The sequence below is a fragment of the Lutra lutra genome, chromosome Y, assembly GCF_902655055.1.
Source record: "Lutra lutra chromosome Y, mLutLut1.2, whole genome shotgun sequence".
In the NCBI taxonomy this organism is placed as follows: domain Eukaryota; kingdom Metazoa; phylum Chordata; class Mammalia; order Carnivora; family Mustelidae; genus Lutra; species Lutra lutra.
In genome coordinates, this window is record NC_062297.1 from 1,864,445 (window position 1) to 1,936,533 (window position 72,089).

The 72,089-nt window shown below is 43.9% G+C and overlaps 3 protein-coding genes across 3 annotated transcripts; 1 reads left to right on the forward strand and 2 right to left on the reverse strand.

Annotated features, from left to right (window-relative positions):
• The first annotated feature begins 5,390 nt into the window (after positions 1–5,390).
• LOC125092626 (uncharacterized) lies at positions 5,391–18,415 on the forward strand. The gene is given in 18 exon segments (XM_047717026.1): positions 5,391–5,586; positions 5,674–6,081; positions 6,084–6,178; positions 6,859–6,936; positions 7,075–7,186; positions 7,286–7,392; positions 7,394–7,435; positions 7,530–7,614; positions 8,041–8,145; positions 8,582–8,760; positions 10,807–10,908; positions 11,532–11,623; positions 12,040–12,631; positions 13,979–14,056; positions 14,218–14,329; positions 14,528–14,673; positions 14,779–14,868; positions 18,189–18,415. Coding segments are annotated over 17 exon segments (2,601 nt in total). The 3' UTR covers positions 14,851–14,868; positions 18,189–18,415.
• Positions 18,416–24,624: 6,209 nt separating this feature from the next.
• Positions 24,625–44,721, reverse strand: LOC125092605 (uncharacterized). Its single transcript, XM_047717008.1, has 10 exons — positions 42,794–44,721; positions 41,910–42,107; positions 41,221–41,389; positions 40,165–40,424; positions 39,868–40,001; positions 39,464–39,764; positions 27,554–27,689; positions 26,856–27,103; positions 26,071–26,204; positions 24,625–25,146 (listed from the first exon to the last, which is right to left on the reverse strand). Exons 1-10 carry the CDS (start codon positions 44,265–44,267, stop codon positions 24,874–24,876), a joined length of 3,327 nt encoding a protein of 1,108 aa, XP_047572964.1. The 5' UTR covers positions 44,268–44,721; the 3' UTR covers positions 24,625–24,873.
• On the reverse strand, positions 44,327–57,889 carry LOC125092627 (uncharacterized). Its single transcript, XM_047717027.1, has 7 exons — positions 57,862–57,889; positions 56,227–56,346; positions 55,749–55,911; positions 55,163–55,410; positions 54,627–54,763; positions 44,430–51,437; positions 44,327–44,347 (listed from the first exon to the last, which is right to left on the reverse strand). The coding sequence occupies exons 2-7, from the start codon at positions 56,282–56,284 to the stop codon at positions 44,327–44,329; spliced, it is 7,635 nt and encodes a 2,544-aa protein (XP_047572983.1). The 5' UTR covers positions 56,285–56,346; positions 57,862–57,889.
• Positions 57,890–72,089: the final 14,200 nt, after the last annotated feature.

The window sequence follows — 72,089 nt, forward strand, 5'->3', positions numbered from 1 at the left end:
GCTATTCAGTAATGTGGCAGGATAGAAATTCAATGCACAGAAATCAGTCACTTTCTTATACACTAACGATGAAAACTATGGAAAGAGAAATTAGAGCATTGTTTCCATATACAATAGCACCAAAAACCATAAGGCACCCTTGGAATAAACTTAACCAAAGACGTAGATGATCTATACTCTGGGAACAACAGAACACTCATGAAAGAAATTGAAGAAGACACAAATGGAGGATGGAAGAACAAGATGGAAAAAACATTCCATGCTCATGGATTGGAAGAATAAACATTGTGAAAATGTCTTTTTTGTCCAGAACAATCTATAATTTCAATGCAATCCCAATCAAAGTACTAATGGCACTTTTCAAAGTGCTGGAACAAACAATCTGAAAATTTTCATGAACCAGAAAAGACCCCAAATGGCCAAGGAAATGTTGCAAAAGAACAACAAATCTGGGGGAATCACGTTGCCTGATTTCAAGCTTGTCCTACAAAGCTGTGATCACCAAAACATCATGGTACACCCACAAAAACAGACACATAGACGAAAGGAAAAGAATAGAGAGCCTAGATATAGACCCTCAGCTTATGGTCAACTAATCTTCGACAAAGAAGGAAAATATATCCAAAGGATAAAAGGACAGCCTCTTCCATAAATAGTGCTGGGAAAATTTGGAGGGCTATATACAAAAGAACAAAACTCGACCATTCTCTTACACCATACACAAAGGTAAACTCAAAATGGATGAAAGGGGGAGATGTGAGACAGGAATCCTTCAAAATCCTAGAGGAGAAGATAGCCAGTAATCTCTTCAACATCAGCCTCAGCAACTTCTTTCAAGACATATCTCCAAAGGCAATGAAAAGAAAAGTGAAAATGGACTTTTGGGCCTTCCTCAAGATAAAAAGTGTCTGCACAGCAAAAGCAAGAGGTAACACACAGAATGGGAGAAGATATTTGCAAATGAAACCACAGACAAAGGGATGATATCCAAGATCTATAAAGAACTTCTCAAACTCAACGCTGAAAAAAAAAACAACAAATAATCCTGTCAAAGAATAGTCAGAAGACATGAGCGGACACTTCTCCAAAGAAGACATACAAATGGCTAACAGACACATGAAAAAATGTTCATCATCATTAGCCATCAGGGAATTTCAAATCAAAACACACCTCCCCCACCCCCCCCCCAAAAAAAAACACCTCCCCTGCCCCAGCCCGCCCTGCACTCATGCCTCTTTGACATTCCACACTGCCAGCACCCAGCTTGGCTTGGGACCTTGCGACATGAGCACAACATCTCTCTTTCTGTTGCCCATAAATGGATCCTGGCTGAGTCTCCCAGTGGCCCGTGTGGTGCTATGCTGACACTCAGGCTGTTTGGAGTCCTGACGTCACTTCCTTGGGGAACTGTGTTCCCTCCTGGCTGCCAAAACAGCTATGTGTAGGTTTGGCCTTAGGCTCAGGAACCCTGCCAGCATCATGGTTCAGGCCTGAACATCAGTAGGTCCACCCACTGTTGCATGGGATTGGGGATCTCAAGTTTGATATAGCCCCTCAGAGAGAATTCTAGGGTGGTGGAGAGCAACGGGCCAAAGGAGGACTGTATGGGCCATTGTCATGTCTTCTCGTCTCCTTGTTGCCTAAGCTAGAGGGCAGCCTCACAGCTCCCCCAAGGCCGGTCCCTAGAATTCATTGTGTTGACAAGATTGAGGTGATGTCCCAGGGATACTGAGGGTTGCAGTGGGTCTGCCAGCTGGGATCCGGACCCGGAGGTTCCTAGAATGTGCTGTGCTCAACCCACCCACTTTCCCTGGAGCCCTCTTCAGCTCACTCCTCAGGGCTTTCAGAAAGGACCTGCTGAGCTCTAACGGGGAGAGGAAAGGCTGCATGGTGCTACTACTACCTCCTATGTGTCTCCCGTGAACAGGTGTCCTGCTACCTTGACTGGGGGATGTTCTTCCTGCCCTGGAAGGAGGTGTTTTGGACACATGCCTCAGGTAGCATGGCTTAAGCCGTTCATCGCGTCATAAGGACATTGGGTTTCCTCCCAGGGCCTTAGGGTGCAAACCAGGGGATGTGGCTCGTGAGCATGTCCCTGGAGTACCCAGCATCTGCGGAGCAGGGGACCACTGTCAGCCCTGCTGGGGAAATACAACTAGGGCCCAATGTTGTTGTTGCAGGTGTGGTTCCAAGTGAATGGCACTAACCTGATCACCCCTGGAGAATCAGTGACCCTGAGACCTGGAGTAGCTGGTATATTGTGGAGATGTGGTCTCCCCCTGGATCCATGGGGGTTGATGGGCTTTCCGGACTACAGGCTTGTTGAGGTCAGGTATGGCCAGTGTCTGAGTACCATCCTCCCCAGTGAGGACAGCACTTGGGTTCACATTCCCCATCTTCCTTTCCCTTTCTGGGGGTGAGTTTGTGTCTCTTTCTGGCCTTCAGAACACCATCCTCTCTAACTCATAAGGCCCACATCCATCTGTCACTGTCTGCCTGTGTCTCTGCGGGTCTCTCCTGGGAGACACTGTATCAGACTCTCTTGTTTTTTTCGCCACCATCCTGGAGCAGGTAATCAAGACCCTATAGTTTGACCCTTACATGGAGCATGCAGACAGCATTTTCCCAACGTCCCAAGGGTCCCAAGAGTCCCCATCACCAAGCATGGCAAAAGACACAGGGCATGTTCAGGCAAACACATATGTGGCACAGGAGGGCGGAGCACCTTCTGAAGAAGACTGCCAGCTTCAGGGGCTTAATGGCCAGAGCTTCCAGGAGACGGATATTTGCTATAGGACTGGAGGGCCCAGAGCACTGGACTTCCATGCATGGGGCCTCACAGGAGAGGGATGGACCACCCAGAATGCGTGGGTGCTTTCCAGTGTACATGAGTCGAGGCAACAGGGACAAGAGACAAGGGAGGTGCCCTTGAGACTCAGCCTCCCATGATGTCTCCATTCCAGGCTGCACACCTCTTGTCCTGTGTCCCCTCTCATGTTCCTCCCCTAGCAAAGGCAATGTCAGATGTCTGTCATTGCATGAATGCCTCCCTGGAGTGGGAGTGGACATGGACATCATCCACATGATGGCTGCACAGATGGAAACCAGAGTCCAAGGCAGTGGGGGTGCATATGAAACCCACTCTGCTGGAAACAAGTCAAGACCCGGTCAGGGATGAAATAGGTCTGCCCAAGCATTCGCTTCCATGTGCAGGTGTGTGTACATGGAAGGCCACGCCTGTGTACACCTTCCCGTGGTGTTACATCCAGCTGCATATAAGTGCTCCTGTGGGTACCCACAGAAACCTTGGTCTGCACAGATGGGTGTATAAGTACATGACTGTACTGAATACTTCTAGCACCTTAGAATGTAGCTGGCATGAACTTTGCACATTTGGAACTGAGAAGTGAGGGATGTCAACCTCCCTGCCCCCACGATACCATTCATCCAGCCACCCTAGGAGTGGAGCCATGGCATAGTGCCGTGCATTCACGGCAGATACAGGAGACAGAGCCAAAGACCTGTGCGAGGGCACAGAAGATGCCGTGGCCTCAAGGATCGGTATGGACCTGATGGGTACACGTAGAGGATGAAGAACCGCCAGAGCAGCCACGACAGGCACCTCCATGTACAGGACGTGGCACGTTGTGGCCCTTTGACGACTGAGATGACTGAGATGTGGTGTAAGAAGCCCGTCTGTTCCTGTAATGCTGGGGGAGACCGGCTTGCATTGGCCTCCACCACCAGTTGCCCCAAGCCTACCTCGTGGGCCCGAAGCCACACTTTGGGTATCCTCTCTCCACGTGTAGGGGCCAGCACTGGGGATATGATGGCCCAGCCTGAAGTTCTGCTCAGGGTCTGACCTGGTGGCCTGCAGGGGAAGGCTAGAGAAGATGTGTTCTCCTCTGCAGGCCAGACAAGCTGGGGACGCCTTCCCCATGGCATTGGTGGTTTTGCCCAAATGCAATGGAAGACACTCTGTCTCTGGAAGGGAAGGTACATGCCTACGGGCTGTGTTACCTGGGAGCCAGCCCCACCTTCTTGCCTCCGGCCTTCCAAAGGGTGCACCCTGTAGTCACCTGGCCGACAGACAGAATGCCCAACTGCCCATCCATAGGGTTAGCCCAGACATCGTCTCAGGAGAGGGTCATCCGTATTTGCTTTGTCGTAAGCCCTTGGCTGCACAAAAGGCACACCTCCCTCTGTGCTCCATGCGAAACACACTGCGTGTCTGTGGGTCGGTGTGTGTGCTCTGTGTGTGTGTGTGTGTGTGTGTGTGTGTGTGTGTGTGTGTCGGGGGCACCCAGCTTGGGACCCTTTCCCTGGTCACGTGACCAGTGGCTAGTCGCAGAGGGGAAGAGGGCTTTTATTTCATGGGAAAGGGGGTGCTGGGACAGGCTTCTGGATCTTGCTTCCTGAAGCCTTGATCTTCCAGAGACCTTGTGGGCAGAGAGAGGACAGAGAAAGAGGCCCTGAATTCAAAGAGCGAGAGAGGGGAAGTCGGAGAGGAGAACATGAGGAAAGGCCAGGCGGACAGGTGGATGGAGCACTCTCCGACCTGCTTATGCTGAGCAGCCAAGGACAGGGACTGGGGGTACTGCGGCCACACTTCCCAACCCCCATCCCTCAAAGAGGCAGACAGCTTCGGGGCCTCTGTCCCCTGGAATGGCACTATTCTGCGATGCCTGGGCTGACGATTTCCACGTGCTCCTGACCGGGGTTCCCGGTGGGTGCGTACGGTGTCCTCAGTCTTCGAGGACTGTGTTGGGGAAGGGCAAGGGGGCAGTTTCTCCTCGACAAGCTTCAAATACCGGGTGGACAGCGTGGTGAAGGCGGCCACGGGATGGGGGTGTTAGTGGACAGGCGCGGGGTCGGGGCGGGGTCACAAGGACACCATAGGTGACACCATAGGTGGAGCCTCAGGCCACCCGGTAGGAGGCGTACCGCTGGGCTCCCCGGCCGGCTCCTGTGGGGGTGAGAGGCGGGGCCCGAGAAGGATGTGCCTGGTACGGTGTCAGTGGTTGGCCCCGGGGACAACCATCATCCTGGGTGTGGCTTGGGCGGGCTCACCTGGCCCAAGCCACATGCGTGCCTCAGCTGCCTCTGCGCGTCGCAGGCTTGCCGCAGGCCTTGTGCGCATGCGTCCCCCAGGCCCACACCCGCTGTTAGGAGGCTGCTGTCCGCCACCATTGCTGGGCGCCAGAGCACTAGCTGCCTGGCTGTGTGGGGAGGCACGTGCTCTCGCCTCCATCTCCTTCCCTCCAGCGCTGCCAGGGCTCAGGGCCGCGCCCCACATGGAGAGCGGGGCGGGGTCCAGGGAAGACGGGGCTGCCCCAGAATCCGGGACCACCTTGGTCCCGGAAGGGTGCGGTGAGGAGGCGGGCGCCCTCATGGAGCCGGGTGCCGGGGGCGAAGTGGGGGCGCTGCAGGCCGTAGGGGCTGGGGCGGTGGCGGCCGAGCGTGTGTGGGAAGACGAGGCCTGGCAGGCCGGAGGCGAGGCCAGCCTGGGGGCGGAATTGGTGGTCTTGGTGGAGGACACAATGGCGGCGCCTGGGCTTGGGGCAGAGGAAGACGAGGGGGACGAGGGTCAAGAGGAACGGGAGGAGGACGAGGAGGTCAAGGAGGACGCAGAGGATGAAGGGAAGCAGATTGAAGTGGTGGAATGTCCTGGAGAGGCTGAAGAGGAGGCTGCGGAGGGGCAAGGGGCTGAGGAGGTTAAGGAGGAAGGGGAGAAAGATGACAAGGAAGAGTCTGTTGAGGAAGAGGCTAAGGAGGAGGATGAGCAACTTAAGGAGGGAGAGGAGCCTGAGGGGGATTCTGTGGAGGAAGGGGCTAAGGCTGAAGAGGCCAAAGAGGAGGATTTTGAAGAGCAGGTGGCTGAGGACGTGGAGGCAGAGGCGGACAAGAGGGAAGTGGCCAGGGAGGAGAGCCAGAAGGAGGAAGCAGCCCAGGAGCTGCAGGAGAAGCAGGACGGGGAAGGTGAGTGAGGGGCACAGCCAGGTCCGCCCCGGTCCCCGCTCCAGGCCCTGCAGGCCCTGCAGTCAGAGCTGGAGCCCGTGAACAAGGCCGCCAGCAGGGCCTACTCTCACTCAAGCTCAGGTTCTGGTAGAGGCGACGGCATCACCTGGAACACCGAAGCACCCTCATCCGGGGCATCCCTGGCTTCTGGGCCAAGGCTGTATCCTTGATGCGTTCGTGGAGGGACCGTTCGTGTAGGGACCCCGATGTGGCCGGGCTAGTGCAGGAGACTCCTGTGGCAGGGGGCCCGCGCTGTGGTGGCCTGGCTCGTGCCTCGGTGGTCACGACAGCCTTGAATTCCTGGTTCCGGGTGGGGGTCCGTGGTGGGGCCTGCGGGTTGCCCTTGATGTCGCAGGAGGCCCTGAAGCTCCGCCGGCAGGGTAGGAGCAGAAGGCCGGGTCAGAATGAGGCATAGCCCAGGGGCCGCGTCACACAAAACAGCTCCACTCAAGCTCAGGCTCCCCTGGGAATTATGCAGCAGGCGAGGGGATGTGAACGGCCACCTGGTCAGCCAGAGGCACCAATGGAGGCTGTCTTGGGAAGGAGCCAGTTCTGCCTAGCCATCAGCACAGGAGGATGTGCCAGAGAGGGGTGGCGTGGGCCGGGAGGGAGGTCTCCGAGGACGCACAGCTTTTTCTGGGTTAGTGCCCGGCCGAGCGCTACCTAGCTACCTAATGCAACAGGTCGTGCGTGGGCCCAGGGGGACTTGACTAAGGCCGTGAGGAGGGAGTGGGTCCCAGTGGGAGGAGAGGGGATGCAGGGCCCACCTGCCGTCCAGCCTTGCTCTGTTGTTCTCGCCCTTTGATCTCGTGGCCTCGGAGAGTCCTTGACCCAAAGCAGTTTGTGAACCACCCGCAGATGTCAGCCATGATCAGTGGCCAAGATAAAGGCATACTTGTCTCCATGACAGATTTGAAGGTCTGGCCCGGGAGACGGAGGCCGGCCAGGGGGATGGGAGAGGAGCAGGTAACAGAAGTGACTCCTCCCCAAAGCGAGTGGGGAAGGGTCTGCTGGACAGAGATTTTCAACCCTCTCCCCTACTTTGCCTCCCGGCAGGTGGAGGAACTCGAGGCTCCCCATGATCGCGGCAAGATCCTGCTCTTCTCTCGCAAGAACTCCTACTGCCGCAATGAAGTCGTTGAGAAGCAGTATGTCCTCAGGGCCGCTGGTAAGGGGCCTCTGCGTGGAGGGGTGGCAGCAGGTGCCGGCGGGTGGGTTGAACCTGACCTATTCTCCAGCGCCATCGCACGAACCCGTCTTCCTGCAGGGTACGAGCCGTCTCACTCCACTCGCATCCAGTGGCACCCCTGTTACGCACGGGACACCCGTAGCCGCAGACACCATGACAGCCGCCTAAACTTCTTCAACAGGTTCTCTGACTGACCACAGCTTGGCCGGGTCTAGCAGGCTAGCTGAGGTGGGTCCCTGTGACACACGGCACACATGAACCTGGCTGTGTTCCCCAGCGGATTGGGATGGGCATCTGAGCCCTGCCCCGTTGCCCCTGCCAGATCATCATGGACAACCCGTGGCTCAATCCCCTGCAGTACTACGTGAGGAAGAAGGCCCCAGCAGAGGGAACTGAGACGACGGCAGGTGAGACTCCCAGTACGTGGGTGCTGAAAATGCTCCGTAGGCTTCACTGGGACCTGGGCCTCACAGACGAAGAAACGGAGGCTTAGAGGAACACTCAAGAGGCGGTGACCCCGTGTGCAAAGGGCATCAGCATGAGTCAGGGGGTGCCGTATCAAACCGGTTCTGCCTGGGGAGCTGGAGGCAGGCGGGTGAGGCAACACCAAAGAGCAGTCGGCTCAGCATCTGCCTTGGAGAAGCAGGCGGCTCAGCAGCTGCCTTGCGGGAAGTGCCAATCCCTGGCCATGAACTCCTGCCCTCAGGTCTCCTAGCCACCGCCTCAGCTTTGAGTCCGCCTAAGTGCCTCTGCCACCCTTGGCACAGATGTCTGGGTTCCCTGGCGGTAAATGCTAATGTGTCATCCCGTTACTTTTCTGTGTTCATCGGTAGAGTTTTCCCAGTCATCTCCCTGGGCAATCTCCTGTGCCCACCGCAATCAGCCAGAGAACACTGGCCAGCACGCACAGATAGATTGGCTACGTGGACAGAGGAAAGGTAGGGTGATCGCCAACGGGGTCCATCCGGGGAGAGAGTGGCAGGGGAGAATGACCTCCGTTCCCCGAAGGGCCTTGACACCCTCAAGTAAATCCAGCGTATGGCCATAGAGGATACTCACCGGCCTCCTCATGTGTGCCTGTGTGCATGCGTGTCTGTGTGTCTGTGTCTGTGTATCCGTCTCTCCCAGGGAACTTCAGCATGTTGAGATGAATACGCAAAAGCCTTGCACTTGACCGGAAAGAGTCCAGGACCTTCAGATGGAGCCCAGTGATCAGCCTGGTCCCTCCAACAGGGAACACCTCATGTCTGGTGCCGGGGAGAAACACAGGGCCGACCGAGGCCCCCCTGTAAACATATTGAAATGTGGAAAAGCGATGTCAACCGTGTTTATGTGTGTTTCTGTGTGTACGCTCACACACATGGTCTTCTTCAGGGAAAGGGGCAGGTGGGGTGCTGGAGCTCATGGGATTCCCGTCGATGCTTACTACTCTGCCTGGGCACCCTTATTCCGTGGAAGGGATGGGGCCGTATGCTTGCCCAGAGGTCTGGGTCACACAAGCTCTGGGACTGCACCCCAGCGTGGCGGAGGTCCTTCCCCTGGGGATGGTGGAGGTGGGCAGGGAGAGGAAATGAGCGAAAGGCCAGCTGACAGGGCTCGTGTCTTCCCTGGGGAAATGACAGAGGTCAAGGAAAGGGAAATTCGAGCCCGGGCCAAACATGTCCAGTGTCAAGTTTTGCTGGATGGCGATGGCCGTCTTCCAGAGGTGGCTCCCTGGAGGATGGGCTCAGACACAGCACGGGTGGGACTGTAGTTTCATTACTCTTTGAACCCCATTGCCAGTGTTCTCCTTTCTTCTAAACAAGGGGCCCAGGCCCTTGCTGACACAGTCATCCTCTCAGCCCCACAGATAGCGGGAGCGAGTGGGGGCCAGGCCCTGGGAAGGGACTTTTGGAGAGGGGAAAGTGGAAGGAGGGAAGATAGGAAAGATGACACTGCCATTCTGGCCCAGGTGGCTGGGCGGAAGAATAAATGGCAGGGAGAGTCACACACACACGCACACACGCACACACACACGGACACTAATGGTTTCAAACCGCCCTAAGCCACAGAATATTTAGCCACTCACATACACTGACGCATACACTCAGGAGCAAAGCCCACACACCCCCACCCAACACACAGTGATTCAGTCACTCTCATGTCCTGACATGCACACACTCACTCACCCTCCCAGGCACCCAACCGTCACACACTCACATGTCCAGAGACACGCTTACGTCCGGACAACCCCACGCTGCCCCATGATCCCCAGTTCCCGGCTCCCCTAGGACGTTGGCTTGGTGTCCCCGAGATGGTCAGCAGAGGAGAGGGCAGAGTATTGCTGAATGCGAGACCCAGGAGAGCCACCCGTGTGCTGTGTTCCCGTGCTGACCCTGAGGCTGATAGGCCTCCTTCTCCATGGTCTGAAGGTAAGTGCCCAATGCCCTCTCTCCGGTTAGGCACCGAAAGGGAAATGCCACCAAAGGGCACACCTAGTCCTCAGCAGCACCCCATGCAGCATGCGCCCTGGTTAAGGGCCAAGTGCGTGCAGGCTGCTTCGACCGTCTAGGGCACCGTCCATCTTCTGAGGTCCTAGCCTCACTCCTCCCACTTTCCAGTTCTTTTGTGACTTTGGGGCTACAAGGGCTGTCTCTTGCACGTAGAAATAGACGTGGCCAGCTTTTCAAAACCCGCCCGTTCTGCTGTCGTCCACATCTTACTCCATTGCTGTGAAGCCCCATTACTGAGCAGCCCCATTACTGACACCGGGCAGTCCACAATTGCAGTACCTGGTGTCTGTGTACTCCGGGCAGTTTCCACCCTCTATTCCTCCGTGACTTCCTCATTCGCTGTCTCATATTTTCGGCAAACATGACAGCTGCCCTCGTTGACACCGCTGGATTAAGCACTGCCCAGCTGATTTTTGGATTCCCTACGCGTGGGGGGTCCCTTCCTCAAAGGCAATGTGTCCTTTGGGTCTATATGCCTTGCAAAGTATGGATGCAGCTGGGGGCCGAGCAGTCCTTCCCTCCCTGCCTCCGCCCTTCCTCGCCGCTCCCTGCCTGTCTCTCCCTCCCCATCCCTGCACACTCCTCTCCCTCCTGCCCCTGTTCCTCTCTTCCCTTCTCTCCCTCCCTCCCATTCCCTCAGCTCTTCTTCTCCTTCTGGGCTTCTCTCCCTCTCCTCCCAGTCTCCCTCTCATCCCCCTCCCTGGTCACCACCCAAGCCTTCTGCGTCTCCAAGGCTGTGCTCCTTTTCCGGCAATAAAACTGGAGGAGTCTCCTCCAGTGGCTTGGGCAAGGCTGCAAGTGCCGGGTCACTTTGGACTGTACCAGGAATTTAAAATCTGAGCTGTCTCAAGGACTGTCTCAGAGAGTTTTGCCTCTCCCCATAGACAGCCATGCATATTTCTCCCTGCAGGGGTGTTTGTTTGCGCTGACAAGCAGATTTTGATACAGCGACACTTGTTGGGACCACACTCCCTGCACTTAACGCCAAGGGATTTCCTCCTGCTTCTTCCTGGTCCAACTCCGCCAGGACACACCGACCCATTCCTTTTAAAGGAGGCCCTCCCTTGATGCCACCGCAATGCCGGTGGCCTTGCCATCACCCACCAGGCCTTCCTGACACCTCAGGCGGCATGTATCCTATCCCAACACAGTACCCCCCCGCCCCCGGGAGCAGACCTCTACGAGGTGTGTCTTGTCTCGGAGGACGTGGTGAGTACCAGAGAAAGGGCACATGTGCTGTCAAGGCTCACTTGGCCATCCCCTCCCCGGCTGGGACTCCACTAAGTGAGGGACACAGACTAAGGGAGAACTGGGAGCAGAGCTAGAAGAAAGACCCAAGAGGCCTTGCAACAAAGTCAGGTGATGAAGGAGAAAGCAAAGAGGAAAAGAGACACTGGAAAAAAGGGAAAAGGGTCGGGCAGAGGAAAGCACTGTGGGAGCAAGTTTTACCACTGGCTTGGCCAGAAAATTCACTGAGTTTCTCTTTGGATTAAATGTCTGGCCCATGAGCATGCTGCCGAGTCCCAATCCCGGACCTCGCTGGGGCTGCTTAACAGCTCTGTAGGCACCCAGGTGACCAGGGGCCTTGGCTCTTTTCGCTAATTCAGTTAAGGGAAAGTATTTTGTGTGCGGTTTCCTTCTTTTAAGGAAAGCTGGGGAGGGAGGCCATGGGGTCGAGAGGCAGATGGTCCCAGCACCCAGCACCTTGGTGGCAGGCTCCTGGAGCCCTCCACCACTGGGCAGGACAAGGGGAAAACCACGTGACAGTGATGTGGCTCAGTTGGAGCACCAGCTTGATGCCCACAAGGCTTTCCCCCCATTCCGCTAAGCAGGAGCGCGGGAGGCTTTCTGGCGGCGGGCAGACAAGGGATTCAGCCGCTGGATTTCACTTCCTGGCGCCAGGCAAGGGGTCCCGGACGGATGGGTAAGAAAGGGACGAGTGGGCCTGTGACACCAGGCCACTTGCGGGAAAGGCCTGAGAGGTGTCTCTGCAGACAACGTTAGGGGTTGAGAGGCGCGGAGGCCACCGCGGTGGAGGGGCACGGGCAGGCTTCCTGGCTGGCTCGGGCGCACGGGCAAGGGACAAGGCTGGTGGTGGCCACGCCGACTGCCCTGTCACCAGTTCGACCCCGGAGCACCTGGGGGTGTGCGCGGGGCTCAGAGGCTCCACCCTGCCTAGGCCTCAGGTGTGCCTCCCGTCAGCCGCGCCCCTCCCGGCCCCGCCCCTCTCGGCCCCTGCACCGGCAGCCCCGGGGGGCCCTGGGCGCATGCGTGCCCCAGGCCCGCGCACTCTGATAGGTGGCTGCTGCCCAGCGCCGTTCCTGGGCGCGGGAGCTGAACCTGCGGGTCCCGCCTCCGTCGCCTGCCCTCGCCAGCGGCCTGGGCTCAGGGCCACGGCCACATGGAGAGGGAGTCGAGGTCCGGGGAAGGCGGGGCGGCCGCAGAAGCCTGGACCACGTTGGTCGCAGACGGGGGCGGTGAGGAGGCGGGGGCCCTCAGGGAGACGGGCTCCCGCGGGCACGCGGGGGCGCTTCTGGCCCTAGAGGCGACGTGGGAGGTGGCAGAGGCTGTGCGGGAAGCTGAGGCCCAGCAGGGCACAGAGGAGGCCGGCGCGGGGGAGGAGTTGGTGCTGCTGGTGGAGGATATCATGGCGGAGGTGGAGGTGGTGGCGGTGGAAGATGAGGAGGTGGCGCAAGCAGAGCAGGTGGAGAAGCCGAAGGGGCTGTGGCAGGCAGAGCCGGTGCCCCGGCCCGACCCAGCCGGGGCCGCACTTGCCGCGCTGGAGGTGGTTCAGGAGGCTCTCCGCTCTGTGGATGCCCAAGCCACCAGGGCTTACTTGCGGCTCAAGCGCAGGATGAATCAGAAGCGGAGTTGTCACCTGGCTCGAAGGAGGGCCATCATTCGGGGCATCCCTGGCTTCTGGGCACACGCCGTATCCTTCATCCTGCTGGCTGGGTTTTGGCATCTGTGGAGGACAGTGGGAGCAGGGCAGCAGGGAGCCGAGCCTCAGTAGGGGCAGGAGAGCTGCGAGGATGGGCTGCGCTCCCGCAACCGTGGGTCCCAGCCCTCCAGCGGTGGGCACCTCTCCGCAGTAGGCCGCAAAGGCAGCAGTGGGCGTAACCCCAGAGCAGTGGGCCCACCCTTCTACTGCACAGCATAGGGGGCCAGGGTCCAGCAGAGGGTGGTCCCGGAGGAGGTGGGTGCAGGGATTGGGGGTTGGAAGGAAAGGCAGGGGCTGAGACCTGCGGAGTCCTCTCTGAGCAGAAGCTCCCGGCCAGTGCTTTGGGGCTGCAGCACCCCAACACACCTCTGTGGTCCCAGAACACGTGTCCACACTCTCCACTCAGTGAAGCCCAGTCCCACTTGGCTCAGAGCAGAAGTTGGAAGGAAAGGATTTGGGGGGTACCTGGGGCAGATGGAGAGGCTGCCGGCCTCATTCCCTGTCCTTCAAAATCTGCAGTGTTGCCTAGCTCCTGGCGGACCTAGAGTTCTGTGCGCTTGCACTCAGTGAGGGTCAGTCAGCAGGCTGCCAGACTTCAGCGGACCCCGAGACCCTGGCCACAGTGCAGGGGGTGCCACAAACTCTGTCTCAGCCTGCCCTACTGAAGCAGGCCGTGTCCCCTGGCCCAGGTGCGCACAGACACGTTTCCTCACTCCCTGCCTCTCCCTCTCCATGTTCCCCCACCTGAGCTCTCTCTCTCTCGCTCTCTCTCCTCCCTGCGCTCCCACTGTGTCTCTGCCTCGGGCTTTGGGTGTCTCTGTCTCTCTGTGTCTCCTTCTTCCCGCCCCATCCTCCCACCCTACGCCTTTCCTCCTTGTGTTGCTGAATCTGCCTGGCCCTTGCTTGGGACCCTGGGAGTGCAGGCATGCTGCAAGTGAGCGGAGCAGCCCCCTTGTGGGCACAGAAGGTCCCTCAAGGGGCCAGGGCTTCAGATGAGCACACAAGCAAACCCATCCCTGAGAGGGGGACCGAGCACGTGCAGACATCCAAAGTGGGGACTGACTGCCTCCTGACCCAGGCGAGCAGGGCACAGGCCAGAGGGACGTAGGAAGGGAGAGCAGGTAGTCTCTTGTCCTTGTCCTGTTGGGCCTGGTCAGCCTCAGCCCTGTCGATCCTCAAAGCCCAGCGATGCCCCAGTGCAGAGCATGGGTGATGAAAGGGCAAGCGCTGGGGAGGTTGGGAGGTGGGGGCGGTGCCTGCTGTTTCCGCACAGGCCGCACTTTGTCCCTGGTTCTCTTCCCGGAGCACTTGACGTCGAGGCTCCTTGACCCAAGGCAGATCCTGAATCACCCCCAGATATCAGCCGTGACAGGTGACCAGGACCCAGACTTGCTCAGCTACATGACCAATTTAGAGGTTAGTCCTGGAGACTGAGGCCGGCGGCGGTGCCTTGGGAGTGGGGTTTGAGCTGGAGGGGGTGCGGCAGAGTGGCTCAGAGCCGCGGTCAGTTGGTCACTCAGGACACCCCGGGGACCCGACCCCTTTCCCCTCCCCCTCCTCGTGCTTTGCTTCGGCAGGTGGAGGAACTGGGTCGTCCCAAGTACCGGTACAGGTTGATGTTTTCCTTTGGGAGCAATCCCTACTTCCAGAACGACGTGATCATTAAGGAGTATCACCTTAGCATCGCAGGTAGGAGTGGGCTTGAGCTTCAGGGGAGCTGGCGCTGGACCAGCAGGCACGAGGGTCCGTTAGCAGGAAGGGAGGGGTACAGGGTCCTCATGTCGGGGGAGGGATTTGGCACAGGTCGGGGAGAGGTTGTAGGTTGAGAACGAGAGCGGGCGTGCGTCCTAGGCCTCGGTGCCTCCCTGAAGTTTCCTCGTCCCGCAGGATATAGGGCAACTCGTTGCACTCCAGTCCAGTGGTTCTGGGACTATGAACGTGGAGTTGCCAGCCGCAGGCGGGATACCAGCAGCCTGAACTTCTTCAACTGGTGGTGTGACCCCAGCTGCCCAGGGTCCAACAGGATCGCCGAGGTGAGGCCCCTGCAACCAACGTCAGCAGCGGTGATGCTGGATTCCCGGCTTCGGGGAACAGGGTCGGGGGCCCCGTGCTCACCTGACCTTTTTTTCCCCTACCAGTTCATCATCGAGGACCTGTGGCCCAATCCCTTGCAGTACTACCCAAGGCAGGAAGGCGCCCTATGGGAATGAGCTGAGAGGAGGCCCTGTCGGTGAGGAGCTAGGAGGGCTGGGTCCTGAACTGTGTGAGGAGGGTGCCAGGGGACAGTCAGTTTAGTGGCGGGGACACTGAGGCTCAGAGGAGCTTGGACAATGAAGAGGTGGTAGGGTGGGAAGTGAGCCTGGGGGAACTCCGAGCACACACACAGGGCGGAGGGTGTGTCTACTCTGGCAGGTTCATGCCCCCATGGTGTGGGCGGAAAATCCCCGGTCAGTCAGGCGAAGCAAGGCTTCTCCACCCCATTTTCCGGAACTGTCTCCCATGGCTGTCGGCCCCTCTCTCGGTCCTCCTGCCACTCCTTCAGTTGGGGATGGCCTGCCTAACTGTGGGAGTCGGGCTCCTTGTCCCCTCCCACTCTTGGACCACGACTCCCTGACAGCCCTCCACATGCCTGAGCACCGCCTGTCCTCCCACAGCCATTCGGACATCCTTGGGCATGGTCCCAGGCCATCCGCACGAGGGTCATGTTGCCCTCGCTTGGGGGAATAGGGATCCCACGAGGAAAAGGCATGCTCTCGACATCACGTTCACGATCGCTGGCAACATGCCTATTCACAAATAGCTAAGACTTTTTATTATTATTATTATTATTTTTTTTAATTTTTTATTTTTTTTCAGCATAACAATATTCATTATTTTTGCACCACACCCAGTGCTCCATGCAATCCGTGCCCTCTACAATACCCACCACCTGGTGCCCCCAACTTCTCACCCCCCACCCCTTCAAAATTCTCAGATCGTTTTTCAGAGTCCATAGTCTCTCATGGTTCACCTCCCCTTCCAATTTCCCTCAACCCCCTTCTCCTCTCCATCTCCCCTTGTCCTCCATGCTATTTGTTATGCTCCACAAATAAGTGAAACCATATGATAATTGACTCTCTCTGCTTGACTTATTTCACTCAGCCTAATCTCTTCCAGTCCCGTCCATGTTGCTACAAAACTTGGGTATTCATCCTTTCTTTTTTCTTTTTTTTTTTTTTACAGCTTTATAAACATATATTTTTATCCCCAGGGGTACAGGTCTGCGAATCGCCAGGTTTACACACTTCACAGCACTCACCATAGCACATACCCTTCCCCAATGTCCATAACCCCACCCCCTCTCCTAACCCCCCTCCCCCCATCAACCCTCAGTTTGTTTTGTGAGATTAAGAGTCACTTATGGTTTGTCTCCCTCCCAATCCCATCTTGTTTCATTTACTCTTCTCCTACCCCCTCAACCCCCCATGTTGCATCTCCTCTCCCTCATATCAGGGAGATCATATGATAGTTGTCTTTCTCCGATTGACTTATTTCACTAAGCATGATACCCTCTAGTTCCATCCACGTCGTCGCAAATGGCAAGATTTCATTTCTTTTGATGGCTGCATAGTATTCCATTGTGTATATATACCACTTCTTCTTTATCCATTCGTCTGTAGATGGACATCTAGGTTCTTTCCATAGTTTGGCTATTGTAGACATTGCTGCTATAAACATTCGGGTGCACGTGCCCCTTCGGATCACTACGTTTGTATCTTTAGGGTAAATACCCAGCAGTGCAATTGCAGGGTCATAGAGTAGTTCTATTTTCAACATTTTGAGGAACCTCCATGCTGTTTTCCAGAGTGGTTGCACCAGCTTGCATTCCCACCAACAGTGTAGGAGGGTTCCCCTTTCTCCGCATCCTCGCCAGCATCTGTCATTTCCTGACTTGTTAATTTTAGCCATTCTGACTGGTGTGAGGTGATATCTCATGGTGGTTTTCATTTGTATTTCCCTGATGCCGAGATATGTGGAGCACTTTTTCATGTGTCTGTTGGCCATCTGGATGTCTTCTTCGCAGAAATGTCTGTTCATGTCCTCTGCCCATTTCTTGATTGGATTATTTGTTCTTTGGGTGTTGAGTTTGCTAAGTTCTTTATAGATTTTGGACACTAGCCCTTTATCTGATATGTCATTTGCAAATATCTTCTCCCATTCTGTCAGTTGTCTTTTGGTTTTGTTAACTGTTTCCTTTGCTGTGCAAAAGCTTTTGATCTTGATAAAACCCCAAAAGTTCATTTTTGCCCTTGCTTCCCTTGCCCTTGGTGATGTTCCTAGGAAGATGTTGCTGCGGCTGAGGTCGAAGAGGTTGCTGCCTGTGTTCTCCTCGAGGATTTTGATGGATTCCTTTCTCATATTGAGATCCTTCATCCATTTTGAGTCTATTTTCGTGTGTGGTGTAAGGAAATGATCCAATTTCATTTTTCTGCATGTGGCTGTCCAATTTTCCCAACACCATTTATTGAAGAGGCTGTCTTTTTTCCACTGGACATTCTTTCCTGCTTTGTCAAAGATGAGTTGACCATAGAGTTGAGGGTCCATTTCTGGGCTCTCTATTCTGTTCCATTGATCTATGTGTCTGTTTTTGTGCCAGCATCCCTTCCTGATCAAAACTCTTCAAAGTGTAGGGATAGACGGCACATACCTCAATATTATCAAAGCCATCTATGAAAAACCCACCGCAAATATCATTCTCAATGGAGAAAAACTGAAAACTTTTCCGCTAAGGTCAGGAACACGGCAGGGATGTCCGTTATCACCACTGATATTCAACATAGTACTAGAAGTCGTAGCCTCAGCAATCAGACAACAAAAGGAAATTAAAGGCATCCAAATCGGCAAAGAAGAAGTCAAACTATCACTCTTCGCAGATGATATGATACTATATGTGGAAAACCCAAAAGACTCCACTCCAAAACTGCTAGAACTTGTACAGGAATTCAGTAAAGTGTCAGGATATAAAATCAATGCACAGAACTCAGTTGCATTTCTCTACACCAACAACAAGACAGAAGAAAGAGAAATTAAGGAGTCCATCCCATTTACAATTGCACCAAAACTATAAGATACCTAGGAATAAACCTAACCAAAGAGACTAAGAATCTATACTCAGAAAACTATAAAGTACTCATGAAAGAAATTGAGGAAGACACAAAGAAATGGAAAAATTTTCCATGCTCCTGGATTGGAAGAATAAATATTGCGAAAATGTCTATGCTACCTAAAGCAATCTACACATTTAATGCAATTCCTATCAAAGTACCATCCATTTTTTTCAAAGAAATGGAACAAATAATCCTAAAATTTATATGGAACCAGAAAAGACCTCGAATAGCCAAAGGAATATTGAAAAAGAAAGCCAAAGTCGGTGACATCACAATTCCGGACTTCAAGCTCTTTTACAAAACTGTCATCATCAAGACAGCATGGTACTGGCACAATAGCTAAGACTTTTGTGTGTCTTTTCATATTTCTCTGTGTGTGTGTGATGGTTTTGTGTATGTGGCGGCATGGCAGCTGTGTGGAAGTGGACATCACAGAGCATCCGACTTTGACCACCGAGAAGAATTTGATGAGGCCTCCACCGATGGCAGACACGGATGGGCTCGTCTACGTGGTGCTCAGCCTACACGGGACAGAAACAGGAGAAGGATCAGCAGGGGCAGCGCTAGAGAGGACCCTGCCCCTAGCTGCAGGGACAGGGAGAAGGGCCATAAACAAGTCACAGAGCACTTTGTGTCCATGTGTGGGTTTTTATCAGGGGCACCGGAAATGGCAGGGAGGAAAAAAGCCTGGTGGGAGCCTCCCGCCACCATCCTGTAGGATTTCCATGGTGGAGGCGGGGGGCGGTGACGGAGAGCATGGCGGCAGCACGCAGCAGTTTTTGGCCTGCGGAGAGAACCTCACCCTTCCTAGGCACGATCTGGCAGAGGACGGGAAAAGGCGGGGCTCTCTTGGGAAGTCTTGTTCTTTGGAGCAGGGCACCCAGGAGGGGTAAGGTGCTCCCGAGAGTGGCCCTGGAGGCCCCAATGCTCCTTGTCCCACCATATTCACATCGCTTGGAGAGCTTTTGCAAGTTCCCCTGCGCCTGGAAGTGTGCCCTGCTCTGCTGAGATGCGAAGCCATGCGTGCTCTTGGTCTGGCCCAGCGCCCAACCAAGGGTCCCAGGACGACCAAAGCGGAGGCATTCCCTCACTGTCCCTGTGGCCCCTAGACCCTCCTGCAGGTAACAGCACCCAGCGCAGGGGACAGTTCCACGGATGTGTGAGGGAACGCAGGTGTGCTCCATGGGCTGGGTGACGTCGTGAGTGTGCTGTGTGTGAGGGAGCAGCTGTGGGCAGGTCCACGCCTGCGCACACTTGTGTTTGTGTGTTTGTGTGTCTGTGCCTGCGCGCGTGCATGTGGCAGCACCTGTTGCCACCGGAGCATTCCTCTGAGCTGGGGACTGTGTGTGTATGATTCTGCACGTGTGTGTGGACTTGGGTGTCCTCTTGGGCTCCCCTGTGTGCCGGACATCATGTGTGCATCGGCGCTGAGTGTGTCTGTGTGATTCATGTGCCCGTGTGTGTGTGTGCGTGTGTGTGTGTGTGGCCAGTGTGTATGCCTGCATGCCGTACACAGTGTGTTTATGTTTTGTGTCTGTGTGTTTGCACACCCGTGGGTGAAAGTGTTGCGAGGCCTCCTGTGACTGCATGCACATAGGGGCCGTGTGTGTTTACGTGTGCTGCATGCGTGTGCCGGCGTGTGTGTTTCGATTTCTCTGTGAATGTGGGCCCGTGTGCTTGCCTCGTGTGTGTGTAGGTTTCAGGAGCACGCATGGGAGAGTTTGTGGCAGGTGTGTACGTGTGCGTGCTGGTCGCCGTGTGTGTCGGGGACTGTCTCTTGGTTGTGTGTTTCCATGAGCAGGACTGGGTTTCTGCGTGGCCGAGTGTCATGCCTGCGATCAGGGATCATGCGTTTGTTGCACGTGTGTGTGCTTCTAAGCACACATGCATGTGTGTATACGTGCACACTGAATTCGGCATGCCTGGGTGAGGTGAGTCCGGTGTATTTTGTATGTGTGCATTTTCAGGCACCGTTGTGTGTGCCCCTACAGGGCTACGCATATAGGGCTGGGTGCCATAGACCTTGCCAGGGAGTGTTCTGTTTGCATAGCCTTGTGTGCTCACAAAGTATAGTTGTGTGTTGTGGGCTTGCAGGCCTAGGGGTTATTGTGGTTTTGTGTGTGTATCTGTGTGTCTAGGTGTCGCCACCCATGTATGCCTCAGTGCTGGAGACTGTGTGTGTGTGTGTGTGTGTGTGTGTATGTGTGTGTGTGGGTGCCCATTTGCCATCTCGCTGATCTTATTTCAGAGATCATGTGTGGGGGTGTGTAGCATGTGCATGTTTTGCATGAGCACATCTGTGTCACATGACTCTCTGTGTCGAAAAACATGTGAGTATGACTGTGTGTGGACTCCTACACATCTCAGTGCCCTGAGTCTGCGTCTCGTGTGTGTGTGTGTACACATGGGCCCTCTCCATGCCTTTGTTTCAGAGACCATGTATGGGAATGTGGAGCCTCCTGATGGGTACCCGTGTGCGCGTGTGTCCGTGTGTCTGCGTCTGCGTATCTGTCCCACCCCGGGAGATTCACGCTGCTGAGATGCATATGCGGAAGCATCGCACTTGACCAGAAGCAGTTGAAACTTCACATGGAGCCAAAGGATCAGCCTGGCTCCTTGTCGCAGGGCAACCCTGCAGCCCGGTGCCGGCGTGAAACACGAGGTCGACTGTGGCCCCCACAGAGAAACACTGAAATGTAGAAAACCGATGTCACCTGTGTTTGTGTGTTACTGTGTGTCCGCTCAAAAATGAGCTTCTTCACAGAAAGGGGCAGGTGGGGTGCCTGAGCTCCAGGTGTGAGGTGGGTGCTTACGATGCGGCCTGGGAATCCGCATTCCGAGGAAGGGATGGGCCCGCATGCCTGCCCAGAGGTCTTGGACACACAAGCTCTGGGACTGCATCCCAGCCGGGGGAGGTCCTTCCCCTGCAGATGGAGGTGCTGCGCAGCGAGAGGAGATGAGCGAAAGGCCAGCCACAGGGCTCATGTCTTCCCTGGGACAAAGACAGAGGTCAAGGAAAGGGAAAGATGAGCCAGGGCCAAACATGTCCAGTGTCCCGGTTTAGGGGATGCCGATGCCAGTCCTGCAGTGGGCTCCCTGTGCACGTCCTCAGACACATCCACTGCACACAGCACGGCTGGGCCTGTAGTTTCATTACTCCGTTGGAGCCCAGTGCCCGTGCTCGCTATCGGTCTGGCAAGGGACCAGGCTCTTGCTGACACAGTCATCCTCTCCACCGCAGAAACACTGTGGTGGACTGGAGGCCAGGCCCTGTGGAGGGACTGCTGGGTGGGGACAGCGGCAAGTGGGAAGGTAGGAACGACAACACTCTCATTCAGGCCCCGGAGGCTGGAGGGAGAGTAAGTGCCGGGAAAGCTGCGCGTGTGAGCCTGCGTGCACAGGTGCGCGCGCGCGCGCGTGCACACACACACACAGAGACACACACACAAAGGGACACCGTCGATTTTCCCCCCACCCCCTGCCACGGACTATTTAGCCACTCAGATGCACTGACACATACACTCAGGGGCAAAACCAGTCAATCTCCCCACACCCCCCCCCACACACTGTGATTCAGTCACTGTCATGTCCTGCCATACACACACTCACTCACCCTCCAGGCACACAACCGTCTCACACTCACGTGTGGAGACACGCTCCTACTGATAAATCCACGCTGCCCCGTGAGTCCCAGTTCCCTGCTTCCCTAGGATCTTGGCTTGGGGTCCCCCAGATGGTCAACAGAGGAGAGGGCGGAGTATTGCTGAATGCAAGACCCAGGACGCTCACCCGTGTGCTGTCTTTCCCATGCTGAGCCTGAGCCTGGCCTTCCACTGGTCTGAAGGCAAGGGCCCAATGCCCTCTCTCCGCTCATGCTCTACCCCGCCCTCTGTGCTCCCCAAAGGGGAATGCCCTTAAAGGCACACCTGGTCCTCCCCAACACCCCAGGGAGCATGAACCCCTGCCGACGGGCTGAGTGCGGGCAGGCTGCTTCGACCGTCTTGGGCACCGTCCATCTTCTGAGGGCTTGGCCGTGGGCGCAGTCCCCCGGAAAGACCAATGGCCTGCAGAGTACCTGTCACAAGCCTCAGCTGGGAGGTGGCGAGGTGAGCCCCTGGGTCGCGGGGCCCGCCAGCGGTGTCTACTCCCCTGAGACGCCTCTGCCTCGGGAGGCTGGCAGAGGTTCCAGTCTGCGGCCAGGACAGTGGGGCAGATGTGAGCCTTTGCCCGCCAGGCGCTCCTCTATCCCCAGCTAAAGGGGCTCCAAGGGCAGCAGCCCTGAGGGTGAGGTTCCAGAGGATCCTTTCTGCCCTTCAGCTGGCCCATCCCTCCTCCCAACATTTGCTAGAAGAACCTCTCCTGTGGCAGTGGCTCTTTGCCAAAGGAGGGACTGGCGGTCAAACGTCATGGCTGCTTCTCGTCCCTTGCACTGTGCAGGGTGCAACGCCGGTTCCGTGTCAGGCTGTGGAGCTGACGAGCTGTAGGAGCAAGCCTTGTCCCTTCTGGGGTGGGTGGAGACTCCAGGAGGGAAGGCTTGTCTCTCGGAGCGTAGGGGAGACCGTTCTTTGGGGAATCTTGGTCTGGAAATGCCGGAATATCCTTGCCTGGCTCCCGCGTGCTGCCACCTGGCTCTGCTTGTGCTCGTCAGCTGAGAGTGCCCTACGTGCTGGCTCTTCCTTGAGCAGCGGGAGCAGAACAGCTCCCGTGTAGACCATGGCCTTAAGGGGTCGTCAGCCTGGGCCATTTCAGGGACCACAGTGGATCCGTCTACGCTTGTGGCATTTGGAAGGCTGTTGCCAAGGATGTGAAGCCTCGGGGAGAGGAGGGCCCAGGGTCCCATACTCCTAAGCATCTGCCACCTGCGCTCTGGGCACTGGGCTGACATTGAAGCCTGGCCTGGCCCCTCTCCCTGCCTGGCCCTGCTGGGACAGAAGGGTCAGGCAGTGGAGGGCGGATCCTTTTGGACGTCAGGGAGCCCCACATGGTAGCAGTGCATGGAGCTTAGGGCGTCAGGGAGGGGGTCCCCACGACCAAAACAGGGAGCCGGGATGTCTAAGGTCAATACTGCTTTCCATTTTACCACCTCGACAGGAGTACGAGGGTATCCTGTCTAGCAGCCTCTGCAAGACTGACTTGTGCAACATAAGCCAAAATAAAGCCACTAACCATGAAACATCCGTCCCTGTCCCAAGTTGTGGCAGCAAGTATCCAGATGCCAGCCCATCAGCCCCATGGACTTGATGATAAGCCTGTCCGTGCACATGCTTCCACATGCAGTTATGTGTACGTGGAAGGCCATACCTGTGTACCCCTTCCAGTAGTGTTACATCTACCTGCATACATATGCACCTGTGGGCACACACAGAAACCTTGGTCTGAACACATGGATGTTTAAGCACATGGTTGTACTGAACACCACTAGCACCTCAGAATGCAGCTGGCATGAACTCTGTACAGCTCTAACCCCTGCGATAAAATTGGTCAGGCCACCCTAGGAATGGAGCCATGGCTCAGAGCCATGCATCCATGGCTGATACAGGAGACAGAGCCAAAGACTTGTGCGAAGGCACAGAAGATGCTGTGGACTCAAGAATCAGTATGGAACTGCCAGGAATATGTTGAGGACGAAGAACCTCCAGAGCAACCACAACAGGTACCTCCGTGTCCAGGCCACTGTACGTGTGGCACTTTGACGACTGAGTCTACTGAGACATGGTGTAAAAAACCCGTCCATTCCTATAATTCTGGGAGTCATTGGCTTGCATTGGCCCCAAATCAAATGTCCCAAGCCTAATTTGTTGGTCCGAAGCCACACTTTGGGTATTTTCTCTCCACGTGTAGAGGCCAGTACTGAGGATGTGATAGCCCAACCTGCTGTTTCACTGATGGTCTGACCTGGCTGGCCTGCAGATGGGAAGGCGAGGGAGGACGTGTTCTCCTCTGCAGACCAGGCAAGCCAGGAACCCCTCCCATGGCATTTGTAATGTTGGCAGAATGCAATGCAAGGTGCTCTTTGTCCAATGGTGAAGGTGCGTGCATACATGCTTTGTGTCACCTGAGTGCCAGCGTCAGCTTCTTGCTGTCTGGCCTTCCAAAGGGTGCACACTGTAGTCACCTGGCTGACAGAGAGCATCTCCTACCACCTTCTCCACAGGATTCGCCCAGACATTGTCTCACGGGATGGGCATCTGGGTCTGCTTTGCTGTATGATTGTGGCTCCATGAAAGGCTCATGCTGTCTGTCTTCCAATGTGGGTCAGTGGAATTTCTTTGTACAAAAATAAAATTGTCTGTGATGGTCATACCTTTAGAGACAATTGTATTCATGATATTTTTTTCATTTTTCCTAGTCTTTCTTTTTTCTTAATTTTAATTTCAATTGCAGTTAATTTATTATATCATGCTATGTGTTTTTGCATGTGTTTTTATTGATTGTTCTGTTTCATATACATTCTTCTGTTTCATATGGCTTTATATACATGTTCTCTGCTTAATTTTTATAATCTTTATAATCCAAGCCACTCTCTATTGTCTTCTTACTGAGATGATTTTAATAAATCAGGTTCTGTTTCTTGTTTTCCCTTTTTTTCCCCTCTGTTAAATTGTTTTATTACATCAGGGAACTCCAAACAAAACAATTCAATTCTTTTTCGTTTTATTTTTATGTAATAATTTAAGGTTTTGTGTGCATTGTATAATAATCTCTTTATGTTTTTACTATTTGAAACTATAAAATACTCTTTATTCTTAACAAATAAAATAGGTTTATTTGTATATGTATTGGAGTACATGGGCCCCCTAAAGTTGTACATAGTGAGAATAAAACATGTGTGTGTTTGTTGATGAAATTTATTTTTTATGTTATCTTATTCACTATTATACAAATGTCATTTTGGAGGTTCTAAATTTTTGAAATTTCAAATTGTTAAACTCGATAGACTCTCATTTTAATAGAATAGATGCTTTTATAAGGAATAACTGGGGAGAACCTAGGGTCTTAATTCAACTGGTTTGTTTTGATTTATGTTCTGATCTCTTTTTTTATCACAATGTGACTGGAGCAGTAGTGTTCAGGACAACCACTGGTTTACAACAGATTCTGCATTGCAAGAATCATTAATGATGAAAGTGGTAGTGTTGTTGCCTGTTTATGAAGACTGGATGACTTTGGCTTTTCCACCCAAGGCATGACTGCCTGGTTTAGGGGATGACCTGCTTTTGCTGATGTGGATAATATCCAGGAGAAGTGTGGGCTGACAATGGTAGCAAGTGCCTTTAGACTGGTAAGGCCTATCTGTCTCCAGCTGCCATTTCCAGACACTGGTCTGCACATAACAGCACTTCCAGGAGTCACAGGTTCCTATGAAAGGCAATAGTAGAATTTTGGTTAAATCAGTCTGTTTTTTAAAGATTTCTGAGAAAGAAGAGAGAGAGAGAGGACACACAAGCAGGGAGAGTGGCAGACAGAGGGAGAAAGACACTCCCTGCTGAGCAAGAAGCCTGATGTGGCACTTGATTCCAGGACTTTGAGATCATGACCTGAGCTGAAGACAGATGCTTCACCTACGGAGCCACCCAGGCATCCCTAAAACACTAATATCAGACTTTGTTAGTTGGAGAAAAGGAAAACTATTAAAAAAATAAAGAGGTCTCATATAGTTACAGAATCCAATCAACATAATTACCAAATAGATTCCTCTCATAGATATACTGCTGATAAAGCTACTGACAGTCCATAAAGATGGTCTTTATAAAGGCAAATTAAGGTTTCACATATGATGAAACTTAGGATGCAGAAATTAGAAGATACAGAATTAGATGAAATGGCTAATTTCTTTGGTAACTACTAAAAGAACTTTTCAGTGTTGATAGTTAAGAATAACAAATGTCAGGGGCACCTGGGTGGCTCAGTGGGTTAAGCCTCTGCCTTCAGCTCAGGTCATGATCTCAGGGTTCTGGGATTGAGCCCCACATCGGGCTCTCTGCTTGGCAGTGAGCCTCCATCCCCCCTCTCTCTCTGCCTGCCTCTCTGCCTACTTGTGATCTCTCTCTCTTTCTCTGTCAAATAAATAAATTTAAAAAAAGAATAACAAGTGTTAGATAAACTGGAGATTAATAACATTTTTTTGTGGGAGTTTGTTCGGTAATTTTGTTTTTTCCCATTCAATAAAAATCCAATTTCTTATATTTCTAACTTATTGATTGCATGGTTTACACTTTTATAAATAGAAGAAGTTAGTTTCTATAAATTAGAATTTTAAAAATAGGAAAAGGAGCTGTTTACCACATTTGTATCTAAGCCTTTCGCCTGAGTAATGAAGCAGATAATAGAACTGCCAATGTCAGGGTAGAGGTGGGCACAACTTGAAGCTCCCATCACCTGCATCTGTAACACTTCTGGATCCTCATCAGTCTCTCCTAGAAAAAAGAGTTAAAAAGTAAGAAGTCCAAGGGACATAGACTACATTGTAACACAAATTAATAAGATGATATCATGATCACTTTAAATTATCTATAAGTTTTAGTTCTAAGAAATTTCATTTATTTGTTATCACCATCTTACTGCACAAATTTACCCATTATAAAAATTTCTCTCACTTTCTAAATGCCATTTCAAATAATTAACAATTTGATTTTCATTTGTAAAATAAATTTCAGACAAATATAGCTTCATTTTCTTAAATATAAATATAAACAAAGACCTATGTTTCTCTTTATTATAAAGTTAACATACTTAGGAAGCAGTTCGTGTTTGTTTTATTTATGGAACTTGACTGTGCACAGAAAGATTTTCCTTACGTTGTTTTGCACAATTGAAAACTTATGGAATTATTATCAAAACTATCATTTATAAGTAAAACCAATCCCAGGGTATATCTGATTTTGATTAAAAGTTAAAATTAATTAAAATTAAAATTAAAAATTAAAATAAAAAAATTAAAGTTAAAATTAAAATTAATGGAGACACTACTGGTTAGAGTTCTTACCTGAATTTTAACATCAAACAAATGGACCCTCCATCTCACATGTCTTAGAACCACTGTCCTAATAAGCAAAGTAACTACTGACCTGGTTTGAGAACTCTTGGCCCAGAAAGCCAGCATTCTGAGCTATTGAAGTTCTTTAGATGTCCCAGTGGTGCTAAGAGCTGAATGGGAGTCTGGACCTCTTGAAGGAGCAGCAGTGCTAGATCATTTCTTGCTGCCCCACTCACCAACCGAAATCTCTCATGCAGTAGAATGCTAGACACCTTAACAACTCTCAGAGATGTTCCAGGGTGCTTCAGGCCCAATATTACAGAAGTATCTTCAGGATTCCTAAGTATGTAGTTCAAGACTAGTTAGAATATATTCTAATTATTGGCTTGAAAAAATAAAATTAAATTAAAAAAAGAAAATAAATATATAACTTAAAAATTATGAATATATTCATTGGGAAATATGAGCCCTTAGCAGCCATTAGTATTAGGCTTTCTAATGTATTCCACTAGTTTTGAAGTACAATGTTCCTACTTTACCTGTAGGGAATTCAGAACCCTACAAAAACTCAAAATTCATACACAGTGGAATTAGAAAGGTATTAACTAAGACAGATATCAATCAAGCACACTGAGGCAAATTTCTTGCTTGGCCTGATACAAAGATGTTATAGAGATAAGAGATACTGTTCAAACATAATCTGAAGTAAATTAATCCAAAGAAGACTTCAATTAACTAATTTGAAAATACTGTAGTACAGTGTATTAGATGAAGCAGATGCAAACTTACATGTTCCTGACACAATGGGCAGCAGTGAGAACCCAAGAGCTGCTAACAATGGAACCGCTGCAAATTTGACTGCCACAACTGATGATCATGGCTTGCCAAGGCATGGTATATCGTAGAGAAATTCGATCTGCTAAAGCTGAGAATAAAAGTAAATTCAGTAGCCCATCTTTAAAAGTTTTCATCCTTCCTAGCCCTGCTAAGCTCATCATTATTATCAAAATTGACTTGCAAACACAGTCTGTATAGTTACATATATGCTACTTCCCTACAAAGAATAATTGCCTTATTGTTACGTTTCCAAATCCATCATTTCTTTATGGCCCATTTTAATTACATATCATTTGTCAAAATATTAGGAACTATTATAGGTCTCATCCCAAGTGGAATTCTTTTTCAACTGTTAAGCTTGCTTAGTTAGGTGTCACTAACATAGTAAACAATAAAAATGAAGCAAAAATTTATTTAACTATTAGAGAAATAAAGTTAAAAATTTAACTTAAGTGGTACTGGAGGAACTGAGCTTTTAAACTACTTTTAATTAATTTTTAAATACTTTTAACATTTTACTGACACTTAGGAGGGGATGCTGGTGTCACAGCAGGAAGACCCTACAGTCATGTCACCCAGTGAACAAAACTACGTTAACTATCAAATTATCTGAAATGCAACAGAAATTGATCTGAAGATGGAGAGAACAAATTACACATCTAAAGAGACAGAAGAAGCCATATCAAAGAAGGCAGAAAGTATGAAGACATGGTTTAGGAGAAATATAGATCATGGCCACTGCACTGAGTAGGGAGGAATTGTGGAGAAGAAGGGTGACAGACACACTAGCACGCACATACACAAGGAAAACAAACCCCTTAGGAATCAGCTTGGAAAGCAAAAGGGGCTGAATGTTGTAATTTCTTGCAACCAGCAGGGCTAAAGACTGTAGAGGCAGTAGGCTTGGCTCTGGGAAAGCCCAGGGGCACTGACACTTCTCCTAGAAAAAAGGCAGGTAAATAGACTGGAACATAGAGTGTGGAAACAGCAATATGAAGAGCTCCGGGGGCACACAGCAGAGAGACTTCATTTCAGAAGATGTCCCAAAGAGGTAGTGTTCACAAAAAGACCATCTCCAGGAATAAAGGATCTAACAGGCGCCATTTACTTCCTCTGCCCCTCACAATAAACACAGGGCCACCTGTGGTAACCAGTGCACCATGGTCACTTGCTACACAACCTGTTTATATCAAGCTCCACACCCTTGTGCTCTGGCAGGACTGCCCTTCTCAGTCAAATTTGTTGCAGTCTCAGTCTGGTGGATTTTTCACCATGGTGGGCTTCCCCATAAGCCCAGCACAAACCCCTGTCTACCTGTATCTCCCAACCTGAGAGTTTTGTGAAGCCTTGGTTCCAGAGGCAGTGCAAATACTTTTCATTTCATAAGTAGTCCAGAACACACATAGTAAAAACCTATCACATTAGGCCAGAGACCAAACACTGCCCAGAGCAGGCAAAGAGAGCCTATGTAGAAGACTGGCTGGAATGATAAAGTGGCCAGAATGAAACAAGAGAACAAATGCAGTGCACGCTGGTGGCATGCCTGGAAGTGTCAGCCGGTGGAGAACAGGGACACTATACAGCAGGAAATTACATAACCTCTTCTTCCTAAGGCCACTACCATCCAGAAAAGGAAATGTAGTTAACTTCCCCAACACAAAGAAACAAGCACAGAGACTTAGACAAAATCAAAAGATGGAGAAATTTATCTTCAATGAAAGAACAAGATAAGGCTAGGGCCAGATGTCTAAGCAAAACAGAACTAAGTAACATGACTGATACAGGATTCAATATAATGATCATAATAATACTCATTGAATTGAGAAAAGAGCAGAAGACATCAGTGAGACCACTAACACACAAAAAAATAACATCAGAGAAAAAGAGCTCAATAAATGAATGAGAAATATTCTCATTTGAAGATTAGGATATGAAGATTAGGAACAAAGATTAGGATAGCAGAAACAGAGCAACAAACTAATGATCTAGAAGACAGAATAATGAAGACAGAGAATAATAATAACAAAACTAATTAAGCTGAGCAGAAGAGAGAAGAGAGCAATACACAAGATGAGAAAAAAACCTAGTGACTCCATCAAACGTAGTAACATTCATTTTATAGGAAGAAGAGAAAAAATGACCAGAGTATTTATTTAAAGAGATAGTAGTTGAATCTTCCTTAATCAGGAGAAGAAAATAAATCCAGATCCGAGAAACACAGAAACCCCTCAACAAAAAACAGGTCCATGATGATATATTATAGTTAAAATAGCAAATATAGTGACAAACCAAAATTGTGAAAGCAGCAATATTACATACAAATTTATTACATTTTTATTTATTTATTTATTTATTTATTTACTTATTTATTTATTTATTACAATTATTACAAACAAAATTACATACTAGGGAAAGTCCATAAGGATAAGAGTGGATTTTCAGCAGAAAGCAGTGGCATGATATATTCAAAGCAAAGTGCTAAATGGGAAAAATCTGTAGCCAAGAATATTCTATATAGTAAGGCTATAATTCAGAACAAAAGGAAAGACAAAGTTTCCCAGAAAAGGGACAGCGAAAGAAGTTAGTGACCAGTAAACCAGTTCTGCAAGAAATATTAAAAGGGGACACTCTGAGGGGAAACAGGAAACCAAAAGTTATTGCATTAAGGTAGGAAACATAAAGGCAGTAAAAATGAATATTTTTATAAAATGTTGAGTAAGGAACTCAGAAGATAAAAGAATTTAACATATAAAAGCATATGGGGCACCTCAGTGGCTCAGTTGGTTAAGCAGCTGCCTTTGGCTGAAATCAAGATCTCAGGGCCCTGAGATCAAGCCCCACATGAGGGTCCCTGCTCAGCGGGGAGTCTGCTTCTCCCCTTCCCTCTGCCTGCTGCTCCCCCTGCATGTGCTTGCTCTCATTCTCTCTCTCTGTGTCAAATAATAAAAACTTAAAAAATAAAATAAAATTTAAAAGCATAGAGGGCCTGGGTGGCTCATTTGGTTGAGCCCCTTGATTTTGGCTCTGTTCATGATCTCATGGTTCTAAGATCAAGCCCCAAATCCACCTCCATGTTGGGCAGAGAGCCTGTTTAAAATAATCTTCTTCCTTTCTCTGTGGCCCTCCCCTCTTATGCATCCTTTCTCATATATATATATATATATATATGTATATATATAGGCATATATTAAAATGAGAGGAGAATAACGAATGAGTTCAAATGTAAATGACTATCAACTTAATATAGACTTCTCTATGTAGACGTTATTATACACAAACCTAATGGTAACAACAAATCAAAAACACTAACAAATATGCAAAGAATAAAGAGAAAATAATCAAGTATATTACTAAAGAAAGTCAGCAAACCACTAAAGAGGGAACTACAAGATATCATCAAAGTAAATCTTCATAAACAACTACAAAATACATTGATATGTATTTATAAATAATTATGTTGAATGTAAATGGACTGAATATTCCAGTCAGAAGACAAAGAGTGACACAAAGGATGAAAAAATAAGACCCATCTCTATGCTGTCTACAACAGACTCATTTCAGACCTAAAGACACTTGTGGATTAAAATTAGGGGATGGAGAGACATTTCTCTTATGATATCATCCTCAATGGGAAAAAGCTTGCAGCCTTCCCGTTGAGATCAGGAATACGACAAGGATGCCCACTCTCACCACTCTTGTTCAACATAGTATTAGAAGTCCTAGCGACAGCAATCAGACAACAAAGAGAAATAAAAGGTATTCAAATTGGCAATGAAGAAGTCAAACTCTCTCTCTTCGCAGATGACATGATTCTTTATATGGGAAACCCAAACCCAAACCAAACTACTAGAACTCATACAGCAATTCAGTAACATGGCAGGATACAAAGTCAATGTACAGAAATCACTGGCTTTCTTATACACTAACAATGAAAATACTGAAAGGGAAATTAGAGAATCGATTCCATTTACTATAGCACCAAGAACCATAAGATACCTGGGAATAAACCTAGCCAAAGAGGTAAAGGATCTGTACTCGAGGAACTACAGAACACTCATGAAAGAAATTGAAGAAGACACAAAAAGATGGAAGACCATTCCATGATCTTAGACCAGAAGAATAAACATTGTTAAAATGTCTATACTGCCTAGAGCAATCTATACTTTTAATGCCATTCCACCGGTATTCTTCAAAGAGCTGGAGCAAATAATCCAAAAATTTGTATGGAACCAGAAGAGACCCCGGATCACTAAGGAAATGTTGAAAAACAAAAATAAAACTGGGGGCATCACGTTACCTGATTTCAAGCTTTACTACAAAGCTGTGATCACCAAGACAGCATGGTACTGGCATAAAAACAGACACATAGACCAGTGGAACAGATCAGAGAGCCCAGATATGGACCCTCAACTCTATGGTCAGTTAATCTTCGACAAAACAGGAAAAAAATATACAGTGGAAAAAAGACAGTCTCTTCAATAAATGGTGCTGGGAAAACTGGGAAGCTATATGTAGAAGAGTGAAACTCCAGCATTCTCTTACACCTTACAGAAAGATAAACTCAAAATGGATAAAAGACCTCAACGTGAGACAGGAATCCATCAGAATCCTAGAGGAGAACATAGGCAGTAATCTCTTCGGTATCAGCCACAGCAACTTCTTTCAAGATATGTCTCCAAAAGCATTGGGACTTCATCAAAATCAAAAGCTTCTGCACAGCAAAGGAAATAGTCAAGAAAACAAAGAGGCCACCCACGGAATGGGAGTAGATATTTGCAAATGACAGTACAAACAAAAGATTGATATCCAGGATCTATACAGAACTCCTCAAACTCAACACACACAAAACAGATAATCATATCAAAAAATGGGCAGAAGATATGAACAGACACTTCTCCAATGAAGACATACAAATGGCTATCAGACACATGAAGAAATGTTCATCAGCACTAGCCATCAGGGAGATTCAAATTAAAACCACATTGAGATATCACCTTACACCAGTTAGAATGGCCAAAATTAGCAAGACAGGAAACAACATGTCTTGGAGGGGATGTGGAGAAAGGGGAACCCTCTTACACGGTTGGTGGGAATGCAAGTTGGTGCAGCCTCTTTGGAGAACAGTGTGGAGATTCCTCAAGAAATTAAAAATAGAGCTTCCCTATGACCCTGCAATTGCACTACTGGGGATTTACCCCAAAGATACAGATGGACTGAAAAGAAGGGCCATCTGTACCCCAATGTTTATAACAGCAATGGCCATGGTTGCCAAACTGTGGAAAGAACCAAGATGCCCTTCAACGGACGAATGGATAGGGAAGATGTGTTCCATATATACTATGGAGTATTATGCCTCCATCAGAGAGGATGAATACCCAAATTTTGTAGCAACATGGAAAAGGACTGGAAGAGATTATGCTGAGTGAAATGAATCAAGCAGAGAGAGTCCATTATCATATGGTTTCACTGATTTGTGGATTAAAACAAATAGCGTGGAGGACAAGGGGAGTTAAGGGAAGGGAGTCAGGGGAAATTTGAAGGGGAGGTGAACAATGAGAGACTATGGACTCTGAAAACCAATCTGAAGGGTTTGAAGAGGTGGGGGAGTGGGAGGTTTGAAGAGGTGGGGGAGTGGGAGGTTGGGGGTTGAAGAGGTGGTGGGTATTAGAGAAGGCACGGATTGCATGGAGCACTGGGTGTGGTACAAAAACAATGAATACTGTTATGCTGAAAATAAATTAAAAAAATGATAAAAAAATAAAATGAAAAAAGAAAAGAAAGCTACAGTGGCAATTTTTTATGGGACAAATTGGACTTTAAAACAAAGACTGTTAACAAGAAACAAAGAAAGGCACTATACAATCATAAAATGATAATCCAATAAGATTATATAACAACTAAATATTTATACATCCAACAAGGGAGCACCAAAATACATAAAGCTGTTGATAACATTAAGGAACTCATTGGTAATAAAACAATAATAGTTGTGGCCTTTAACACCACACTTACATCAATGGACATACCATCCATACAGAAAATCAACAAGAAAACAAGTTTTAAATGACATAATGGACCAGACAGACTTAACATTTATATATGTGACATTCCTTCCTAAACAGCAGAGGGCACATTCTTTCCAAGTGCACATGGGTCATTCTGTAGAATAGATCACACATAAGACCACAAAACAGGCCTCAACAAATTTAAGATTCAAGTCATACTATGCATCTTTTCTGACCACAGTGCTATAAAAGAAGATGGCATCCACAAGAAAAAAAATCTGTAAAGATCATACATATGTGGAACTTAGGGTCAACCAGGATATCAGAGAAGGAATTAAAAAAGTACATGGAAGCAAATGAAAATGAAATCACAATAGTCCCAAACTGCTGAGATTCATCAAAAGTGGTACTAAGAGGGAAATAATACAGGCCTACCTCAATGAGCAAGAATGTCAGAAGGGGAGACGAATCATGACAGACTACGGACTCCGGGAAACATATTGAATTTCAGAGGGTGGGGGATTGTGGATGGGTCAGCCTGGTGATGGGTATTAAAGAGGGTATGTACTGCATGGAGCAGTAGGTGTTACATATGTAAACAATGTCTCATGGAACACTGCATCAAAAACTAATGCGGTGCTGTATGATGACTAACATAGCTAGGGAAATAAATAAATAGTCTGAAATAAACAACCTCATCTTACACCTAAAGGAGCTAGAGAAAAAATAATAAACTAAAACTAAATCCAGGAGAAGGAAGGAAATTATAAACATGAAAGCAGAAATAAACAATATAGAAACTAAAAACAGCAAAAACAACAACAGTAACAACAACAACAACAACAACAGAACAGATTAATGAAACCAGGAGCTGTTTCTCTGAAAAATACCAATAAAATCAATAAGCCTCCAAACGGATTTATCAAGAAGAAAAGAGGAAAGACTAAAATAAATAAAATTACAAATGAAAGAGGAGAAATAACAAGCAACACCACAAATATGCAAACAGATATACAAATAATTAAAGAGAATATGAGAAACTATATGCCAACAAACTGGACAAACTGCAAGAAATGGGTAAATTCATAGAAACAGGAAGAAATTGAAAATTTGAAAAGACTGATCATATATAATCATACAAATTGAATCAGTAATAATGATAAAAAAAATTCCCAACAAACAAAAGTCCAGGACCAGATTTCTTCCCAGATGAATTCTACCAAAGATTTAGAGTTACTACTGATTCTTCTCAAGCCATTCCATAAAACAGAAAAAGATAATGTCCAAATCCATTCTATGAGGACAGAATTACTCTAAAACCAAAACCAGAGAAACCCTCCACTAAAAAAGACCACGACAGGTCAACATCTCTGATGAACATGGATGGAAAAATTCCTGATAAAATACCAGCAAGTCAAATCCAAAATACATTAAATAAATTATTCACCCAATTAAATGAGATTTATTCCTGAGTTGCAGGGGGTTCAATTATCACAAATCAATCAACATGATGCACCACATCAATAAAAGTATAAAACCATGTGACTATATCAATATATGGAGAGAAAGCATTTGAGAAAGTACAAATTCATTGATGATAAAAGTCCTCAACAAGGTGGGTTTAGAAGGAACATACTTCAACATAATAAAGGCTGTATATGAAAACCCCACAGATGACATTATCAGCAATGCTGAAAAACAGAGCTCTCTCGCTAAGGTTAGGAAAAAAAACAAGGTTATCCACTCTCACCACTGTTACTAAACACAGTATTAGAAATTCTAGCCTCAGAGAATGAGAAATAAAAGGCATCCAAATCAGCAAAAAAGAATTAAACTTTCACTATCTGCAGATGACATGACACTATGTATAGAAAACCCACAAGCTTCCAAAAAAAAATCAGGTAGAACTGATAAAATAAAGTCACATGATACAAAATCAAAATACAGAAATATGTTACATTTCTATGCACTAATAATGAGCAGCAAAAAAGAAATTAACTGTTTATAGTTTCACCAAAACAATAATTATCTAGGAATAAATCTAACCAGAGTGATGCAAGACCTTACTCTGAATTGTAAAGTATGGATGAAAGAATTTGTAGAGCACAGGAAAAAAATGACAAACATTCCATGGTAATTCACTGGAAGAAAAATTATTGTGAAAATGTCTGCAACCCATAGCAATCTATAAATTTAATGCAATCCTATAAAAACTATAAAATACTATAAAAATCCTATAAAATTTTTCTTAGAGCTAGAACACTCTAAAAATTTGTATGGAACCAAAGAAGAGTTTTATTTTAAAATTATTTTTACATACATATGTTTTATTATTATGTTCAGTTAGCCTACATATACATAAGAATTTTAATTGTCAAAGTGATGTTGAAAAAGAAAAACTAAACTGGAATCAGCACAATTCTAGCCTTCAAGTTATATTACAAAGCTCTAATGATCAAAATAGTATTTTACTGGTACAATGTATACAGATACATAATACACAAGAATAGATCAATGAAACAGAATAGAAAACCCAGAAATAAACCCACAATTTTGTTCTCAATTAATCTTTGACAAAGCAGGAAAGAATATCCAATGGGAAAGAAAGTCTTGTCAACAAATGGTGCTGGGTAAACTGGACAGGCACATCCAGAAGAATGAAACTGGACCATTTTTTTACACCACACACAAAGAAAAACTCAAAGTGGATTAAATAGGAGAACTGGAACTATTAAAATTCTAGAAAAGAACACAGACGGTAACTTGTCTTGACATCGGCCACAGAAATTTCTTATTAGACACATCTCCTGAGGCAAAGGAATCAAAAGAAAAATTGAACTACTGGGACTTCATCTAGGTAAAAAAATTTTGTACAGCAAAGGAAACAATCAACAAAAATAAAAGGCAGCCTACAGAACAGGAGAAGATATTTGGAAATAATATATCTGATAAAGGGTTAATATCTAAAATATAAATATAACTTGTTAAAGTCAACATCTAAAAAACAAATAACCCAGTTAAGAAATGGTCAGAAGGCATGAATAAACATTTCTCCAAAGAAGACATCCAGATGGCTACCAGACACATGAAAAAATGTTTGATATATAATTCATCATCAGAGAAATATAGATCAAAACCACCATGAGATATCACCTTACACCTGTCAGAATGGCTAAGATAAAAAATATAAGAAACAACAAATGTTAGCAAGGATGCAGAGAAAGAGGGGCCCTCTTCTCTTGCACTGTTGTTAGGAATGCAAATTGGCACAGCAAACTTGGAAAACGTTCTGGAGACTCCTCAAAACATTAAAAGTAACCTGCCCTATGACTGAGCAATTGTACTACCAGGTATTTACCTTAAGAATAAAAAGTACTGATTCAGTACTGTATCTGCACCCTGAAGTTCATAATAGCAATGTCCATAATAGCCAAGATGTGGAAAGAGCCAAGATCCCCATCAACAGATGAAGGATAAAGAAGATGCAGTGTACACACACACACACACACACACACACACACACACACACAGTGGAATATTACTCAGACATAAGAAAGGACTGAAATGTTGCCATTTGCAACAACATGGATGGAGATACAGGGTATTATCATAAGCATAATAAGTCATTCAGAGAAACTCAAATATCATATAATTTCACTTGCATTTGAAATTTAAGAAACAAACAAACAAATAAAAATGAACGAAGGGGAAAAGAACAAGAGAAGCAAAACAAGAAAGAAACTGTTAACTCTTGAGAGCAAACTAAGGATTATCAGAGGAGAGTTGAGGGGGATGAGTGAAATAGTGATGGGGATGAACGAGTACACTTGTTGTGATGAGCCCATGGGGTAAGGTATATGTGCTGCTGAACTGAGCACCATGGTGTTGTACGGAAGTAGAGAATCACTATATCATAAATTAATTGAAGATAATTTAATACCCTGTATATTAACTGAATTTTAAATAAAAATTATAAAAAATAAAACCTTAGGGTGATGTGCAATTGTTACTTTAAGTATAATTTTCAGGTTCGTAAGTTGGAAAGTGATGTTAGAGTGTGTCATAAAAGCTTTGAGTTGAAGAAATAGCTCATACATATACAAATTAAAATATGTAGAGATATGTATAAAAGGAATAAGAGAAGAGAGTAGCTGAAGACAGAAACTAGACTATTGAGGGAATTACAGTATCTAAATCGTCAAAGTGATAAGGACTTTGAAATATCTGAGCAAAGAAGTTGAATGATCTCACTTGTGTTTTAAAGCAACCTTTACTGTCATTACAGACAAAAGGTTGATATCCAAGATCTATAAAGAACTCCTCAAACTCAACACACACAAAACAGAATCATATCAAAAAATGGGCAGAAGATATGAACAGACACTTCTCCAATGAAGACATACAAATGGCTATCAGACACATGAAAAAATGCTCATCATCACTAACCATCAGGGAGATTCAAATGAAAACCACATTGAGATATCACCTTACACCAGTTAGAATGGCCAAAATTAGCAAGACAGGAAATAACATGTGTTGGAGAGGATGTGGAGAAAGGGGAACCCTCTTACACGGTTGGTGGGAATGAAAGTTGGTGCAGCCACTTTGGAGAACAGTGTGGAGATTCCTCAAGAAATTAAAAATAGAGCTTCCCTATGACCCTGCCATTGCACTACTGGGTATTTACCCCAAAGATACAGATGTAGTGAAAAGAAGGGCCATCTGTACCCCAATGTTTATAGCAGCAATGGCCACGGTCGCCAAACTGTGGAAAGAACCTAGATGCCCTTCAACAGACAAATGGATAAGGAAGATGTGGTCCATATACACGATGGAGTATGATGCCTCCATCAGAAAGGATGAATACCCAACTTTCGTAGCAACATGGATGGGACTGGAAGAGATTATGCTGAGTGAAGTAAGTCAAGCAGAGAGAGTCAATTATCATATGGTTTCACTTATTTGTGGAGCATAAGGAATAGCAGGGAGGAAAAGGGGAGATGGAGAGGAGAAGGGAGTTGAGGGAAATTGGAAGGGGAGGTGAACCATGAGAGACTATGGACTCTGAAAAACAATCTGAGGGTTTTGAAGGGGTGGGGGGGTGGGAGGCTGGGGGAACCAGGTGGTGGGTATTGGAGAGGTCAAGGATGGCATGGAGCACTGGGTGTGGTGCAAAAACAATGAATACTGTTATGCTGAAAATAAATTAAAAAAATAAAATAAACCATCCTTTACAATGGATATGACAGTAAGAAAATGATAAATAAGTTTAATTAGGTGAAAATATAATATGAAGAAATGTGACCATGTTAGAAATAAATTTGTAAGGAAAGAAAAGTTAAGTGAGGTTGTTATTGATAATAATATGAGAGATTTCATAATAGGAAAAGAAAGATGGTTCACAATGTAAGAGATTTCAGTATATGATAGTAGAGAAATTATGACATATTACTCCCAAGAAAGCATATATTAATGAAATTCTGACATTACATTTATAAGACTCTGAAATAGTAAAGAAGTTTATGCTAGAAGAATAAAAAGTTTGAGGGTCTATACTCACCTTTTTTCCTCTTTCTATTCTGATAATGTCATGAGTATCACAATAAGAAAATTACTAAAATCATGTCATCTATATAAGAAAGAAATATTATGAACTTTAAATAATACACCAAGTTTGAAATACCTTTGAAAGTCATGAGGTTATAGATTCCTATTAATTGGTCGTATTAAAAACTCATGCATTTCTCTGGAAAAAAAAAACCTCTCCCCCTCCTTATCTAATTCCATTATCCTTTTCTTTTCTTTCTTTCCTTATTTTGTTTAATTTCTCCCTCACTACCATTTTCTTGGGCCTTACTCTGAGGCTGCGGCAGAGAGATGAACTGAGGCCGAATAGAAGCAGGAGTGGCAGTAAAAGCCGAGGCATTCATTGAAGTAGAGACTGAAAGGGAAGTGGAAGCAGAAGTAGTCATGGTCCCTTGCTGTGACCATGGTGCATGGCTGGGTCGTGTAACTCCTTGAAGCCAAAAAAGGAATGGGCTCACTTGGCTGAAGACGTAGGGCTTTGTGCAATGTTCATCGAAGTGAGTCAAAATTCCCACCTGTACCCATGTGTCCTTTTGTTGTAGATGGCACACCAGAGGTGCCCCTAAGTCACCCTGCAAGAAACAAGGAGAAAATGTCCATGTACATTCTAAAGGAAGCTAGGAAGTAACTTCTGGTATTGAAGAAATAACTGCTTTCCACACCCCTAACCCTAACCTTACAGCCAGCCTCGCCCATAGCTTTCTTGGCTTCCACACAGAAAGTGAATTCATTCAGCTTGGGCCAAAACTGGGCACATGTGCTGACTTGCAGAATGCTTAGGTGCCTTTTTTGCAGAATTCCAGGACTTCCTAGTGGAAAACATACAATAGAAGGGATTTTAGATTTACCCTAGGTGAGGGACAAATATGGCTGAAGTAAAAGATAATGATAAATATTCTATTACATGAGAGTATACTATTCTTTCTTTCCAAATATACTATGCCATCCCTGTAAATATTATGCATTACTCACCTCTCATGAGGGACCAACTGGGTAACCAGCAGTCGTACAGCTGTATATTTTTCTCTTGCTCCAGGTTCTCCTCTAGGCAAATAGGAAGCACCAGTGGTTGAAAATGTAGTGGCTGTTTCAGGAAGATTAGCCCAGGACCCAAAGGTCCTTTGGGACCTAAGTAGGGCATGGCACGATGAATGCCTACAGTTTGAGCTTGAGCAGGCTCCTGAAGATCAATAAGTCCCACCTGGACCAGGGCTAGTGCTTCTGAGTTTTTTCTGGGAGGAAAATTTACCAAGCATTTTATTATTACATATTTTGATGTGAAAAATAACTCTGGAGTTAACATGAATCAGATAAAGTGTAGGTGAGCATTAATGTACTACTCCTATTCCCTTCATTACTTCTATCTTATTAGAAACACTACATTTAGATACCTTCAGGGATGAGGAAGTAAATGTTACAATGCAAACAATTTCTTTGTAGAAAATTAAATTATTAGGCATCCTAATATTTATTTTTTAACACTTAGTGAAATATATTTTGAAACTTAGGAGTTGAAATATCTCACTTAACAAAATATAAGTAACTATGGACAGTTATTCCCTTTCTGGGGACTGTTGTTTTCTTTGCTTGTTCTAATGGGTTACTTCACCATGTTAAACAAAGAAATAAAACTATATTCAAAAGAGCATTTTTCAAATAGTTATAATTCTTCTACAGATTCATATTTTTAAGAGATAACATGTTTGAAGTCAGAAAATGGAAAACTGTGAGCCTTACTATTTAAACATTCCATCATTTTATTATAGGAAAAATTATACAAAAATAGGGTATCTTTTTATAGGCCTATTGATTTGGATCCTGAAATTATCTCTGAAAAACAGGAAAAGCACTAATTTAAGGACACTTAAGGATATGACAAGATACAAGAGGAGATGGTTTCTCTATAGTTAAGAAAATATATCAGATGAGATTACAGCAAAAAGATATACTAAATTTGATTCCTTAGCAAAGAATATGAAAAAGAATATTCTTCTTTAAAGAAACTTGAAATGACATACTCAGACTTACATGAAATTTGCACATCTAGCTGTAGTAAGGATCCACTGTTCATTCAGTATAGAGCCAGCACAGAAATGGGAAAAAGAGAGCTGCACGGAAACCATCCAAGGAAATTCACCCAATTCTGCTTCCCAGCAGTTGGGACAGTGGGGAACAAGGCCAGGTCGTAACCCACATTCTGTAGAAGGAATCCATGTTTTCAATAGGTTGAAGTTAGTATTATCACCTCCTTTACCTAAACAGTTTTCCTATTTTTTGACTCTATAAAAGTGTTTGTAAATTTTCAACTTTAAGAAAATGCTTGAAAATACATATTTTTTTAACCCTATAGAGTTGGAGATGGGAACAGAAATGGTCTGTATACACTCTGAAAATAACGTATGTCAATTCATTCCTCAAACAGAATAAACCATTCTAAGCACTAAAAGTATGTCAATATTATGCTCTGAAAGGATCTATATTTATAAAACTTAAACTGATTCTAGCAGAAATTAGTCTTCTCTGAGTATGTGGACATCTATTAAGATTTTATTATCCATTCTCCATTCTCTGATCTAAAAACTGCTTTGAATTTTGACCTGTCCAAGTCCTGGTTCAGGTCCAAGACTTGACCTGACCTATATAGAAATTCTTGTCTTAGGCTCCAACAAAGATCTTGGTCCCAAGGATAATAACTCAAATAGATGCCCTGAACTTGCCTGTGGCTTCATGAGAAATAACAGCTGTCTTGAAGAGCCAGAAAGCCTGGACACTCTCTTTCCAGACCACACGTAGGCGACATTCAGCCAAAGAAACATTGAATTCCGAATACTTGAGAGGATCTTCTTCAGGCTGACTAGACTTGGTTCCAGATTGAGATCCAGTCATCAGAGAAGGTTCTTTTGTTAAAAGTGTGGCTGGAGCAGCAAGAAGATATAAAAAAGTATGAGAAAGAATGGTCTCTTCATAAATTTTAAGGAAGACAGTTCCTTGATAGAGCTATCAGGGGAAAAGGCTAAGGGCAGAACAGGAGAGAAGGCTGCTTGAGAAAGAATGAAGCAAGGAGGGAAAATACAGAATAAAGGGAATGTGTAAGAAGAAATGACCAAACAGGAATGGGACAATGCACATGGTGGTGGGAGAGAACAAGGAACAAGAAAGGAAAATGATGGAGAGAGGGGACTAAGAGAAGTAGATGTTACATGAGGGCTTCCATTTGTTTTGATAATTTGTAATTTGTTAACAAACTGCATATAATGAAGGCTTTCAGAAGCCAAATACTTGAAAAGGGAAGAAAGGGAATGTTTGTGAGCTCACTGAAATGGAGAAAATTGATTTGATACTGCCTCTCTGTTGTACCTATCTCAAAGCTATAAAATATTGATGTGGGGAAGGAATTACTTCTATTGGTAAAAAAGGTACATGTTTAGACCAGGAACCAAAATTGCTAGTTAAGAGAGTTGCTCATCTGGCTCAACCTCAGAGGGAGCAAATGATATAATTCTATAAGCTTTATAATGCTTTTTAAGTCTGATTTCTACTTCAGTATGGATCCATGTTCTGATTTTGTCATGTTTATGAATAGCAAAGGATGCAATAATACCAGTTTCAGGTTGGGCCCAGGATCTGACTGCTTGAGTTTCAGGATGGATCCAAGGGTGAACCATACCAACTTCAGGCTGCAACCTGGAGCTGAAGATCTGAGATTCAGAATTGGTCCATGGTCTGATTTTATTCATTTGCATGTAGAACCAAGATTTAAGCACATCAGCTTCTAGCTTCATCCAAGGTCTAACTTTCTGGATTTCAGAGTAGGTCCAGGGTTGATTCACAGTACCTCTTTGCTGAGTCCAGGGGTGATTTGTACCAACTTCAGCCTGACTCCAGGGATTGACAGACAAGGAGTCAGATTTAATCCAGGGTCTATTTGTATCACTTTGAGTCTGTAACCAAGATGTAATTGTATCAATCTCAGATAAACTTGGAGGTTTTACTATTTGCCTTTCTGTCTGGGTCCAAATTTGGATTGTTTCAGTTCCAGGTTGGGTCCATGATCTAATTGTATTAGTTCCAGACTGGTTCCAAGGTTTTATTGAATCCATTTGAGTCTGGAACCAATGTCTTAATTCTGTACCAGCTTCTATGTGGGTAAGGGGGTATATGTCTACATTTTCAGACTGAGTCCATGATCTAATTGTAACAGTTTCAAATTGATTCCAAGGTTGCACTGTACTAATTTCAAGCTTGGTCCAAGATCTGACTGTACTAGTTTCATACTGAGTCCAAGAACTATTTATACCATTTTGAATCCTGGAATATGTCATTTGAGATTCAAGGTGGGACCAGGGCTTAACTACATTATTTTGACTCAGGTACCAAAATGTGCCTGAATTTCCTTCAGTCCAGATACTGACTGACTGAGTCTCAGCCTGGGTCCAGGGTGTGACTGTATTACTTTTAGACTGGATCCAGAGGCTGAATATACTAGTTTCAATCTGACTCCAGGGTGGCAAGACATCACCTCCAGAAAGGGTCCAGGTTCTTATTTTGTCTCTTTCAGACTTATTCCAGAGGGGGAATACACCAGTTTTAGTTGGAACCCATGATATGACTGCAGGAGTTTCATGTTTGGCCAAGGGCTCAAATCCACCAATTTCAAACTGTGTCAAAGTACTCACTGTTTGAAATTCTGAGTGGGCCCAGGTTCTTACTCTCTCTGTTTCAGTTTTAAACCAATATATACTATTATCAGTTTCAGATAGAGGTGAGAGTCTGGCTTCTTGAGAGAAAGGCACTATCCATGATACCTGTGTTTCAAATTCAAGTAAAGTCCATATATTGATATTATTAATTCCAGGATGTGTTGACAGAAGAGATGCTTGATTTTCAACTTGAATCAAGGATTGAGTAGTATCACTTTGAGGATGCAATGAAATACTGAATATGCTAGCTTCAGGCAGTATCAAGGATTTCTTAGACTCAGATATAAGCCTTGTCCAAAATATGACCATATCAGCTACACTTGGTATATAAGAATTTACTGCTTGATATTCAGTCTGAGTCCAGGATGTAACCATGGAAATAGCAGAATGTTTCCAGGTTTTTATTAATGAATATTCATTATGAGCCCATATTCTCACTGTAGAAGCTTTAGTCTCTGTCAAAGGATTTAGTGGATAGGAAACCTGGGTCCATGGTGTGACTGTAGAAACAAGCGTCACTGTCCAGGGATTTATTACTGGAAACACACCTTGGTTCCATGATGTGACTCTAGATGTACCAGCCTCTGTCCAGGGATTTACTGCTGGAGGTACAGCTTGGGTCCATGATATAACTCTGGAAGTGATAGCCTCTATCCAGGGATTTAATGCTCGAGATACAGCTTGGGTCCATGGAATGAATCTGGATACACCAGCCTCTGTCCAGGTATTTATTGCTGGATGTACAGCTTGGGTCCATGGAGTGACACTGGAAGTGATGGCCTCTGTCCAGGGATTTACTGCTGGAGGTACAAGTTGGGTCCATTGAGTGACTCTGGAAGTGATGGCCTCTGTCCCAGGATTTACAGTTAGAGGTACAGCTTGGGTCCATGGAGTGATTCTGGAAGTGATGGCCTCTGTCCAGGGATTGACTGCTGGAGGTACAACTTGGGTCCATGGAGTGATTCTGGAAGTGATGGCCTCTGTCCCAGGATTTACAGTTAGAGGTACAGCTTGGGTCCATGGAGTGATTCTGGAAGTGATGGCCTCTGTCCAGGGATTGACTGCTGGAGGTACAACTTGGGTCCATGGAGTGACTCTAGAAGTGATGGCCTCTGTCCAGGGATTTACAGTTGGAGGTACAACTTGGGTCCATGGAGTGATTCTGGAAGTGATGGCCTCTGTCCAGGGATTTACTGCTGGAGGTACAACTTGGGTCCATGGAGTGATTCTGGAAGTGATGGCCTCTGTCCAGGGATTTACTGCTGGAGGTACAATTTGGTTCCATGGAGTGACTCTGGAAGTGATAGCTTCTCTCCAGGGATTTACTGCTGGAGGTACAGCTTGCGTCCATGGAATGATTCTAGAAGTGAAAGCCTCTGTCCAGATATTTATTGCTATAGGTATAGTTTGGGTCCATGGAGTGGCTCTAAAAGTGACAACCTCTGTCCAGAGATTTACTTCTGGAGGTTCAGCTTGGGTGGAAGTGACAGTCCAGGGATTTACTGCTGGAGGCACAGCTTGGGTCCATGAAATAAATCTGGATGTACTAGCCTCTGTCCAGGGATTTACTGCTGGATGTACAGCTTGTGTCCATGGAATGTCTCTGGAAGTCACAATCTCTGTCCAGGGATTCAGAGCAAGAGCCTGACCCTGAGTTAATGCTGTGACTGTGTCACTCTCAAATTGTGTTCCAGTTTTAACCAGTACAGATTGAATTTGGGTGAATTGTGGAAATATTCCGAAAGTAGACCATGGATTTACTATTTTGGCTTGGGTCCAAATTTTATCTGATGAAGCTAACATCTGTGTCCAAGGTTTTGCTCTTAAAGATTCATCCAGGACCCACACTGTGACTGTATCTGCTATAGACTTTGTCCAGGGATTTAATTCTAGAGATTCAGCTTGAGCCCACAGTATAATTGTATCAGCTACAGCCTGTGTAAATGAACTTACAGTTGGATATTCAGCTTGTGTCCATGGAATGACTATGGAAGCCACAGGCTCTATCCAAGGATTTACTAATGGAGATTCAGTCTGAGTCCACAATGTGCCTATACTACCCTCAGATTCAACTGATGGGTTTAGGGCTGGAGATTTGTACTCTGTTAAGATATTTACTTCTGGTGATTCAGACTGTGACCATGGATTTATGGCTGGAAACTGAACCTGAGTCCAAGTATTTACTGATGGAGATTTAGTCTGTGTCCATTTTGTGACCCTATCAGCTCTAGGGTTTTGATTTACAGCTAGTTGTTCAGCCTGAGTCCACAGTGGGACTATGGAAGCTATAGCTTCTATCCTGGGAATTAAGGATGGAGATTCTGACTGAGTCCACATTTTGACTGTACCTATCTCAGTGTCCAATGTTCTAGACAACTCCAGTGTCCAAAGTTTTACTTCTGAAAATTGATATTTGGTTCCTGGTATGACTTTAACAGATACAGTCTCTATCCAGGGCTTTATGGTTGGAAAAAATCCCATAGTCCATGGTACGAATGTTTCAGAAAAAGCCTCTGTCCAGGTGTTTTCTTCTGGCAATTCATTCTGGGTCCATGGTGTGACTAAGTTATTTTCAGGCCGTGTCCAGGGATTTGTTGCAAGAGATTCAGCCTGGATCCACAGTGTGACTATAACATTTTCAGGTTGTGTCCAGAGATTTATAGTAGCAGATTCAGCTTGGGTCCATGGTGAGACTGTGTCAGTTTCAGACTGTGTCCATGGATTTACTCTTGAAGACTCAACCTGAGACCATGATCTAAATGTGTTAGTTTCTGGATCTGCCCAGGGATTTAATGCCGGATATCTACCATGGGTCTGCAGTGTGACTAGATTAGTTTTGGCCTGGGTCCAGAGATTTATTGTAGCAGATTCAGCCTGGGTCCATGGTGTGACTGTGTTAGTTTCAGATGGTGTCCAGGGATTCACTGCAGGAGATTCAGCCTGGGTCCACAGTGTGACTATATCAACTATAGTCTGTGTCAATAGATTTATGATTTCAGAATTTGCCTGGGTCCAGAATGTGACATTATCCATTTCAAATGTTGTCCAAGGATGTACTGAAGGATATTCAACTAGGTTCATTTGTGTTACTGTGTCACCTGCAGCATCTGTCCAAGGATTTACTGCTAGGGACTCACCATGAGTCCATGGTGTTATTGTGTCAGGTTCTGTCCAAGGATTTATTTTTAAAGATTCACCCTGAGTCCACTGTATGATTGCATCAGTTTCAGACTGTGTCCAAGGATATACTGGAGGTAATTCAGCTTGGTTCCACAATAAGATTGCATCAGATACTCCCTTTGTCATAGACACTATTGCCAGAGATTCAGCATGAGTTAGTGGTGTGATTGTGAAAGGTACACCCTCTGTCCAGGTTTTCACTGATGGAGATTGATCGTGAGTCAACAGTGATACTGTGAAAGCTACAGCATCCATCCAGGGATTTACTCTTGCAGATTCAGCCTGATTCCATGGTATTACTGTGGCAGCTACAACCTCTGTCAGTGAATTTACTGTTGGTGATTTTGTCTGGGTCCATGATGTGAGAGTGGAAGCTATAGTCTCTGTCCAGGGATTTACTACTAGAGTTTCAGTCTGGGTCCACAATAATATATCAGCCAAAGGGTCTATCCAGGTCTCTATTGCAGGAAATTCATCCCCAGTAAATGATGTAACTGTACTGGATACAGTTTTTGTCCACTGAATTGCTGCTGGAGGTTCACTCTGGGTCAACTGTATAACAGTATCGGATACAGGCTCTGTCCAGGGATTTAATGCTATGGAATCAGTCAGGGTCTGCAGTGTGTCCACATCAGGAATAGATTGTGACCATGGATTTACTACTGGAGATTCAAGCTGGGTCGACAGTATAACACTATCAGACACAGTATCTGTCCAGGGATTTACTGCTGGAGAATCAGCCAGAGTCCATGATGAAATTATTTCAGCTATAGGTTGTGGCCATGAATTTATTCCAGGAGTTTCTGCCTGGGTCCAAGCTGTGACTACATCAGTTTCAGATTGTGCCCAAGGATTTACTTCTAGATTTCCCTTGGTCCACAATGAGGTACTATCAGTTTCATATGGTCTCCAGAAATTTCCTGCTAAAGATTCTGTCAGAGTCCATGTTGTAAGTGTATGGGTTTTAGACTTTTTCCAGGAATGTAATAATGGAGGCTCATCCTGAGTCCACACTGTGACTGTATCAGCTATAGGCTGTGTCCAAGAATTTACTGCTAGAGATTCAGCTTGGGTCCACTGAGTGCCTGTCCCAGCTATAGTATCTATCCAGGGATTGACTGCTGGAGATTCAGCCTGATTCCATAGTAGGACAGTGTTAGTTTCAGACTGTATCCAGGGATTTACTGCTGGGGACTCAACCTGTATCCATGGTTTGACTATATCACTTTCAGACTGCATCCAGGGGTTTAGTGCTGGGGATTCAACCTGTATCCATGGAGTGACTATATCACTTTCAGACTGCATCCAGGGTTTTAGTGCTGGGGATTCCACCTGCATCCATGGTGTATCAGCTGCAATTTTTACCCGAGGAAGTACTTCTGAAGGTTCACCCTGGGCCCACTGTGTGACTGTATCACCTACAGACTTTGTCCAAGGATTTATTACTAGGGATTCATCCGGGGTCCATGATGTGACTGTATCATTTTCAGACTGTATCCCGGGATTCACTGCTGGAGATTCAGCTTGTGTCCTCACGGCTGTATCAACTATAGTCCTCGTTGAGGAATTTATTTCTGAAGGTTCATCATGGTTCCACTGAGTGACTGTATCATCTATAGGTTGTGTCCAGAGACTGGCCACTGGCAGTTCAGGCTGAGTCCACTGTGCAGCTGTATGAGACAAAGGATATGTCAAGAGCTTTTGTCCTGGAAATTCAGTCTTTGCCCATGCAGCATCAGGTAAAACCTCTGTCCATTGATTAATTGCTGGAGCTTCTCCCTTGGTTGAGACTATAACTGTTTCAGTTTCAGTCTGAACCCAAGGATTAACTTCTGGAGTCTCAGCCTGCACCCATGCCCATGGTGTCGATGTATCCCCTTCATTTTGTGTCCCAGATTTGATTATACCTATATCTGGCTGAATCCAAGGACTTGTGTCAGATTCAGACTGTGTCCAGAATCTAATTTTATCACCTTCAAGCTTATCCCGGGGCCTTACAGTATAAATGTCATGTTGTATCCAGGCTCTTAAGTTGTCTGCCACAGGCTGGTTCCACGGCCTGACTATTTCTGTTTTGGACTGTATCCATGGGTGGGCTGCTTGGGATACTGTCTCTGTCCATATTGTGGCTGTGTCCACTTGAGTCTGGAACCAATGTCTGACATTGTTAGTCTCAGATTTAGTCCAAAACCTGGCTATGTCACCGTCAGGTTGGGTCCTGAAGAGAGCTGTCTGAATTTCTGTCTCAATCCAAGGTTTTAATGTATGCATTAGAGTTTGCAACCAAGATCTGACTCTATCAGCTTCAAGCTCAGACCAGGAAATGGTTGTTTGAGATTCAGGTTGGCTCCATGTCCTGACTGTATTGGTTTGTATTTGCAACCAAAGTCTAGCTGCATCATCTCCAGACCTTGTCCAGGGTGTAACTGTATTAACTTTAGACTGTGTCCAGATTTTGAATGTTGATGCTTCAGGTTTCATCCATGGTTGGATGCTACCAGCTTCAGACTGAGTCCATGGTCTTACTATGTCAACTTCAGGCTGAGTCCAAGGGTAGAGTGTTTGAAAGTCTGGCTGGGAACTTGTTCTCATTTGATTAGACCTAGTCCATAACCAGGATCTGGCCACACCAGCTTTAGGCTTGTTCTCACGTCTGATTGTTTTAATTTCAGTGTGGGTCATGGATCTAATTATATCTGCTTCTGGCTGGGTCCAATATTTGTCTTTAACATTTTCATTCTGGGCTCTAGCTCTGACTATTTGAAACTTAGGCTGAATCCAGGATCTGATTTTTTCAGCTTTAGTCTGTAACCATCGTCTGATTTTATCTGCTTTCAGCTGAGTCAGTTGTTTTCTTATTTGGGCTTCTGGCTGGGTCCAGGTTTGGACTATGTCAGCTTCAGGTTTAGTCAAGGGTCTAATTGTAACAGCTTTAGACTGAACAAAAGGCTTAATTACATTTGTAATAGTAGGTATCAAAAACCATGTTGTATCTGCAGTTTGAATCTGGGGTTTGACCATAATAGACTCATCATGTTCAATCAATGGACTTATTCTATCCATTTGACTTGATGCTTTGATAATACTGGTCTTATATTTTTCCCAAGACTTAATATTATTGCTTGAAGATGGAATCCAGGTAAAAGGAATATTAAGTGCTGAGGAAGTCCATAATTGAGCTGACTTAGATTCAGGGAGACTCCAGTATTCATTAGTTTTTTCTATAAGTTCTTGGGATCCACCTAAATTCAAGACTGACTTGAACCAAGGTTCCAAGGTAAGAGTTACTGTAGGATACAGAGATCCATCTGCATTTAGTGTGGAATGGGTCCAGAATTCATTTTTATTAACTGTTAAAGGAACCCATCCATTCAAGTTGTAAGTTATTGGTTTAAAAGCAGTGTGAACTCTATCAACTACATGGTGTATTTGGCTTCCAACATTCTCTTCAGTAGATTGGATCTGCATCACTGTTTCTGTTTTATCAGGTACAGTATGTTTCCAAGGTCCAATGTCAGGGGTAATTTCCAGCCAGGGTCTAGCTAGAAGTTGACCATGAAAAGGAAACCTACTAGATTGAACTTGAGACTGTACGGTATTAACCCCAGAAAGAAGTTGGGATCCATCTATGCCACTTGAAAACAAAACGCTGGATATAGCAGAATTAACTAATGGCAGTGTATGAAGCCCAATTTTACCAGCTAAAGGATTAACCCAAGAATTTACTGAATTGGTCATAGTTTGGTATTGATAGTTCATTGTATTTTTCTGAGGAAGGCCCCAGGGTATAGATTTATCAGGTGTTGGAGGCTTTGGTGTTCCAGAAATAACCAAAATTTCAGAAGTATCAACTGTCGGGGTATTCCAGGGCTCAGACATAACAGAAGGATCCCATTGTTTGGTAACAAGAGAGGTCCAAGATTGTATCATTGGGAATTGGCTAGTTGAGGAGATCTGACTAGTTTGAAGATGTAACTCTCTATTGCCTGGAAAATAGTCTCTACTATTTGAATGAAAAAATATGGGAGGAGGATTCCGGCGCTGTCTGTTCAGTGGGAAAGTGCCTAATCTTCTCTTCCATGACTGTAGAGAGAATCCATGGGAGGTCAAAATGGCAGTTTCCCTGTTCAGGCTAAGCCTGTCTTGTGGACCATGTTCTAACCCTGGAGTAAAATTGCAGAGTAGAGAAAAAATAGGATCCAGTGTCTTCTGGGATGTCTTGATAAACCATTTCATCCAAGATAAATATGGAGCTGTCTTGATGACAAGAACAGGGTCATCACAGGCCATTGAGGATTCACTGACCAAGCCCACCAGTTTCCAGTGTTTGCCAAAAAGACAGAGAACAGGACTACCCTGCTGTACCTGAATGAGGAAAAAAGATAAGTCATATTTATATGAGACAAACAGGCAGATAAACATACATAGTAAGTGTATATTAAAATATATGTAACAAGTTATATGTAAATATACATATATAAATTATAAAATATATGGGTACATATGTATATGTTATAAATAAAATTTATGTTATACACATATATTATCTATAAATACTTTGAAATATATATATATAATTTATATATTTTTCTACCATATATCCATATGACATGGCAAACAATAATAAATGTTACCTGGTTCATATTTCATGAAGGTCTAGAATATGATTTACACACACATAATTATAACTCAAATTAAAGGAGAAAAACCAAATGACAGAAGATATGTAGAGAAAACTCCAAAACACTAAATAGCAATTATATATTCAACATTTTTGCTTTGTTAAGAGGAATTATTCTCTTTGCTGAATATTTCTAGGCAGGGCACAACTTATACAATCATATGTAATGACTGTGTTCATTCTTATCACCTCCACTGCCATTTCTCTGATTCAGGATGTCATCATTTCTTATTTTCAAGTCATCATCACTGCTGCTATTCTCTCACACCCAGCCTTGTTTCTTGCTTTATTCTCCTTCTGACAGGCAGATATTCAGAGTAAAAGCCAAAGGCATTTTTTCTCAGTTCAACATTTTTCCTTTGTTCATTTTAATACCATCATATTTGCTTCCCTCTTCACAGAAATTTTTCAAAAGTAGTTTCCTCTGCCTGGAATTGCCTTCCTTCATGGGATTTACGTGGACTGATCTCTAAAGGGCTTTAAGGTTTTGCTCAAATACAACATTTTAAAAAACATTCTGCATTTCTCCTACTTTGGATAGCACAATTTCATCATTTTGTTATCACCAATTGTTTTCTTAAAAGTACGTTTTAGGGGTGCCTGGGTGACTCAGTGGGCTGGGCCTCTGCCTTCAGCTCAGGTAGTGATCCCAGTCCTGGGATCGAGCCCACATCAGGCTCTCTGCTCAGCAGGGAGCCTGCTTCCCCCTCTATCTCTGCCTCCCTCTCTGCCTACTTGTGATCTCTCTCTCTGTGTCAAATAAATAAAATCTTGTTTAAAAAGTATGTTTTATACCCTTAATGTCTTACCTTTTTATTTCATTCCCGTAACTTGGAAATAAGCTTCATGAGGATAAGGATAATTATGTTTTTTAAAAAATGCTAAATCTTAAATAGTACCAAATCATGTTTAGGCAATCAATGTTTAATGAATGAATGATCTCTTATAGTTTTTACAGTTCATGCTAGACTATTTTGAGAAAATAAATGTGAAGAGTATAAAGGTTACTAGACTCGGTTGGTTAGATTCCTAAGTAAATCTGACTTACTTGATTTTTTTAAAGGCTGTATTTCATACCACTTTACAAAACAGAAAATGCTTGATTTTTCTAAAATCCACTTTTTTGGCATTAAAATTTTTCTGACTTTAAGGGCTTCAACAATCAATTCCATGCACCAGTATTTCATAATATGGTCCAAGAAATTTTCTTTTCTCACTTTTTAAATATTTTTCTAACCATGTTTCCCCTACAAATTTTGCCACTCAAATATTTTCTATGTATTAAATGGTCATTACATTTGCACATCTTATCTCTATGGCAAAGAGCTACTTTCCTCTCAAAATTTAAAACATCCCCTTCACCTATCCAAATGTAGATATAATTGTTATCTCCACTGTTCACAATAAAGATTTCTATAAGAACATTAACAAAATTATATTTTACCAATATGTTGCACTATTCTCTCCTATTAAATCATAAACTCTGGTGACCTGGACCAGGCTGGGATCTTCTAAGAACTGGACCAGGGCTGTTTTCTCTCTGTACCCTACCAATCTGTAATCTACCATGCTGAGGTTACCTGGTCTCCCTTAATTTAAAGTTTACCAAATATTGATTTCAAAACTGTTTTCTTTCTTTGGTCTTTTGGGTGTGAGAAAGTTTTGGCAATATGTTTGTTAAGAAGAATTTCATATCATTTCGTATCCCTTTTCCAGCATGGATTCTAACATTCCCTTATTTGTAAATTCCAAACAATGTCTTTAATTTTGCCTATCTTATTTTTTTATCTTAAATTTCTTTGTAGCCATTTGTGACTTCTTAAATTTTATCTGTGTTACAAACTAAATATTACTCTTTCTAAAATGCAATATATGATCTCCTAAGTAGAACTTTAGGGAAAAAGGTCACAATGGTCTTTAAACCTTTCATGTTTATAATATAATGGCAATGTTTATATATTATATGAAACCAACAATTCAAAATCAATAGTATAAATATTGATCTAAATAATTTTGTGCTTTAAAAGAAATTCAGAATATTTTGTTTATTGCCACTATGATTTCTTTAAACATTTCAACATATTTCCTTTAATTCTTTGAACACATTAATAATGCCTGCTTTGAGATATTTTTCTGCTAAATGCACCTGGCTCTACTCAGAGCCAGTTTCTATTTATTGTTGTTTTCCATAGGAGTATTTTTCTTGTTCTTTGCTCGCGTCTTGTTATTGATGTTGTTAAAAGCTGGATATTTTAGGTAATAAAATTGATTCACTTTTCTAATATATATATTTGGTAGTGGGTACTCCTCATCACTAATTCTGTTACAATATTTTTGCATCTTCAGGATGGAGAAATAACAATTTTATCTCTAACTGAAAACTTTTAAGTACTCAGTGTGTATTTGTAAAACTGAATTCTATTTGTATTCTAACAACCCAACTCAATCCAAGGATAACCTGTTCTTCCCATTGCTTCAGATATATCTAAACAAGTTTTATAATTCTGAAATTTTACTGATGAAAGTATTCCTGCTTTATTTCTGATCTTAAACATAAATATATCTCTGAATCTTTTTTGACATAATATATGTATGTATATATGATTATATATAATCACATGAACATTAACGGTGGGTTGCATGTGAAAGCAAAAAAACTTTCTTTTTCATTAAAGGAATAACACCCAACACGTTATCTAACCCTCTTAAATGTTTAAGTGTACAGTGTAAGATTGTTAACTGTATACACTAGGTTGTTCAGCAGATCGCCAGGACTTATTCACCTTGCATAAATGAACTTGTATTCATTTTATATTTTACATACGTTTTTATGTCTCCCCCCAATGGTAACTTTGCCCTTATACAGTAAGTACCCAGCAGTCTTCTTGTGGCTGACTCCAGATGCATAAATTGTTACTTTTGGTCAGGTGGATGTGTCGATGGAGGCAGAATGAGAGGTCCAGCAGTTTAACTGACAGCGTTTTGATACTGGTTCCAAAGTTATTGTGCTCTGAGGGAATAGAGATAGAAAGGACTATGAGATATGGGTTATTATATTATTATGATCTATTACTAGGTTGGTATAGCTTTCAATCTTCTAATTATACAAAATTACTGAGATATTCTGACTTCTCCTTTCCTTCCATCATATCTCATACAAATTTTTCTCATATTTTCTTGGATTTTTTAGCTGTTCTTAAATCCTTCTTATATTAATGTGACACAGAATATTATAACCCATGATATCATTACTTTACCTTCTTTATTCCATATAAAGTGGAGCAGTACGGATTTACTTACAAGATTCTTTAACTTACTATTTTATTTTTCCATTATTATGCTTTGCTTTTTCTGTATCATTATATGAGCTACATTTATGATATGACAGAACAGGACTCTTGTAGCTTACTCTGATATTGGTATACCCTGCAGTGTCTGTACTGGCAGTTATAACAGCTCTTCCAGAAGATGTTGTGAGTCTGATAAAGTGGTATTTTTTCCCCTCTAATAGGGTACTGAAGAAGGACCACTCCTATAACTCCTTTGACTGGATTCATTCCAACTTGTGGATCAAAACTGGGGTGCAGGCATATTTTTTTGCCAATTAAGATATCTTCTTGGTCAGTGATCCCTGAAATGTCAGAGTGCAAATGTTTCCTAAAGAAATAGAAAAGTGAAGAACAGAATAATGAAGTTAGAATGAGAAAAAACATTTCATTTTACTTCCATTTAAGCTGAAATTTTAATGAAAAGCTTGTACTTACTTAACAATATAATCCAACAAATTTCTATTTACATTCCTAAAATGATGCTCTACATTACACATTGCATAGAATTTGACTTTTAGAACTCCAAACTTCATGTTAGTATATTATTTTCCAAAGACAAAGTCCCTTGAATGCATCAATATCCAATGTAAATAAAATTAATTTTGGCAAAAAATATAAAATGTATATATAACTATGATCTCTTATCATGACTCTAGCTGTACTTACAGTTTACACAGACAGCTGGCTGTGGAGAGTACCCACCACCGACTCAGAATAACACTCTGGCAGGTTTCAGCCACGGACACTAGCCATGGGATATTTCTGGATGCTGTCAATGGAGCAATCGTTGGGGTCAATGAGCTTAACCACTGCTTTTGAGAACTGGGTACTAAAAGGGCAGATAGGGAGGGGAAGAAGTAAATATAACATGAAAAACAACATCTTGCTGTATGATTAATGAGATTTGTCATCTTACCTTTGTTGAAGATGGGAAATAAGAGAATATAGAGAAAATTGAGTAAGGTAAATAAAAGTGGCAAAATGTAAGATGAGGTGAAAGAGAAGCATAAGAAGTAGCAAATGAGGTAAACATCAAGGAGAAAAACAGAAGATATTTTAAAAGATTAAGGAAAATAAAAAATATTTTCCCCAGTATTAAGACAAACAAGAGGAGAAAAAAAAATCCCAATTAGCTGTAACTTACCACCACAACAGTGAAAAAACAGTCCCCAAAACTGGTAGAGGCAAAGTGGAGATCTCATGTTGGCTCAATTGGATGTGAATGCAAAACAAGGTTCTAGTCGAGTAGCTGCCACGGTTGAGACTGAAATTATAAGATATAGAATGTTTGACATCATAATACCTACTTATGAGATAACTGCCTTCTTCTATTATGATCACCCCACTAGAAATGTTACATACAACAAATTTATTCAAGTTAAGTATAATTTAAAAATTAAAAGAAACTTTATTTAGTTCAAGGTTAACCTTCATTTTTGGAGTGAGACAATGAATATCATTCCAACACCCTGTAAAGAATATTATTAATTTGGCATTACCATGTAGCTTTACTTACCTGCCACATATACATCTAATTAAAAGGATTAGACCCATATGATCTAACACAGAAATAAGTTTATGAAATACTGATTAATAATAGTTTAAAACAACTTACAGATCAGTATAGAAAATGATAGAAACTAAAACTGTGGAAAATTATCTCAAGAGCTGTAGATACTTCTTTCTGATGAAAATCTCATGTAAAGAGCAACAATTCAATAAATTTTACCTAATCTCATATAGAGTGTACTATAAGTTGGACACATAATTCTGAGGAAAGGAAGCCTTGGGCTTCATAGGGTTCTCAATTCAGTGGATGAATATATTAGTTAAGATTATTTTCTGCTGGATAGGACAGAAAACATAAAATTGATTATATAAAATATATATATATATTTAAATATATATATATATACATATGATATATATATCATATGTATGTATGTGTGTATGTATGTGTATGTATGTATGTACGTGTATCATATATATATGTGTGTGTGTGTGTGTGTGTATATATATCTATCATATAACATCATGAGATACCAATGACGTCAGCTTCATGATTTTATCTGAGTTCATTCTATCATTCTGGTCAGCAATTTTACTTTGAATTCCATCCTTAAAAAGACTAAAAAATGCTTTATCTCTATGATGCCCTTGTTCAGAACAGAATGTCCTTGTTAAAAACAGAAGAGAGAGCAAAGAAAAAATCTAATGTCTTCCATTTAAGTCTTTATTCCATTTTGAATTTATTTTTGTGTCTGGTATGGTCCAGTGTGAAAATGGTCCAGTGTCATTCTTCAGCATGTGGCTGTCCAATTTTCCCAACAGCATTTGTGAAGAACCTGTCATTTTTCCATTGTACATCCGTTCCTGCTTTGTTGAAGATTAGTTGACCATAGAGTTAAGGGTCCATTTCTGGGCTCTCTATTCTGTTCCATTATCTATACGTCTGTCTTAATGACTACAGCTTTGTAATATAGTTTGAAGTCTGGATTGTGATGCCTCCAGCTTTCCTTTTCTTTTTCAAGACTGCTTTGATCACTTGGGGTCTTTTCTGGTTGCATACAAATTTTAGGTTTATTTGTTCTAGCTCTGTGAAGAATGCTGATGGTATTTTGATAGAGATTGCATTAAATTTGTACACTGCTTTGGGAACTATGGAAATTTCAAAAATGTTTATTTTTCCTATCCATGAGCATGGAGTGTTTTTTCATTTCTCTGTGTCCCTTTCAATTTCTTTCACACGTATTAAATTTTTGCAGAGTAGATCTCTTACCTTTCTGGTTAGGATGATTTGCAGGTATCCTGTGGTTTTGGTGCAACTGTAAATGAGATCAAATTCTTTTTTTTTTTTTTTTCATTATTATGCTGTGTTAGTCACCATACAGTACATCATTAGTTTTTTTTTTTTATTTCTTTTTGGTGTAACAGAATTCATTGTTTATGCACCACACTAAGTGCTCCATGCAATATGTGTCCTCTCTAATACCCACCACCAGGCTCACCCAACCTCCCACACCCTGCCCCTTCAAAACGCTCAGGTTGTTTTTTAGAGTCCATAGTCTCTCATGGTTCATCTCCCCTTTCCCTCAACTTCCTTCTCCTTTCCATCTCCCCTTGTCCTACATGTTATTTGTTATGCTCCACAAATCAGTGAAACCATATGATAATTGACTCTCTCTGCTTGACTTATTTCACTCAGCATAATCTCTTCCAGTCCTGTCCATGTTGCTACAAAAGTTGGGTATTCATCCTTTCTGATGGAGGCATAATACTCCATAGTGTATATGGACCACATCTTCCTTATCCATTCATCTACTGAAGGGCATTTTGGTTCTTTCCACAGTTTGGCGACCATGGTCATTGCTGCTATAAACATTGGGGTACAGATGGCCCTTCTTTTCAGTGCATCTGTATCTTTGGGGTAAATACCCAGTAGCGCAATTGCAGAGTCATAGGGAAGCTCTAGTTTTTGATGGAGTGCTCCATGATTCATTGTTTGCATATAACACCCAGTGCTCCATTCAATCCGTGCCCCCGTAAATAACCCATCACAAGGCTCACCCAACTTTCCACCCCACCTTCTAAAATCCTCAGTTTATTTCCTGGAGTCCATAGTCTCTCATGGTTGTTGTTTTTTATTTATTTATTTTTTAGTCTATTCACTTAGGTAGCATATAGCACATCATTAATTTCTGGTGTAGAGTTCAAAAATTCCTAAGTTGCTTATAACACCCAGTGCTCATCACAATAGCTGTCCATCTTAATACTCTAGAAAGGAACAGAGGCAGCAACTTCTTAAACCTTGGCTGTATCACTTGCTTACCAGACACATCTCTGGGAGCAAGGGAAACAAAACCAAAATGAACTTTTGGGACCTCATCAACATATCAATGTTCTGGACAATGAAGAAAACAATCAATAAGACAAAAAGGTAACCAACAGAATGGGAGAAGGATATTTAAAAATGACACAGCTGATAAAGGGTTAGTATCCTATCCAAAGTCTATAAAGAATAGATCAAACCCAACACTCAAAAAAATTTTAAAAAATCCAATTAAGAAATGAACAGAATTCTACCACTGAACCACCAATGCCCCACAAGAAATGAACAGAAGACATGAACAGACATTTGTCCAAAGAAGACATAAAAATAGACATAAAAATGGCCAACAGATACATGAAAAGATCCTCATAATCATTCATCATCAGGGAAATACAAATCAAAACTACATTAGGATATCAACTCACCCCTGTCAGAATGGTTAACATATACCACACAAAAAACAACATGAGTTGAGGATGATGCAGAGAAAGGGGAACCCTCTTATACTGTTGGTGGGAATGCAAGCTAGTATATCCATTCTGGAAAAAAGTATGGACGTTCCTTAAAAAGTTAAAAACAGAACTACCTGCGACTCGGCAATTGCACCAGATATTTATCCAAATACCAATTACACTAGGTATTTATCCAAAGGGTACAAAATTACCAATTAAAAGGGGCACATGCACCCCACAATTTATAGCAGCATTAAATTCCAAAGCTTAACTATGAAAAGAGCCCTAATATCCATTTAGTAACGAATGGCTAAGGAATATGTGGTATGCATATAATGAAATATTATCCACCAAGAAAAATAATGAAATCTTGCCATTTACAATAACATGGATAGAATTAGAGGGGATTATGCTAAGTGAAATAAGTCAGTCAGAGAAAGACAAATACCATATATGTAGAATTAAGAAACAGAACAGATGAACACATGGGAAGGGAATAAAAGAGAAGGAGGCAAATCACAGAAGTTCAACTACAGAAAACAAACAAAGCTTGTTGGAGGGGAGGTGGGCAGAGGATGAGCTAAAATGGGTGATGAACATTAAGGAGGAACTCATTGTGATGAACATTGGCTGTAATATCTGAGGGGTGAATCCCTTCCTGAAACGAACATTACACTATATGTTATCAGGAATTTAAATAAAAACAAACAAACAAAAAAACCCACAAAAAACAAAGAACAAAAACTAATGTCTTCCAGCAGATTTAGACATTTAAAAAAATTAGTAGTTTTTTTTCCCTGTATTTCCATGACAACTCCATTGTTTTTCTCTTTCCTTTCTTCACTATTTTATGAAAGGCACTAATCTAACAATTTAAGCTTTATCATGGCCCTCAAAATATTTTAAAATAACAAACTTATAAAGCGATTGTCTTTATATTGTTCATCAGTAAAAATGAGAGCACAGTGCTATAGTAATGAATAATGGATTCATTGATTATAAAATGCTATTAAACTAATGCATTGAAATCTGGGTGATGAATAAAATTAAGCAAACAAAGTAGGACAAGGAATGGGGTTCCTACTCTTTGTTTAGATGCCTAAGTGAAGAAATAAAACACGTAGTGTCCAAGACTTTTAAGGAAAGCCAGTGTAAATAAAATAAAAATAAGAGAGAGTGGAAACAACATAAAGATAGAGAGGAAAATATTTACCCAAAATTAACAAATCCATAAGGCCCCTCTCTACCCATAACAGGGACCAGGGAGTTTTTATACTGAGTTTTTAATTATTCTAAAAGGTAACTAGAAATGATGGTGGAGTAGGAACACCTTAAACTCACCTCATCCCATACACTTGCTGAGATAATGACTGCATCGGTGTATCCAACTTAGAAAAGGACTTAGAAAAAACTAGCAGATCAGACTATCAACAGTTAATCACAGAAAAAAAAGCCATATAAAAAAGGGTAAGTGGAGAAAAGACCTCATGAGGATCCAAACTCTTGATGAAACACTAAAAATGGGAGGGATACAACAAGCATAGTGCAGGAACAGACCCCACACCAGGAACCATAGACACAGGAGGCCTGCACTGAGAAGATGAATCCCCATATAATTTGACTTCAAAAATCAGAGCTTAATTTTCTCAGCTATTAAAATCAGTGGTACTTAACTCTGGGCATTTTAAAAATTAGCAGGTACAAGTCTAGGAGAGCCAGAGGACAAGAAGAAACTGAATATCCTTTTTTTTTAAAATTTTTTATTTTTCAGCTTAACAGTATTCATTGCTTTTGCACCACACCCAGTGCTCCATGCAATCCGTGCCCTCCCTAATACCCACCACCTGGTTCCCCCAACTTCCCACCCCGCCCCTTCAAAACCCTCAGGTTGTTTTTCAGAGTCCATAGTCTCTCATGGTTCACCTCCCCTTCCAATTTCCCTCAACTCCCTTCTCTCCATCTCCCCTTGTCCTCCATGCTATTTGTTATGCTCCACAAATGAGTGAAACCATATGATAATGGACTCTCTCTGCTTGACTTATTTCACTCAGCATAATCTCCTCCAGTCCCGTCCATGTTGCTACAAAAGTTGGGTATTCATCCTTTCTGATGGAGGCATAATAACCCATAGTGTATATGGACCACATCTTCCTTATCCATTCATCCATTGAAGGGCATCTTGGTTCTTTCCACAGTTTGGTGACCGTGGCCATTGCTGCTATAAACATTGGGGTACAGATGGCCCTTCTTTTCACTGAGTCTCTATCCTTAAACAACCCCCCTGATATACAGCATAGTGACAGCACTTTGAAAAACTTCTAGGGTACACAGGAAGGAAATGTATTTACTAATCTCAGAACATGTGCTGGAGGGGCAGGGGTCTTTAGGATACTTCTCGAAGAACAAAAGAGGTAGCATGTACCATTTCCCTCACATTCAGAGTCTAGATGCCCAGACACATACTGGAGTCAGTGCAAACACTCTTCACTCAGCCTGCTAATTCCACATGCCATATGCTCCTATGCATTTTCCTATGTTCCTGTGGATCCACGCCATTCATCCTGACCCACTCAACAAGCATCCATCTAAAGTAGCTCTTGACCCAAAATACTTTTGCAAGGAAGCCTGAGCAGAGATTGGTATCACTCCAAAGTGAATCCTGCCATGGTGGATTCATGGTGATAGGAACATAACTACACTCAGTCACGGTATACAATCTTGTGTGAATGCAGTCCAACAAATGTGCTGAAGTCAGGCATCTGGTATGACTCAAATACAGGACCATGCTGGCTCCATATCATGCCTTAAAAGCACAGGGACAAAAAGCTTTCCAGTGCATCCACAGCAGACAAAGGGGGACCACTTCCCTTCACTGAAGTGAAGGTAAATAAGCCTCAACCAAAATATAGCACAAATCCAGGAAAAAATAGGAGATATGGGTGAACCCTGGGGAACACTTCCCTATAGAGCATATAAGACTTCAGAAGACCACTACTTTCAAAGCCAGGAGATTTAACTGACTCCCTAATTCATAGAAATTAACACAGAGGGTTAGAAAACATGAGACAGATACTGCATCACAAATGAAAGAATGAGACAAAAAACACAACAAAAGAGCTAAGTGAAATGGAGATAAACAATATGCCTAATAAATAATTTATTTTTTCAAATTTTTAAAAATTATTTTATAACATTGGATTTGTTTTAGATGTATGACACAGTTTTTTTAAATTATACTTTTAAACAACTGATGTATAATTGACATATAACATTAGTTAGTTTCAGGTGTACAACATAATGACTTTGCATTTGTATATACTGTGAAAAGATCACCATGATAAGATTAATTGACATTTATCAACACACAGTTACAAGTTTTTTTCTTGTGGTAATATATGCTTTTTAAAAAAAGATTTATTTATTCAAGAGAGAGCAAGCATGCATGCCAATGGAGGGGAGGTGCAGAGAGAAAGAATCCTTAAGCAGATTCCAGCCAAGGGTGGAGCCCAGTGCAGGGTTTGATCTCACCTCCCTGAGATCATGACCTTAGCTGAAACCAAGAGTGGGATGCTCAACTGACTGAACCACCCAGTAACCCCCATATCTAATTTTTAAAGATTTTTATTTATTTCGAGAGAAACAGAGATAGTGTGAGCAGGGGAAGCAGCAAAGGGAGAGAAAATCAATCTTAAGCAGACTCCCTGCTGAACGCAGAGCCCCAGGTAGGATGTGGTCTTACAACTCTGAGATCATTCCTGAGCAGAATTTAAAGTAACAATCATAAAATTACTGCTGGACCAGGTGTTTAAAACTGAAACGCCAGGGACCAAACACTGCCCATAGCAGGCAAGGAAAGCCTTTGCAGGAAACTGGCTTGAAGAACAGAGCAGGCAAAACACAAAAACGGAGTGTACACAGCACACAGCAGAGACACTCCCTGAAGTCACAGGCCCTGGACAATACATTACCTTGTCTATACAGAACATAAACTTTCATGAGCAATGGACATAACAGGCTTTTCTAACATAAAGAAGAAGACAGAGACTTAGACAAAATGCCAAGATACAATAATTCATCCCCAAAAAACAACAAGATAAAGTTAACAGATAGATATCCAAGTGAAACAGATATAAGTGACCTGCCTGATGGGGAATTCAAAGCAACAACCATAAGATACAAGCTGGGCTGCAGAAAAGCATAGGAAACATAAGAGACTCCCTTTCTTCAGTGATAAAAGAATTGAAAAAAAAACAGTCAGTAATTAAATATGCAATAACTGAGACTGGCACAGGATAGAGGAAGCAGAGGAATGAATAAATTATATAAAAGACAATGTTATAAAAATTAATGAAGCTGAACAAAAGAAAGAAGGTATGGAACAGAATAGACTTAGGGAATTCGGTGACTCCATCAAACATAATAATATTTGTACCAAAGGAGTCCCAGAAAAAGAAAAGAGGGAAAAGGGGGTGTGGAATTTATTTGAAGAAACCATAGCTGAAGACTTCCCTAATGTGGGAAACTGACATCGAGATTCAGGAAACACAAAGAACTCAAATCAAAATAAACAGTGGGACAGCAATATATAAAGAACTGATAAAACTCAATGCCCCCAAAAGGAATAATCAAATTAAAAATGGGCAGGAGAGGAGTCAAGAGGGCGGAGAAGTAGCAGGCTGAGACTATTTCAGGTAGCGGGAGATCAGCTAGATAGCTTATCTAAAGATGGCAAACACCTACAAATCCAATGGGAGATCGAAGAGAAGAAGAACAGCAATTCTAGAAACAGAAAATCAACCACTTTCTGAAAGGTAGGACTGGCAGAGAAGTGAATCCAAAGCAATGGGAAGATAGACTGCGGCGGGAGGGGCTGGCTCCCAGCAAGCGGCGGACCAACAGAGCACAAAATCAGGACTTTTAAAAGTCTGTTCCGCTGAGGGACATCGCTCCAGAAGCTTAACCGGGGTGAAGCCCACGCGGGGTCAGCGTGGCCTCAGGTCCCGCAGGGTCACAGAAGGATCGGGGGTGTCTGAGTGTCACAGAGCTTACAGGTATTAGAAGGGGGAAGCCGGCTACAGAGACAGAGCTGAGAAGTGAGCTCTAAGCTCAGGATTACCTTGAACCGGTCGCAGGCTAGGTCAGCTCGGAGTGTGGCTGGAGGCCAGGGTGACCGGAGTAATTGGGCACTGTTCTCTGAGGGCGCACTTAGGAGTGGGGCCCCGGGCTCTCGGCTCCTCCGGGCCGGAGACTGGAGCCCACCATCTTCATTCCCGTCCTCAGGAACTCTACTGAAAGCGCTCAGGGAACAAAAGCTCCCGAAAGCAAAGCCGAGCGGATTACTTAGCCAGGCCCCAGGTAAGGGGGTGGAACTCCGCCTGGGGCAAAGACACTTGAGAATCACTACAACAGGCCGCTCCCCCAGAAGATCAACAAGAAACCCAGCCAGAACCAAGTTCACCTACCAAGCAGTGCAGTTTCAATACCAAGGAGAGCAGTGAAATTCCAGAAGAGGAGAAAGCAAAGCATGGAACTCATGGCTTTCTCCCCATGATTCTTTAGCCTTGCAGTTAATTTAATTTTTTTTTCTTTTTCAATTATTTTTCTCTTCTTCTGCTAAATTTTTTTAACTTTTACCCTTTTCTTTTTTAATGTTTTTTAACTAGTTTATGTAACGTATATATATTTTCCATTTTATATTTTTTCTTTATTGATTGGTTTTCCTTTTTTAATTGTTTCTTTTTTTTTCTTTCTGAACCTCTTTTTATCCCCTTTCTCCCCCCTCATGATTTGGGCTCTCTTCTGATTTAGCTAAAGCATATTTTCCTGGGGTTGTTGCCTCCCTTTTTATATTATACTTGATCCTTCATATACTCTTTATCTGGACAAAATGACAAGGTGGAAAAATTCACCACAAAAAAAAAAAAAAAAGGAACAAGAGGCAGTACCAAAGGCTAGGGACCTAATCAATACAGATCTGGTAATATGTCAGATCTAGAGTTCAGAATGACGATTCTCAAGGTTCTAGCCGGGCTCGAAAAAGGCATGGAGATATTAGAGAAACTCTCTCGGGAGATATAGAGCCCTTTCTGGAGAAATAAAAGAACTAAAATCTAACCAAGTTGAAATCAAAAAAGCTATTAATGAGGTGCAATAAAAAATGGAGGCTCTCACTGCTAGGATAAATAAGGCAGAAGAAAGAATTAGTGATATAGAAGACCAAATAACAGAGAATAAAGAAGCTGAGCAAAAGAGGGACAAACAGCTACTGGACCACGAGGGGAGAATTCGAGAGATAAGTGACACCGTAAGATGAAACAACATTAGAGTAATTGGGATTCCAGAAGAAGAAGAAAGAGAGGGGGAGCAGAAGGTATATTGGAGAGAATTATTGGAGAGAATTTCCCCAATAGGTCAAAGGGAACAAGCATCAAAATCCAGGAGGTTCAGAGAACCCTCCCTCAAAATCAATAAGAATAGGTCCACACCCCGTCACCTAATAGTAAAATTTACAAGTCTTAGTGACAAAGAGAAAATCCTGAAAGCAACCTGGGAAAAGAAGTCTGTAACATACAATGGTAAAAATATTAGATTGGCAGCAGACTTATTCACAGAGACCTGGCAGGCCAGAAAGAGCTGACATGATATATTCAGAGCACTAAACAAGAAAAACATGCAGCCAAGAATACTATATCCAGCTAGGCTATCATTGAAAATAGAAGGAGAGATTAAAAGCTTCCAGGACAAACAAAAACTGAAAGAATTTGCAAACACCAAACCAGCTCTACAGGAAATATTGAAAGCGGTCCTCTAAGCAAAGAGAGACCTGAAAAGTAGTAGATCAGAAAGGAACAGAGACAATATACAATAACAGCCACCTTACAGGCAATACAATGGCACTAAATTCATATCTCTCAATAGTTACCCTGAATGTTAATGGGCTAAATGCCCCAATCAAAAGACACCGGGTATCAGAATGGATAAAAAAAAAAAAAAAAAAACCCATCTATATGTTGCCTACAGGAAACTCATTTTAAACCCGAAGACACCTCCAGATTTAAAGTAAGGGGTTGGAAAAGAATTTACCATGCTAATGGAATCAGAAAAAAGCAGGAGTGGCAATCCTTATAGCAGATCAATTAGATTTTAAGCCAAAGACTATAATAAGAGATGAGGAAGGACACTATATCATACACAAAGGATCTGTCCAACAAGAAGATCTAGCAATTTTAAATATCTATGCCCCTAACGTGGGAGTAGCCAACTATATAAACCAATTAATAACAAAATCAAAGAAACACATCGACAATAATACAATAATAGTAGGGGACTTTGACACTCCCCTCACTGAAATGGACAGATCATCCAAGCAAAAGATCAACAAGGAAATAAAGGCCTTAAATGACACACTGGACCAGATGGACATCACAGATATATTCAGAACATTTCATCCCAAAGCAACAGAATACACATTGTTCTCTAGTGCACATGGAACATTCTCCAGAATAGATCACATCCTCGGTCCTAAATCAGGTCTCAACCACTATCAAAAGATTGGGATCATTCCCTGCATATTTTCAGACCACAATGCTCTGAATCTAGAACTCAATCACAAGGGGAAATTTGGAAAGAACCCAAATACATGGAGACTAAACAGCACCCATCTAAAGAATGAATGGGTCAACCAGGAAATTAAAGAAGAATTGAAAAAATTCATGGAAACAAATGATAATGAAACACAACGGTTCAAAATCTGTGGGACACAACAAAGGCAGTCCTGAGAGGAAAATATATAGTGGTACAAGCCTTTCTCAAGAAACAAGAAAGGTTTCAGGTACACAACCTAACCCTACACTAAAGGAGCTGGAGAAAGAACAAGAAAGAAACCCTAAACCCAGCAGGAGAAGAAGATCAGAGTAGAAATCAATGAAATAGAAACGAAAAAAACAATAGAACAAATCAACGAAACTAGGAGCTGGTTCTTTGAAAGAATTAATAAGATTGATAAAACCCTGGCCAGACTTATCAAAAAGAAAAGAGAAAGGACCCAAATAAATAAAATCATGAATGAAAGAGGAGAGATCACAACGAACACCAAAGAAATACAGACAATTATAAGAACATACTATGAGCAACTCTACGCCAACAAATTTGACAATCTGGAAGAAATGGATGCATTCCTAGAGACATATAAACTACCACAACTGAACCAGGAAGAAATAGAAAGCTTGAACAGACACATAACCAGTAAGGAGATTGAAACAGTCATCAAAAATCTCCAAACAAACAAAAGCCCAGGGCCAGACAGCTTCCCGGGGAACTCTACCAAACATTTGAAGAAGAACTAATTCCTATTCTCCTGAAACTGTTCCAAAATTAGAAATGGAAGGAAAACTTCCGAACTCGTTTTATGAGGCCAGCATCACCTTGATGCCAAAACCAGACAAGGATCCCATCAAAAAAGAGAACTACAGACCAATATCCTTGATGAACACAGATGCAAAAATTCTCGCCAAAATACTAGGCAATAGGATTCAACAGTACATTAAAAGGAGTATTCACCATGACCAAGTGGGATTTATTCTGGGGCTGCAAGGTTGGTTCAACATCCACAAATCAATCAATGTGATACAACACATTAATAAAAGAAAGAACAAGAACTATATGATACTCTCCATAGATGCTGAAAAAGTATTTGACAAAGTACAGCATCCCTTCCTGATCAAAACTCTTCAAAGTGTGGGGATAGAGGGCACATACCTCAATATTATCAAAGCCATCTATGAAAAACCCACCGCAAATATCATTCTCAATAGAGAAAAACTGAAAGCTTTTCCGCTAAGGTCAGGAACATGGCAGGGATGTCCGTTTATCACCACTGCTATTCAACATAGTACTAGAAGTCCTAGCCTCAGCAATCAGACAACAAAGGAAATTAAAGGGATCCAAATCGGCAAAGAAGAAGTCAAACTATCACTCTTTGCAGATGATATGATACTATATGTGGAAAACCCAAAAGACTCCACTCCAAAACTGCTAGAACTTGTACAGAAATTCAGTAAAGTGTCAGGATATAAAATCAATGCACAGAACTCAGTTGCATTTCTCTACACCAACAACAAGACAGAAGAAAGAGAAATTAAGAAGGCAATCCCATTTACAATTGCACCCAAAACTATAAGATACCTAGGAATAAACCTAACCAAAGAGACTAAGAACCTATACACAGAAAACTATAAAGTACTCATGAAAGAAATTGAGGAAGACACAAAGAAATGGAAAAATGTTCCATGCTCCTGAACGGGAAGAATAAATATTGTGAAAATGTCTATACTACCTAAAGCAATGTACACATTTAATGCAATTCCTATCAAAGTACCATCCATTTTTTTCAAAGAAATGGAACAAAGAATCCTTAAATTTACACGGAACCAGAAAAGACCTTGAATAGCCAAAGGAATATTGAAAAAGAAAGCCAAAGTAGGTGACATCACAATTCCGGACTTCAAGCTCTATTACAAAGCTGTCATCATCAAGACAGCGTGGTACTGGAACAAAAACAGACACATAGATCAATGGAACAGAATAGGGAGCCCAGAAATAGACCCTCAACTCTATGGCCAACTAATCTTCGACAAAGCAGGAAAGAATGTCCAATGGAACAAAGACAGCCTCTTCAATAAATGGTGTTGGGAAAATTGGACAGCCACATGCAGAAAAATGAAATTGGATCATTTCCTTACACCACACACGAAAATAGACTCAAAATGGATGAAGGATCTCAATGTGAGAAAGGAATCCATCAAAATCCTCGAGGAGAAAACAGGCAGCAACCTCTTCGACCTCAGCCACAGCAACATCTTCCTAGGAACATCGCCAAAGGCAAGGGAAGCAAGGGCAAAAATGAAGTATTGGGATTTTATCAAGATCAAAAGCTTTTGCACAGCAAAGGAAACAGTGAACAAAACCAAAAGACAACTGACAGAATGGGAGAAGATATTTGCAAATGACATATCAGATAAAGGGCTAGTGTCCAAAATCTATAAAGAACTTAGCAAACTCAACACCCAAAGAACAAATAATCCAATCAAGAAATGGGCAGAGGACATGAACAGACATTTCTGCAAAGAAGACATCCAGATGGCCAACAGACACATGAAAAAGTGCTCCATATCCCTCGGCATCAGGGAAATACAAATCAAAACCACCATGAGATATCACCTCACACCAGTCAGAATGGCTAAAATTAACAAGTCAGGAAATGACAGATGCTGGCGAGGATGCGGAGAAAGGGGAACCCTCCTACACTGTTGGTGGGAATGCAAGCTGGTGCAACCACTCTGGAAAACAGCATGGAGGTTCCTCAAAATGTTGAATATAGAACTACCCTATGACCCTGCAATTGCATTGCTGGGTATTTACCCTAAAGATACAAATGTAGTGATCCGAAGGGGCACGTGCACCTGAATGTTTATAGCAGCAATGTCTACAATAGCTAAACTATGGAAAGAACCTAGATGTCCATCAACAGATGAATGGATAAAGAAGAAGTAGTATATATACACAATGGAATACTATGCAGCCATCAAAAGAAATGAAATCTTGCCATTTGCAACAACGTGGATGGAACTAGAGGGTATCATGCTTAGTGAAATAAGTCAATCGGAGAAAGACAACTATCATATGATCTCCCTGATATGAAGGAGAGGAGATGCAACATGGGGGGTTAAGGGGGTAGGAGAAGATTAAATGAAACAAGATGGGATTGGGAGGGAGACAAACCATAAGTGACTCTTAATCTCACAAAACAAACTGAGGGTTGATGGGGGGAGGGGGGTTGGGAGAGGCGGGTGGGGTTATGGACACTGGGGAGGGTATGTGCTATGGTGAGTGCTGTGAAGTGTGTAAACCTGGCGATTCGCAGACCTGTACCCCTGGGGATAAAAATATATGTTTATAAAAAATAAAATTAAAAAATAATAGAAAATAAAAATAAAAATGGGCAGAAGGCATGAATAGACATTTTTCTAAAAAAAAAATCCAGAGAGCCAACAGACACATGAAAAGATGCTTAATATCACTCATATTCAAAGAACACAAATCAAAAGAATGATGAGATACCACCTCACATTTGTCAGAATGGCTAAAATCAACAACACAAAAACAGGTGTTGGTAAAGATGTAGAGATAAAGGAACCATCTTGCACTGTTGCTGAAAATGCAACCTACTTGGAAAATGGTATGAAGCTTCCTCCAAAAGTTAAAAATAGAAGTACTCTATGGTTTTCGGACAAGATGGCGGGGAAGTAGGAGGAGGCACCATTTCAAACTGTACCCTAAAATGAGCTGATTACCTACCAAAGAACTCCAATCATCCATGAAATCAGCCTGAGATCAGAATTATACATGTCTGGATCTCTACAGGGGCAGAAGACACCAGTGGGCAGGTAAGGTGGAGTGGGAACGTCGAACTGATATCGGAAGATAAACAAAAGGGGGAGGGAGCCACCAGAGGCGACCCACTGGAAAGTAATACCCCAATCTGAGAGTGCCCTGCATCTGGGGACCAGCATTAACCTGGAGTCTGGTTGAAAGCACTCAAAGAGAGCAAAGGATCGTGTGGGGAAATTGTGGGTATTGGGGCAGTTAGGGACAGGGGCTTAAGTCCCAGGACCCAGGACAGCCTCCCCTGGCGCTGAGCCAGGTCTTGGTCCCTGAGCTGCCAGCATGCCTGAGAGCGCGTGGGGTCCCATGAGGGACTGGGAGCCTTGCCAGATGGCAGAAGCACAGACTTTTTGCAGTCCCCACTGTGCGCCCTACCGTGCTATCAGAGCCTGAGTTGCACCCCACACCCTCCCCTAAGAGAGGTGCGTGCAGGCACCAGTCCGGCGCTCTCAGACCCGGAAAGACCAGGCACTCCCAGCCCGGGCCAGCAGGAAAATCTCAGTGTGCGATTGCTGCTTGGAACCTCTCTGGTCTGGACCTGCCCAGACAGCCGCCGCTGTTGTGGTTTTGGGTACAAGCAGGAGTTCCTGTGTCCCCAGGGACAGCGATTCGGAACTTGCTCTGCCAGCAGCTGAGGGAGAACTTATGTGCCCTGTAGCACCCAGAGGGGACAGACTGAGGCCTCTTCCTGAAAGGGAGGTTGGGGTGCAGTTTGCCTTCCTCTAAACCTCCAAAAACCATCAAAAGCCGTCAAGGAAAGAAAAAACAAATGAACAAACAAACAAACATAAAAACCTCCAGAGAACAGAAGCCTGAAAAACCGGTTTCCTCAGAGCCCACCCCCTTGAAGGGGGCAGGAGGACTTAACTCAGGGAACATCACTGAATGAAAATTCACATGGCAGGCCCCTCCCCCAGAAAGCCAACCAGGGTGGTAGGGGGAAAGATGACAAGAGAACAACTACCACTACTTCATAGATACAACTTTTATTTTTAATTCGTTCCCACTATTCTGGTTCATTATTTTTAAATATAGATAATTTTTAACCTATTTACCATCACAGTGAGACGTCCAGTACATCAAACTCCATAATAACCTTCTAACCTGAACTTTTTGATACCCATGATTTTGTTTTGCTTTTCTATTTTTTATTTTTTTTAATTTTATTTTATTTTAGTTTATTCTTTTTTTATTTTTATTTTTTAATATTCATATAGAGTTAAACTTCAAGGTAATCCCCTTTCCCCAATCAATGCTGCCCCTATAGGTAAGCCAATTTTTAAT

What these genes read in the sequence shown, in the direction of transcription:
- LOC125092605 (XM_047717008.1), bottom strand. Translation starts at nt 44,267, where the DNA reads ATGGTTACATCCTGGACTCAGACTGAATATCAAGCAGTAAATTCTTAT. An exon ending in CTGGGCCCAACCTGAAACTG is followed by an intron (nt 42,108 to 42,793) that starts GTATTATTGCAT and finishes TTGCTGCTCCAG; the next exon opens with CCACACTTTTAACAAAAGAA. An exon ending in GCTAGATGTGCAAATTTCAT is followed by an intron (nt 40,425 to 41,220) that starts GTAAGTCTGAGT and finishes TTTTCCTCCCAG; the next exon opens with AAAAAACTCAGAAGCACTAG.
- LOC125092627 (XM_047717027.1), bottom strand. Translation starts at nt 56,284, where the DNA reads ATGAGATCTCCACTTTGCCTCTACCAGTTTTGGGGACTGTTTTTTCAC. An exon ending in GTTTTTTCACTGTTGTGGTG is followed by an intron (nt 55,912 to 56,226) that starts GTAAGTTACAGC and finishes CTGCCCTTTTAG; the next exon opens with TACCCAGTTCTCAAAAGCAG. An exon ending in CAGGGTATACCAATATCAGA is followed by an intron (nt 54,764 to 55,162) that starts GTAAGCTACAAG and finishes CTATTCCCTCAG; the next exon opens with AGCACAATAACTTTGGAACC.